Source organism: Lampris incognitus, chromosome 16 (genome assembly GCF_029633865.1).
Source record: "Lampris incognitus isolate fLamInc1 chromosome 16, fLamInc1.hap2, whole genome shotgun sequence".
NCBI classification, from domain to species: Eukaryota; Metazoa; Chordata; class Actinopteri; order Lampriformes; family Lampridae; genus Lampris; species Lampris incognitus.
In genome coordinates, this window is record NC_079226.1 from 26,592,952 (window position 1) to 26,663,110 (window position 70,159).

At 43.2% G+C, this 70,159-nt stretch overlaps 5 protein-coding genes across 7 annotated transcripts in view; 2 read left to right on the plus strand and 3 right to left on the minus strand.

Annotated features, from left to right (window-relative positions):
- Window positions 1-1,898: 1,898 nt before the first annotated feature.
- Window positions 1,899-8,059, plus strand: wdr20a (WD repeat domain 20a). 2 transcript variants are annotated; one of them, XM_056295732.1, is made up of 4 exons: window positions 1,899-2,169; window positions 3,821-4,003; window positions 4,615-5,964; window positions 6,941-8,059. In XM_056295732.1, exons 1-4 carry the CDS (start codon window positions 1,918-1,920, stop codon window positions 6,992-6,994), a joined length of 1,839 nt encoding a protein of 612 aa, XP_056151707.1. In that variant the 5' UTR covers window positions 1,899-1,917; the 3' UTR covers window positions 6,995-8,059. The 2 variants fall into 2 exon arrangements, with proteins under 2 accessions (XP_056151707.1, XP_056151708.1); XM_056295733.1 differs by lacking the exon at window positions 4,615-5,964 and having other exon boundaries at window positions 6,941-8,058.
- Window positions 8,060-10,545: 2,486 nt separating this feature from the next.
- LOC130126765 (MAPK/MAK/MRK overlapping kinase-like) lies at window positions 10,546-16,195 on the minus strand. Its single transcript, XM_056296391.1, has 13 exons — window positions 16,015-16,195; window positions 15,212-15,326; window positions 14,643-14,732; window positions 14,450-14,520; window positions 14,092-14,170; window positions 13,932-13,980; window positions 13,660-13,838; window position 13,016; window positions 12,629-12,729; window positions 12,291-12,464; window positions 11,546-11,705; window positions 11,124-11,321; window positions 10,546-10,822 (listed from the first exon to the last, which is right to left on the minus strand). Exons 1-13 carry the CDS (start codon window positions 16,193-16,195, stop codon window positions 10,745-10,747), a joined length of 1,476 nt encoding a protein of 491 aa, XP_056152366.1. The 3' UTR covers window positions 10,546-10,744.
- Window positions 16,196-16,477: 282 nt separating this feature from the next.
- LOC130126219 (ribosome quality control complex subunit NEMF-like) lies at window positions 16,478-30,174 on the plus strand. Its single transcript, XM_056295627.1, has 32 exons — window positions 16,478-16,616; window positions 16,743-16,811; window positions 19,084-19,186; window positions 19,322-19,447; window positions 19,579-19,727; window positions 20,396-20,463; window positions 20,630-20,719; window positions 20,845-20,918; window positions 21,020-21,090; window positions 21,209-21,284; window positions 21,500-21,640; window positions 21,867-22,075; window positions 22,223-22,399; window positions 22,504-22,567; window positions 22,666-22,754; window positions 22,901-23,004; window positions 23,097-23,159; window positions 23,298-23,410; window positions 23,610-23,667; window positions 23,794-23,852; window positions 23,954-24,074; window positions 25,466-25,796; window positions 26,360-26,405; window positions 26,560-26,609; window positions 26,885-27,029; window positions 27,545-27,622; window positions 27,878-28,072; window positions 28,266-28,301; window positions 28,918-29,024; window positions 29,126-29,169; window positions 29,712-29,791; window positions 29,963-30,174. The coding sequence occupies exons 1-32, from the start codon at window positions 16,558-16,560 to the stop codon at window positions 30,038-30,040; spliced, it is 3,273 nt and encodes a 1,090-aa protein (XP_056151602.1). The 5' UTR covers window positions 16,478-16,557; the 3' UTR covers window positions 30,041-30,174.
- A 4,020-nt stretch (window positions 30,175-34,194) lies between these two features.
- klhdc2 (kelch domain containing 2) lies at window positions 34,195-58,890 on the minus strand. Of its 2 annotated transcripts, none has more exons than XM_056295982.1 (14): window positions 58,862-58,890; window positions 57,452-57,715; window positions 57,261-57,340; window positions 57,015-57,132; window positions 56,757-56,869; window positions 56,361-56,445; window positions 56,028-56,111; window positions 55,659-55,739; window positions 55,240-55,298; window positions 54,750-54,859; window positions 54,530-54,602; window positions 38,141-38,228; window positions 37,307-37,359; window positions 34,195-37,188 (listed from the first exon to the last, which is right to left on the minus strand). In XM_056295982.1, exons 2-14 carry the CDS (start codon window positions 57,707-57,709, stop codon window positions 37,065-37,067), a joined length of 1,326 nt encoding a protein of 441 aa, XP_056151957.1. In that variant the 5' UTR covers window positions 57,710-57,715; window positions 58,862-58,890; the 3' UTR covers window positions 34,195-37,064. The 2 variants fall into 2 exon arrangements, with proteins under 2 accessions (XP_056151957.1, XP_056151959.1); XM_056295984.1 differs by having other exon boundaries at window positions 58,846-58,868.
- An 8,623-nt stretch (window positions 58,891-67,513) lies between these two features.
- The window catches only part of pole2 (polymerase (DNA directed), epsilon 2), a 6,337-nt gene continuing 3,691 nt past the window's right edge, over window positions 67,514-70,159 (minus strand). The window contains exons 12-19 of the mRNA XM_056295502.1: window positions 69,950-70,039; window positions 69,770-69,824; window positions 69,556-69,615; window positions 69,395-69,472; window positions 68,729-68,837; window positions 68,162-68,338; window positions 67,888-67,955; window positions 67,514-67,669 (exon numbers count right to left, since the gene is read on the minus strand). Of these exons, the coding sequence (XP_056151477.1) occupies window positions 67,651-67,669; window positions 67,888-67,955; window positions 68,162-68,338; window positions 68,729-68,837; window positions 69,395-69,472; window positions 69,556-69,615; window positions 69,770-69,824; window positions 69,950-70,039 (656 nt within the window). The 3' untranslated portion in view covers window positions 67,514-67,650. The remainder of the gene's footprint in view (window positions 67,670-67,887; window positions 67,956-68,161; window positions 68,339-68,728; window positions 68,838-69,394; window positions 69,473-69,555; window positions 69,616-69,769; window positions 69,825-69,949; window positions 70,040-70,159) is intronic.

The following is a 70,159-nucleotide window of genomic DNA, read 5'->3' on the forward strand; positions in this document are numbered from 1 at the left end:
TTTTTTTTTTATTAATCTGCTTTTAAAAGGATTCAATATTTTATTGAGACCAAAAGAATCAAGTGAAAGAAAGCTGAATCAGTTCACAACGTTTACTGAGAGAAACGTTTCATCACTCGTCTAAGTGACTCGTCAGTCGCACCTGACTGCAGGTATCCCCACCCTTATAAACAATACAGTGGCATGATGTTTATTTATAACTACATTTATTATATAATTATTTATGACTGCATTTATTACTGCAGGTAGTTGAGACTGGAGGTCGCGGTCCCTTTCCCGCCAAAATTAGCGACCTTTTCCCATTGGCGTGATTTTTTTTCGTAGCGAGCGCCTGTTTTTTCCCCTTGGTGCGTTACGTTCAACGTCATGAACGTGCGCCGGAAAAGGTTTTCAGTGTGATTGGGAAGTAAACAGTGGAAACAAAAGTAAAGACAAAAATAATTGAGACAAAAATATTTTTTTCTTCAGCGCCTTTAATTTGTTTATAACTTGCCTTGGGTTGCGAACAATGCCTCTTTCACTCAAAATTTTCGCTATATTGCTGTATATCGCAGCGTCTCTCACAGTGCCAGAAACGTGTCTCCTTATTTCCTCTTGCCCTCGAATCAGGAGAAGCTGTCTCACCTCGCTGTCTTGCCAGTGTTGCATCTTGCACGACATGAAGAACAAAATCGCAGGTGCATGTTAGCCGTTTATTTTATTTTTACTCGGGTCCTGTTCCCATCAATGCCGATCGGAGCCGGAGCCGATAAAAACCCGTGTCTATTGCAGAGCCATTTGACCCGGGACTTCATGCCGATTGTAACCTTTCCCACTGGCCAAAAAAAGCCGGATGTTAGCGGGTTTTTTGGCCAGTGGGAAGGGGGTATATCGATGAAACGTTTCTCTCTCAATAAACGCTGTGTTCAGAATAACTGATTGAACTTTCTGTGATTTTCTTACCTGGGTTATTGAGCATGCATAGACACAAGAATCGAGATTATTTTGATATAGTTCGGAATATGCACATGTGGCGCAGTCAATAAGCACAAAGAGTATGCCAACCTCCTTGGATGGGCTCGAAGTACATCCCCAAATCTACCAATATATGTGCATGTGTTTTAACATTATGAACAAAATACCATGGTGCTGGTGTCCGACCACCTTAGGCTGACATCTGACTCAGAATCTGTGCTTGACTCTGCTTTACAGATTTCCTGGTGGAAAACAGAAACTCAATACTTGCAGGCAAATAGGTTATCAACATCTTCCGAATTTTGAGGTGGATGAGCTCTACACACTCCCAGTTCTGCTGAAGATGATGGTTAGATTTAGGGTAGCAATCTTACCATGTTATTTGAAAGTAAGCTTGTCCACACTGCTAGCACCGCGTCCACCCTTGTGAGGTGCTTGCAAAAAGGAAAAAAACAAAACAAAAACAGCATATCAAATGCAGAAAGGCTTTAGATCCACACCTGAGGGATACATTTTAAGATAAAAAAAGTATTCAAAATAAAGAGGGGAAAAAGAACAATTAGTGTACTTATAAATAAATGTCGTCTTACTCGATGCAATGGTACGTCGAACTTTTCAGATGTAAATTCAAATGATGGCTGCTTAACAGTCCATGCAACCTGTTAGGGTCAGTTGAGGGAGTTTCCTTATTTGTACTAGATGACTTTGACGTGCTGCAACTAAAGTATGCCTCACCTGCAGGGAAGTGGACAACTGAAAGAAACACACCATTAAAGTACCAGAATAGTTGACTACGCCAACGACTGGGCCGGTTTCTGCCGAAGTTGACCCGCCAAGCTGACGTCGAAGCACGTTTCAATCAATTAAGCGGCGCCGGTTGGGGGCAAACACGGGATAGACAGGAGCGGACGCCCCCATGCGTCAGATCCGGGCCCGGGGAAAGGATGAACGTTAATTTCAAAGATGGCGGCGGAGGGAGGAGGAGGGAAGGAGATGAACGAAATCAAAACTCAGTTCACCACTCGGGAAGGTGTCTACAAACTCCTCACTCACTCCGAATATAGCCGTCCCAACAGGGTGCCTTTCAACTCGCAAGGCTCCAACCCCGTCAAAGTCTCCTTCGTCAACGTCAACGACCAGTCGGGCAACGGCGACCGGATCTGTTTCAATGTGGGCCGTGAACTATACTTCTACATCTACAAAGGCGTCCGAAAGGTAGGGCGCTAACATGCTAACCACCAGGCTAACGCCAGCGGAGAGCGCACTGTCCGTCAGCATTAGCCGAAGCACCGCCGACTACATGCTCGCGTTTGTCGGTGAACAAGTTTGGCAGGTCCTCGACTTTGAAATGGGATTGACAGACTGTTAGCTTGCAGCTGAAAGCTAGCAGCAGCCGAGGTAGCTAGCGAGCTTTGCGAGCCAGTTCAGAGGGCCCGGGAACTAGATTCTGTCAGCGGTCTGCCGCCCAGTTTTGATCTTTCTGACATACTCTTTTACTATCTAGTCTGGTTCAGCAGCTAGTTTATTTAACCAAAGTTGCCTGGGTGTAAGTGGTTTTTATATTGCTCGGGTTTCGTGTAGATTTGGATCCGTCATGTAAGACCGCTGGACGCACACACCTGTCGACGCCCCAAGACTGACAGGTGTCCAGATCAGTGTTGTAGATTTAGTGCCCGATCATACAACGTGGATTGCTTACTGATGGGATAGCTACCTAACATATAGTATAGCTTCAAAATAAAGCCAATCAATCGTACGACGGGGTGCGATTTGAGGGAAGTCTAAGGATAAATTGCTTGTATGACTTAGTGAATTTGATGGCTTATGCCAAGTTGGTGGTGTGGCTAAGTGAAACGGAAGGTGGAGCAGGAAGTGTGTGTCTGACTCTGACCAGAATTTGTGTAGTGATGATGGACCTGGTGCAGCAGGTCTATGGCTGCAGGTGTTTGGTAAAAAGTAGGAGGCTCTTGCAGACAGTAGTAAATAAAACACATTGCTCAAATAGACAGCTGGGCCGTATCCCACACTGGTAAATAACCCAAATGTCCTCTATGTTCACCCTCAAAGAGGTCACAACACTGTTGACAAGGATTTGACCATTGGTGACATTTTATTTTAGTGTGTGGTGGTAACATGGCCCAACGTCAGATATACCATAGATAAACATATTTTTGCTTACTATTGTGCATGGAAACAACTGACGAGGCTTGTATTTGTTGAGCTGGACAAGGTCCTTGAGTTTACTGTTTGATATAATTTGCAAAGGCACTAACCATGACTAGAAATACTTCAATATTATATCCAACAATACAGGGAGGAACCACTGAGTCATCATCTTCCACTGGGTATTTCTAGGTATTTTCCATTCTGCGGAAGGTGTAAACTGGAAATCATTAACCAATGGGCCTGTATGCTGATTGTCCATATGCCCAGGGCATTTTGTATACTTCAGCCTGTCCTGGTTACCCTAGTACTGAAAGCATACTGGGCTCCCTACCATGACAGGCCCTGTCCCTCAACCCTTATTTATAATTCTTTTTACTACCCCCCCCCCCACACACACACACAGGATACACTTGTCAAGAGGTCTTGTTAAGTTCCAGTCAGGTTTAGACAGCTTTTTGATAAGTATTCCTTTGATGTCAGTCTTGGACCTATTTCTTTTAAGAGGACTTTAACAAGAACTAGTGTTTTGCTGTCACATTGCTATCGCCTCAGTAAATGAACCTCTATCTTTTGTCTCTCATGTCAGCATTCCTATCTTTCAAGAAAAGGACCATAAATATAGTTTTAGGCAAATCTCTGAAAGGCTAAAGCCTTCCTTTTTGTGAGCTCACCGAATTGGTGTGTTTGTACTCGACAACAGGCTGCTGACCTGAGCAAACCTATAGACAAACGGATCTACAAGGGAACGCAGCCCACCTGCCATGACTTCAACCACCTAACAGCCACAGCAGAGAGTGTGTCCCTGCTGGTGGGTTTCTCAGCGGGGCAAGTGCAGCTCATTGACCCCATCAAGAAGGAGACGAGCAAACTCTTCAATGAGGAAGTAAGCCCGCAGGGGGGTGGGGGGGTAGACAAGGTCACTTGCAATCCTGTAGTGTTGAATGGTATAGGCGATCCATTCTTACGGAATGGCATTCTCACTGTTCACTAACGCAAATGGAGACTTTTACTAATAAATAATTTGACTTAATTAAGTCAATTTAATTATGACATTTCTTCATCTTAACATCTATTCAACCAATTTGTTTTTAGGGCTAGGGGTAGGGTTACTAATGCCAATTCATAAACATTGACACTGACTATCAATGTCTGACTGTCAGTGTCACTGTGTTTTTGGTCAGTGGAGGAAAACAACTGAGCCATAAACAGTTTTTTCTCCATCAGAGAGAGCGAACATTGTTCTGTGAGTGGAAAAACTGTGAATACTAATTTGTTATATTTTGATTTCTGATTTGTTACTTGTGGCTGTAAGGTATTGATTTCTTTATAATGGGTAAATTCTTTGATACTGATACTCTACATCAGCCTCTTACAGCCAGATGTGATTCTAGCACTGGTATCACTGGAAACTTTATTTTTAACTTGAAAATATTCATATATATCTCCTGACTATATAACCTTACACTGTCTTTTTCCCTTCACCCCCCACCCTAGAGACTAATTGACAAGTCCAGAGTAACGTGTGTCAAATGGGTGCCAGGCTCCGAGAGCCTATTCCTTGTCTCTCATGCCAGTGGGAGCATGTACCTGTACAATGTGGAGCACACCTGTGGCACCACAGCACCACATTACCAGCTCCTCAAACAGGGAGAGAACTATTCTGTGCACACTTGTAAGAGCAAGTCCACGCGGAACCCTCTTCTCAAATGGACAGTGGGTGAGGGGGCGCTGAATGAGTTTGCTTTCTCCCCTGATGGGAAGTTCCTGGCCTGCGTAAGCCAAGATGGCTTCTTAAGGGTGTTCAACTTTGACGCTGTGGAGCTACACGGCACCATGAAGAGCTATTTTGGTGGCTTGTTGTGTGTGTGCTGGAGCCCTGACGGAAAGTACATAGTTGCAGGTGGAGAGGATGACCTAGTGACTGTGTGGTCATTTCTGGACTGCCGGGTCATCGCCCGAGGTCACGGGCACAAGTCATGGGTGAGTGTGGTGGCGTTTGACCACTACACTACCAGTGTAGAGGAGACTGACCCTATGGAGTTCAGTGGCAGCGATGAGGACTTCCAGGATCAGATGATCCACTTTGGACGAGACCGGGCCAACAGCACACAGTCCCGGCTCTCCAAGCGCAACTCTACAGATAGCCGGCCTGTTAGTGTTACGTACCGGTTTGGCTCAGTGGGCCAGGACACTCAATTGTGCCTGTGGGACCTCACAGAGGACATCCTCTTCCCCCACCTGCCTCTGTCGCGGACACGAACACACACTAACGTTATGAACGCAACCAGCCCCCCGGCAGGTGCCACAATAATCACTAACACCCCTAACAATGCTACTAATGGAAACAACAGTGGTGCCATTACACCTGGCATAAACTCCGTCTCAATGACATTACCACGCTCCAACAGTCTACCACACTCGGCCAGCTCCACCACTACTGCAAACAGTACCAATAAGGCCGGCAGCGGTGGAGGCATTGGTGGAATCGGTAGCGGTATTATGGACAGTGCCATCGCCACAGGTGTGAGCAAGTTTGCCACACTGTCGCTCCACGACAGGAAAGAACGTCACCATGAGAAGGACCACAAACGAAACCACAGCATGGGCCACATCAGTAGCAAGAGCAGTGACAAGCTCAATCTGCTGACCAAAACCAAAACAGACCCTGCTAAGACTCTGGGTACTCTGCTGTGTCCACGCATGGAGGATGTGCCCCTTCTTGAGCCCCTCATCTGTAAAAAGATAGCACATGAGAGACTGACTGTACTCATATTTTTAGAGGACTGTTTAGTGACTGCTTGTCAGGAGGGATTTATTTGCACATGGGCGAGGCCAGGCAAAGTGGTAAGTTCTTTTTGATGTGGAAAATGTGTGAAATCAAACACAAATGTGCCGTTTGTCATCTTTTTGGGTGTCCCAAAATCAGTTGATGGGATGTAACTGGGCAACAAGATATATTCTGAAATCTTATATAAACTGTGGACATTTGCAGTAGCATTTTTAGGTGTAGAGTCATCCAACTGTCAGATAGACTTTGCAAGGAGGCAAAAGTAGTTGTCTTAATATGTCAAACTTTACTTTTAAGAATTTCTGCTGTTCCAGACAAAACCTGTTAGCTCTGAGTTTCAAAGACGAGCAATGCTAAGAAGATATACAATTCACACTGATTTGGAGGACTTCGTAAACCTATGAGGAAGAGGAGACATTGATCCCTACGAAGTGTATTCCTTTTGCATAAATATCCCACAATGCGTAGTTGCAGAGCTGAGAAAGCTGGTTGTCAGTCATTTGCGCTCAGCTGTATTGCAAAGGGCTCTGTATTTGCCAAACAAGTCTCAGCAACGTCTGTGGCAAACTCTTAGAACATAATATGTCTGCATTGTTGTATACATACATATTGTCTGTGTTTTAGAGGATTTGCCTACGCAAGACACTAGAATACATAGCCTCTGTATGTAGAAGTTTTATCAAGAAGCAGTGTACAGCACTCTAAAGAGTAGCCAGTCCGGTGAGACTACTGCCAATAATGACCCAGTCCTAAGCATTTAAAGCTTCAAAGTGCCCTAGGCAAGCAATCCTCTCAAAGACAGTATTACCCTCACATTCTACACTCAGCATCCACGTGGACCGCTCTGCACAGGCCTTTCATTAAACCCAAGGGGAGAGGGCAGGACAGAGGGGCAAGAGGAAAACTTTTTAATGAGCTATTTGTTGCTTGTTTTTTTTTCTTCCTTTTTCTTTCTTTCTTTTCTTTTTTCTTTTTTCTTTTTTTGCTTTGTAAACTTTCCCAATGCAAATCTCCTTGTTTTCCTTTTTTCAGGGTTTATTGTCATCCCAAAACCAAGCCAGCTCTCCCAGTGGAACAGTAGTATAGCCACAATATTTCTGCTGCTAAAGAACCCTGCAACCCAGAGTCTGATGCTGCTCTTCACCCCGCAAGCATTGCAAGTTTTTTTTTCTCCTTTTTATACCCCATCCCCTCCCTGGTTATATTAATTGCTTTTCTATTATTTTCATTTGTCATTCACTTGACCTAGAGGAGGAATGAAGCAAGAAAGGATGCAGTGCAATTTTGGAGGATTGCGCTAATGTCTCTGGAATTTTAACACATTTTAGAATTTGTGTATCTTTTCTATCACACGCAGATCTCACCTGACTGTTTTTTTCCCCCTCCCCCCCTCTGGATTTCAAGCTTGGCTTTGTTAGATGCAAACCAGTCAATTGAGGCTTGCCATTAAAGGGACAGTTCCTTCAATTTTCATAATCTGTTAACCCTTTTTTTTAACCTAGCCTAGTTTCAGAGGCTAAGAGTTACTGACTAAATATGCACATTGAGCGAACTGTCCTAACCAAGTGTGTGGGCATCTTAAGAATTTGCATCCATCCACATTCATGCACCACTTTTTGTCTCTCCAGTAGAATCTCCTCAACAACTTTGCACTGATTTTGTTAGTTATTATGTTTGTTTTTATAATTACATTAATGGAACAAAAAACAAAAAGAGGGCTGAGGACTGCCATGTTGCACTCGGCTTTAACATCCTCAGTCTTTGAAACCTGAATCTCTAAAGCTGGATGCTGCAATCATAGTCTTTTTAAAGAAAAGTTGTTTGCACTTAAATTAGTTTATTAGAAGAAAATGGCTTTACATTTTTGGGTGTGCTCAGAACTCACAGACGGCTAATACAGTAGGCGAAAAAATGATGAAACTATTAAAACCTTTATCTATTGAGCATTTATTTTAATATTATTTCAGATTCAAATCTGCTCTGTATCATAATGTGTATATTGTAATTCAGTTATTTGATGGGGGGGCCTAAGGAAACGACCATTACTCCAGTGGAAGTTTTGTCATTGATAGTTATATTTCTAAAGCCTAAAGTATACATATTAATAATATTAAAATAATCTTGAATACACAGGCTTCTGTTCTTTTTCTTCATGGTTCACTCTCATGTACACTTCTTGAATAACAGAGCTACACTGGAATAAAATGTTTTTCTCAGTCAAAAAATGTGCTGAAGTTGAACATAAGGGGCTGTCAAAAATTGAAGTCCTTAATGTTCAGGAAGTCTACGGTTGAAATTTGCTTTCCTCAGCTTAGCACACGGTCCCCCCCCCCCCCCACCACCACAGCCACAGAAATGATTTGAGAAGAAAGGTGGAGGTTCAGATCCTCTTTCTACTACTTTAAAATAGATTTAATGAGTGGGCAGATGAAAGCTGCAAAGACTTGAGAAAATAATCCCCAATTCTTTAAAGTCTATTTGCTATCCACTGACAGCAATAACCCTTCAACGCAGCCCTTCCACATTTAGAAACATGGATTAACAACCATCAGGGTTTTTTCCACTTGAAACAACTACAGCTAAGTTTTAATGTACTTTATTTTGTGATTTCCAATCATTGTCGATGCCGTAAGAGTTCAGTGACTACATTGACTCAAATAGGTGAAGCAAGCAAAAAAAATATTTGAGCCCCCCCCCTCTTTTTTTCCCCCAAAATTGTACTTGGCCAATTATCCCACTCTTCCGAGCCGTTCCAGTCGCTGCTCCACCCCCTCTGCCAATCCGGGGAGGGCTGCAGACTACCACATGCCTCCTCCGATACATGTGGAGTCGCCAGCCACTTCTTTTTCCCCTGACATTGAGGAGTTTTGCACGTGGGATGATCACACTATTTCCCCCCAGTTCCCCCTCCCCCCCGAACAGGTGCCCTGACCGACCAGAGGAGGCGCTAGTGCAGTGACCAGGACACATACGCACATCTGGTTTCCCACCCGCAGACATGGCCAATTGGGTCTGTAGGGACGCCTGACCAAGCTGGAGGTAACACGGGGATTCGAACCGGCGGTCCCCGTGTTGGTAGGCAACGGAATAGACCGCCATACCACCCGCATACCCGAAGCAAACAATGTTAATAACATTTTACATGTCACACTTCACATGGAAAAAAAAAAAGATTCTCATGAATTTATCCTTACCAAAGCTTTTGTCATGAATTTGTGCAGATAGTTTTTCAACTTAAGTTTGGAGTAACTGCATTTACCACAGGTAAATGAAAACGGGGCAAATGAGACATGATGCATTTCTCTCTCTGAATGTCCCATACAAAGTGCAGATTGAGTCACAGTCCATTTTGATGAGTATCCGAAACTGAATGAAATGGTAAAGCATGTCTCATGTTGACATATCTAACCACTGGTATTGGCTATATATCCATCCATCCATCCATCCATTATCCAAACGCAATGTATGTGAAGAAATGATAGTTCTGAAGCACTTAATGTGAATATTTTTGCTGTGTATTTCTGTACAGCAGGATTAATGCCCTTCATACCAAAGAGTTAATTTACAGCACCGGGACAGTGGCAAACCATCACCAGTCTTCTATTCTGGCTTTTCTTTGGAATCACAAAGGTACCCTTTATCTTAAATTAATACCTCTGAAGTCCCTCACAGTAGAACTAATGTGAATATTCCCCTTGTTCAGTTTTTATCAAAGGTTCATTTTGGAATGTAAGCAGATGTGAAAGACATAGGATTATATAACACATCAGTCATAACTAAAATGCAAAAACTGACTCCCGACATTTGACAGGACCCCAGTACAGGGGAGATAGCACTGCATTTGACGCTGCAAAGTGGTCATGTTTTGTTGTTGCAATAATAACTGCCAAATTGATACATTTTCATGACTGAATTTCTTTATATTATTTCTGAAACATATCTGCCAACCCAGTATCACATTTTTTGGTGCTCATAGTCATGAAAATTAATCTATTGAATCGTGTCCCGGAGGCATGATGGTTTGACTTTATTCATGCTACACAGAACAAAATTTAAACCCATGCATTTTAAATGGGAGCATTTCTCAGACTTTTTTTGTGCTGGGCTGAATTTTTTTTTTTTTTAATTTCCCATGACTGAACAACATTTAAACCAATGCATTTCAACTGGGAGATTTTCTACTACTTTAGAAGGGGTGGGGGCAGTCGCCAGAATAAAATGTTGATATTTTACGTTTCAGCAAACCACAGATACATTAAAATCTCGACATATCTGAACCACAAAAAAAAAAAAGTTTCATATTGACATTTCAACTTATAGCCAATGTTGGTGGAGCCTGCGCCCACGTTACGTGACTGTCAAGTCTCTGTCTGCGAAAAGAAAAAAAAGGCTTACATTCCTTTTATTCTAATTGGAAAATGCAATATTTTAAGAGTTTCGGTGTTAAATGCATTTTGATAACATTTCTAGCGAGGAATGTGCTTTTAATTTTCATAATCTTTGTTCAGTGAATGTATGATTTTTAGTTTGTTAGTTGTTACAAAGATTCTTTGAAGTTTCGCCCGAAAATTGTTGGAACGCAACGTTTCTGACATTGAACACAACCCCAAAACACGTTTCTACAGTACTTACTAAAATATCCTAAATAAATCAACATTTGTATGCTTTCTTCAAATAAACCACATAAAAACAGTGTAATTTATGTTTCGGCTGCAGTATATATTTGATATATTCTGGTGAAAGCAGATGAAAGTGGAGTATTTACACCAGTGCAGCAGATCTCCCATCTACCGTACACAGTTCGTGGAAGGTGTTTACTTATATTTTGGCCCTCAGTCAGTAGCCTCCATGTTTCCTGCCCAAAGGTGGCATGTAGTAGGTCTTAAAGGCTGTATGGTGTGGCTCATCCCTGGGCTGTGGAGAGGGAATCCAAAATAAATGCAAAGTCACTGCACACGTGTAGAAAAACCACATTCTACTTTTTATTTTTTAAACCCAAAAACATTCTCCAGAAATATTTTTTCCACAGCATTATACAAAAACTTGGCAACACGTCTCATCTCTACATGTAAGTCTACATGAGTTTTACTTTTTTGTCTTTCTTAGGGCATCTTAGTGCCCTCTGTAGATCTGTCTCCCAGGATGCTACAGTGATTCTGATTTGATTAACCAGTGAGCAAAAGCCTTATGCATTCTCTGGTGTCTGTGTGTTTACCTTGGCCAACCGTGACTGGCACTTTTTGGATGTGATGGCTGGCAGCGAGCCCCTGTGAGTGATGGTCAGTGGAGGCAAAGTGGAAACTGGGTAGGAGATCTGTGGTCCTGGTATCACCATGTTAAGCTTGGGTAATTCAGTTTTGTAATGAGGGTTGTTCCGTCTGATGAGGGGCTCTGCTATATGTTTTATGGTGTGCTGCAGAGAGGAAAGTTGGAAGCAGTTATAAGTCAGATAATTCGATATTTGTTCTATATTGTTATTAGCGTACCATAATACTACCAAGGGTGCTTCCAATTTTTTGCGGGCATTTCACTTCGTCTATTACTTTGATTTCTTTTAAGGTTGAGAATCAGCGAACGTTAATTCAGCCTTCAGATGTTAAACTCGTGGCTTAATTGAGTTATATGGGCTTGACTCACGCTCAATAAAGGCGTTTGTCTTGCATTTCTTCCCCTTGCTTGTCTGCCATGTCTAGCTGCCCGCCAGATGTGGTCAACGAAATTGGGTGTCCCTTTGCTTTGTCCTCCATCCGCTCTCCCAATTGTTCTGAGAAGGGTCTCCGCTCTCTTTTCTGTCATCCTGGGGAAACAAGCAATAGGAATGTCTTTATGCATGCTCAATAATCCAGGTAAGAAAATCAAAGAAGGTTGAATCAGATCATCTGCTCAATAAGCAGATGAACTGATTCAGTAAACTTTGTTGAGTAGATGAACGGAGTCACTAAACGTATCCAGATGAACTGATTCAACCTTCTTTGAAGCAATAGGAAGACCAGCAATGATTTTTCTTGTAAGACCCAGGGTACAGCTGCTGTAACAAAAACACACAGGCTCACTGTACAAGCAGAAACCATACCCTGGAACTTGAAGGAAAACATATTTGGTGACGGTTTATTGCAGATGGGGTCATCTCTAAAAATTGCTTCCCTGGAATTTAGTTTAGTTGTTTTTCTCAAGGGACATGCATGCAAAAACAAAAAAAAAACTTTTCAAGTTTGGCATGGTGCCTTGGCTATCCAATATCTAATAGTGGGGGAAATGTTATCCATCTATTACAAAAACTTGGGGAAAAAAAAGGAAATATAAATTAGACGACATGACACCAATGACATGCTTCAAAATACTTATGATTCCTATAAAAACAAATATATTTAAAGGAACTTGCCTGATGTCTCTGAAATATGCGTGGTTGAGGGCTGTCTCTGCAGAGATGCGCTCATCAGAATCGTAGGCAAGCATCTGGTAGAGCAGTGACAGAGCTGGTGCTGGGCAGTCAGGGATCAGCCGGGAGAGACCACTCCCTTTTCTCGGGGGGAAGTCAAAACGCACCACCCTAGACCTGCCAGACAGTGGGATATGACTTAAGTTGTAGCTAATATTTGTTTTTTCATTGAACCAGAATGGAATAGGTTTGATCTGATCAGCACTAACAAGTGATTCTTCTCTAATGAGGAGATGAAGCATTCAGCACAATATAGCGGCCAGGCAAAAATGTGAGCTTACTGTTTGAATTTCTGAAGGAGACTACAGTCTGGTGTTCCCAACACATCATGAATCTTGGCAACCTGGTCCAATTCATTGGTTCCAGGAACAGAGGGTTTAAGCTGAAATATATAGCCAAGTGATGATCTGTCTGTGACAACAAATGTATTCAGTGCTTGAAGTGGACAAAATGAAGTGCAGGTGCTCTCCATCCTGGCATTTTGGCATACATATTGGCAAAGCCATAGATATGAAGTTTGGAATTTTTACAGTGAATAAAAGATGCCAAGAGATATTGCTGATGTTCACAACATGTATTTCTGTAATAAAAAGGGGACATGAGTTTCAATTGTAAATTTCAATTAACAAGTTATGCGTAATGGCCAAAACATTGTATTGTCATACTACACTGACTTGGATGTGAAAATAATACAAGGTTCTTTTAAATAAATTAATTAGAGTAAAAAATAAGACTAAATAAAAAAAACGAAATGTAAAATAAGAATATTTCATCAGGGTTTTTGGAATAATGAATCATAGGACAGCAGTACATAAGACTGGAATTAAACATGGTGCAATCTGGGTAATGAAGTCCTTTGGTTTCACATTTAACGAGGCCCCACTGAAATGAAGAGCTATGGACTCCAACAGATCACAGTGACTTTTGAAGGAGAGAGCAAGTCAGGGAGATGAGTGGCAGTACAAAAGAAAAAGGTCCTGTATTCCTGGTAGCAAAATGTAGATGTGCTGGTAAGGTGTTTGCTAGTCCTGGCCCACTTCAAGAACTCAATGTAGTCAAATGCTATTTGGTAGACATTTGCTGATGCCTTCAATTGCAAATAAAAACAGAAAGAGGGCATTTCAAATGCCATCAGATTTCAGAAAATAGAGTAATTGTTTCATAGTTATTTATATCTGGCTTAAAGTTGAACTTGACATCGACTCATAATCCCTCCAACAATCATGTTGCCATCCTAATAATGCCATCCTAATCAGTGGGCTCATTTAAATGCTACAGTTCAAACACCACAACCTCCTCTTGTAAAATTTACCTGATTATCTCAAAGAAGACACAACCAGCACTCCAGATGTCCATTGTTAAGCTGTAGTATCCGTCAGTGAGGAGACACTCGGGGGCCCTGTACCAGCGTGTGGAGATGTACTCTGTGTGAGGGGGCTTTGAGTACACACTCCTACATGAGCCAAAGTCTCCAAGTTTCAGGATGTCTTGCTACAAAGTTATACAAAATCAAGTATTGTAGTGCACAGTATAGCTAAAAACTGCAATTCCCATAAAGTAAATCATGTGAAATTTGAGACTCACTTTGATTAGAATGTTTTCTGGCTTCACATCTCTGTGGAAGATCCCACAGCTGTAATAATGGGGGCAAAGGGGTGGCTCAGAATATTTCAATTTGATTTTCATGTAGATTTAATTTTGCCATTTCATCTGCACCTGGACTGTACCTCCTTTGTATACTTGCCTGTGCATATGTTCAAGTGACTTACAAAGCTGGTACATGTAGTGTTTGACTGTATTCTCAGGAAGTGGGCTTTGTCTCCCTGCAAACAATCAATCAATCAATCAATCAGTCGAGCTGCATTTTTATAGCGCTTTTCTAGCTGCAACAGCCACTCACCAAAGGAACATCAATAATAGTCCGTCCTCGTTCCAAATGACTTGACACATCTTCTCAACTATTTAGCTTCCATGTATTATAAATGATTTCTGGTTATTTAGGCAGGATTAATGTTTTTACTGGAATGTCATTACAATGTGTCTTAACACTCCCTTGTATGTTTTGAACTTGAATTTTTATTCCTTTATACTTGCACACTCACTTTGTATGAACTCATAAATGTTCATCTCCATCAGTTCACAAATCAAGGACAGGGTTCCTGTTGCTCTGTCACTGAAAAATTTAAGCAGACAGAATTGACATGCCACATACAATTCATTAACAGAGGCTAGTTCAATGTTTTTTTTATAGAGCTCGCAATAGAACAATGATTGGAAAAGCATGACAGTACTCACAATATCAGTTCATGAAGTTGAATAATATTTGCATGTGGGCTCAGTCTCTTCATGGCCTGAACTTCACGTAAGTTGTTGGCCTGTTCCAGACTAAATGAGATGACACGGATGGTTATTTCCGAACTTGTGCTATAGGTGCATACAATACAGGGAACTGCAAACTATATGTAGCACAAGACCTGGCTGCCTCAAATATTTTGTGATTATGATGAACAACATCCATTGGTCTAAAAAAGTGAGAATTGTACGGCAATTTATTCATCATATTCTGCTGATGTAAACTATGGCCATGTGATGGAGTGAGTTTCATAGACAATTTAAAAGTGCGTGGCTAAATTCGAAAATCAGTGTCCTGAGAGCAGTTTCCATGGCAGGTGCAGACATCAGAGCTCATCACTAAAAGGTTTGGAGGCAGAATGCGTCAGTTGACATCAGACTAGACAATCTCCCGAGTGTTTGGTTCGATGGACCAGGAGGTGTCGGGCTGCGGACTCGGGTTTCAAGAGTCCAGGGGTTTCAATGCATTCAACCTGCGTATGTTGGAAACATTTACAGGTTTAAAAACACACCTATTTATTGTCTGCCGCATCGTTTTACACGCGTAGAACTTCCCGTCTTTGAGGCTCTGGGTCTTCACCACCTCTGAAAAGGTGCCCTCGCCGATCTTCTTGATTATCTTGTAGCCTGAACAGGAGGACAAACTGTGAGACTGGGGACAAATCGGGAAAACGGCAAAAACTTAAACCGTTTATGGCAATTGCAGCATGGCACAGATGTAACGAAACGTGTCAAAAAAGAAAAAGAATAGAGCTGTTCGCCATAAAAAAAGAAAAGCCATTTGATAACAGACACGGGGTAACATGTTTTCAGAAATGTGCGTCTGCTTGACTGATATGTCATTTCGGGCGTGTTCAGGTTAAGCGCCAAACGGTTACCGCTAGCAATCCATCGACTTACAATGCATTCTTCAAGGTGGAAACCGCATACGCGTACATTATCTGTAACATGCGTTTGGACATCGCATCCCAGTGTTTTTCATTAACAACGTGCCTTATACGACACTAAGGAAGCAAAAAACAAAAAGGCACGACACACTAATCGGGCTTTGAGGGGGGTAGCCTTAGACCGTTAGCAGAGCCCCTGTTAGCTGACCGTTGCCTTGGTAACCGAGCACGCCTTGCCCTCAACTTTGACCCCAGCTGGATTTGGAGACTAGAGACTCCGACCGGCCATCCAGTCCTCACATCAGACACGATACGGCCAAGACGCAATTCTAGTCGGCAAAACGATGGTGTTTTCGCAGGCCTCCAAATTTGTAAATTATGACAAAACGGGGCTGCGAATATCCCCGAAACTGCGTGTTTTACCCTACCTTTTTTCCAAAGATGGGTGCTGAGCGAGAGCTCGGATGTTTTCCGATGGGGTTGTGAATTGTTGCTCTGCATCTCTATGGAGTGTCCTCCTCTTTTCCACTCGATGTCCGGCGTTTTATGTGCATTTCGCATGCAGGCTCTGTTTTTTACCCCAATAAGCCAGTTTGAATAGTGCATCATTATATCGTACAACCCACACGGAATAACGACAGGCCAACGCTTAATATTTTGAAACAGCCCCTTAAGCTCAGCAGCAGGTCGTGCATTTGAAGCTTCCACTTTGGGAGCATCAAATGCACATCATATCACCCTACATATCTGCGCAGGTTGCGCGTTTATACGTGGGTATGTGTGTGACTACATGTACTGTGCTTTAGGTTCGTGCGCTACCCCCGCTCCACCGGCTTCCGTAGTGTTTTCTACGCATGTGCATAAGTGATAGCGTTGCTTTTCGGTGCTGCTGTTGCTTACCACATTTTACGTGATGACTTTCTCTCAACTGTTAGATTCATTTTTCCGACTATAGCTCAACTGAAGTCACGATGAAAACGAGATTCAATACGGTGGATATTAGGGCGGTTATTGCCGAGATCAATGCCAAGTAGGTGCTACGTTATTACCTTGTATTGAAAGCCCATTTGATACGTTTGCTAGCCTCACGCCAGCTAGTTATCCACAACTGTGCAGATGTTTGCCATGCATTTATTTACCTTCAATTTTTTTACAGCTACATTGGCATGAGAGTAAACAACGTCTACGATATCGACAATAAGACTTATCTCATCCGCTTACAAAAGTAAGTAGTTTCAAGTCGTACTTTGACGTTACATGGCTTTTCATAAGAGCTAATGACAAACGGCAGCTATCAACTGATTTTGCAATTCCCTAAAACTGTTTCTGTGTTTATTGTCCAATGTGATACTGTCTTAATGTTGTCTATGTCACCAACACTCATTCATTATTCGAACCTGTGTATGTCTCAATGTCTACCTCAAAATGTAATCGCGAGCATTTATGCATGTGTGCAGACTCTGCTTTTACTTGTTTTCAACGTCTCCGTCACAACTCCGGTCAAGTGAGCCGTCATTTGCGAAAACCCGGTCGAGCCAGCCGCAGCATGGCTTTTGAGGCGTGTCTATTCGCGTTGTTACGGTACTGGTGCTCGGAGGGGCCAAAAAGTCAGCTCAAATACATTATATCAGTCCTTATATTTCAACTGTCATACATTTTCTTAAGACCTTTGCTGAATTTCAACGCAAACCTATTCGGGACGACCCTGCCTGGAATAATTTTGCTGTACAGATTTTGAGAAAATTAAAGGGAAAGTCAGCTCCCAATTACATTACGACATACAAAATGGTTTCATATCTGTTGGGTTTTTTGTTTTGCCCCCCCCCCTTTTTTTCCCTTCTCCCCAACTGTATCCGGCCAATTATCCCACTCTTCCGAGACGTCCCGGTCGCTGCTTCATCCCCTCTGCCGAGCCGGGTAGGGCTGCACGCTGCAGACTACCACATGCCTTTTCCGATACATGTCAGCCGCTGCTTTTCACCTGACAGGAGTTTCGCCAGGGGGACGTAGCGCGTGGGAGGAGCACGCTATTCCCCCCGAACAAGCGCCCTGACCGACCAGAGGAGGCGCTAGTGTAGCGACCAGGACACATACGGCTTCCCACCCGCAGACACGGTGTCTGTAGGGACGCTCGGCAGCCGGAGGTAAAACGAGGATTCGAAACGGGGATCCCCGTGTTGGTAGGCCTCGGAAGAGACCACTACGCGACACGGACGCCAATTGTTTCGTATTTCAACTATGAGAAAAAAAATAAAATAAATAAAAATCCATAAGACGTTTGATGAAAACAGGACTGCATTTGGAGTTCTGTTCAAGCGAACCCTGACTATAACCATGTGAAATTGTGTTATTTTACTGTATGGATTTTGAGAAAATTAAAGGAAATTCAGCTCAAATTACATTATCCATCCATCCATTAGCCAAACTGCTTATCCTGCTCAGGGTCGCAGGGATGCTGGAGCCTATCCCAGCAGTCATTGGGCGGCAGGCGGGGAGACACCCTGGACAGGCCGCCAGTTTGAAGTCATATTTTTCTTCCTTTGGTAGTTTTGCTTAAATTTTCAATGGAATCTTGTTCAGTATGGCGCAGACTATAACTGAAATTTGGAGTTATTTTACTGCGCATTTTTAATTAACAGGAAAATCAGGAATCGGGAACATTTATTTGTCATTTCATTCCATGCACCTGCGCACATGAAGTGAAACAAAATGTCGTTTCCCCCAGCCCACAGCAGTTCAACACAAAGACAAAAACACATATACAAACTACAGAAACACATATATCCAAAATACAAAAAAACTACAACAACTACAAAACACATATCCAACATATCAAAAAAATATTTTTTTTTTTCCGCTGTCCAAGAGAGGGAACATCAGGATGACTGTTGGAACTGCTAGTCTGCATGGGCTGGCAGTTAGCTTAGGCTGCACTGCTTCTGCATTCTGTCAGACCGTCCTCGGTGTTTCCTCCTCGTGTGCAGCTCCAGGCAGGGCCGTGGTCCCTGGGCCCACCGGAGGCAGCAGACCAAGCTCTCCCAGCCAGACACCTTCAACAGCTCAGATCAGCTCATTCATAAGTTTTAATGTTTCAGCTGTCTTATAAAAATATCCCTAAAGGGACAGTTCACCCAAAAATCAAAAATGCATGTTTTTCCTCTTACCTGTAGTGCTATTTATCCATCTAGATTGTTTTGGTGTGTATTGCCGAGTTTTGGAGATATCGGCCATAGAGATGTCTGCCTTCTCTCAAATACAATGGAACTGGATGGCACTCAGCTTGTGCTGCTCAAACCACGAAAAACTCACATTTGAAAAACTCTACAGCAATGTCTCTTTCCAGAAATCATGATCCAGTTACTCAAGATAATCCACAGACCTTGTGAGCAGTTTCATGTAGGTGTAGTTCGGTTTAAGAAAATAGTTCTACGGCTCACTTGACCACTGTCCCTCACAAATCATATCTTATCTAAATAAGTCTATTGCACCACTTTCAGGCCTGACACCAAAGCTGTTCTTCTGGTTGAGTCTGGGATTCGTATTCACTCCACGGACTTTGAATGGCCCAAGAATTTAATGCCTTCGGGCTTTGCCATGAAAGTAAGCACGTGTTGTGTTTTTATGTTACTGTTGCTAAAATAGCTGCTGTCCAGATGATTGCTGATGTGTTTTATTTAGTCTCTAAACTGAAGTTTTACACAGAATATCTCTGTGTGGTTTATAATTACTAAATAGTGTCGAAAACATCTGAAGACCAGGCGGTTGGCACACGTGAAGCAGCTTGGGGTTGACAGGATTGTTGACTTCCAGTTTGGCACAGATGAGGCTGCCTACCATCTGATAGTTGAGCTTTATGACAGGGTAAGAATACATTGGTGTGTGCTAAATATTCCACATTTTATTTAATGTCTCATATTCTGTGCTGATGACATATTGGCCCAGATTAGAAACATGGCCTCAATGCAAATGGGTGCATCTCTGTCCATCTTCAGGGAAACATCATTCTTGCTGATCATGAGTACACCATTCTCAATCTACTGCGGTTTCGCACGGTCGATGCAGAGGATGTTAAGATTGCTGTGAGAGAGCGGTATCCTGTGGAGAATGCACGACCCCCTGAACCTCTCATCAGTCTGGAGAGGTAGACACAGCTATTGCACAAAGTTCCTTTATTTCTGACCCTCTTTATTGATGTTCCAACTCTAAGTCACTCAGATTCTCCAGCCAAATATTGTTTTGCTTTTTGCCGCTGCTGGCCCGGGGCTGTTGAATAGACTGCCTCTCTGTTCAACTTGTCCCTGCTGTTGACCCTTTCAAATCCCACCTAAAAACCCACCTTTTTCTCCCTTGTATTTGAGTCTTCCTGGGGTGCTTTTTGTTTGTTAGTCATGTGTAGGTTTGCCCTCAATACTGTGCTCTGTTTATCCACTGTTATTGATTTTGTACAGCACATTGGTTAACATTGGTGATTTTGAATATGCTTTATCAATAATAATAATCTTTATCTGCGTTAATGGTCTTTGTGAACAACCAAATTTACATCTTTCACATTTCAACATTAATATACAATACTTTATATCCTTGTTTTATAGCAATTAACATTTGATTGGAATTGGCATCATGTGCCTCTGGGAATGCTCATAGTTGAGTTTCCTTTTACTGATTCCACAGGTTGCTGTTGGTTTGAAAAGCTTAATTTCTGAAGCACTAGATAATGTGGAACCATGCCCAATCAATCTTGGGGCAGTGGTACTCAAAAAAGAGTGACAAGAGATGTCTTTGTTCTTTGTGTCTTTTTTGGCAATGTAGACTCACTGAAGTGCTCTCCAAACCATCAAATGGACAGCAAGTAAAAAGAGTCCTTAACCCCCATCTTCGTAAGTAGCAAGGCAAGCAGTTATGAGAGGGTCAAACCTGCGACTCACACATTTTCTAAATCCGTTTTGATTGATCCCCCAGGACTATCTTTAAAAAAAACAAATGTATATAATCCTTGATCAGTCCATCCTGATCATGTCTTGTGTCATCTTTTCATCTCTCAAGCATATGGCGCCACCTTGATAGAACACTGTTTGATGGAAGTCGGACTTTCGGGCTCTATCAAAGTTGACAGCCAAGAAGATGCTGCCCAAAGTACAGTAACTCTGATAGAATAGTTGTTGTTAAGGTTGGACATATACAGGTGATAGACCTGATGGACTAGAGGACTGTTTGAATTATTAACAATCAAGGTATTTGATGCTGGGTTTTTTTCATAGCGGCACCAAAAATCCTGGAAGCCCTACAGATGGCAGAAATGTATATGGAGAAAACTGAAAGCTTCATTGGAAAAGTATGAAACCAAAATAACTAATCTTTGCATTGAGGTAAAGTGTTCAACTGCTTTGTAATAGATTTGGTGCATTTAAAAGAATTTCTTATGTTTTGTTTAAGGGATACATCATTCAAAAGAGTGAGAAGAAGCCGAGCTTAACTCCAGATAAACCTAATGAGGAACTGCTCACGTAAGCCTATTTGGTCTAACGTGCTAGTTGTTGCATGGGGATATAATGTTTACACACCTAAAATATACATTTCATATAGCTATGTAAATTGAGTTCGTACTTTGTTGTCTACCCACAGGTATGAAGAGTTCCATCCATTCCTCTTTGCCCAGTATGCAAAGAGTCCCTATGTTGAGTTTGATTCATTTGATAAGGTGAGTTTAAGAATATCATGGACTATGTGGTTATACTACTAATTGATAATGTTTCTTTTGCCCTTCATAATGAAAAGGTCTGCTGAGGGTTCACATTACAGTGAAATATCATAATATCCCTATGGCATATTGGCTATTTTACCTCGCAGAAAATTGGATACATTTTTAACTACCCTCTAAAAGATATGACAGATAAGAGTGATTCTCACACTCAGGCGGTGGATGAGTTTTATTCTAAGATGGAAAGCCAGAGGATTGACATGAAAGCCTTGCAGCAGGAGAAACAGGCCCTGAAGAAACTGGACAATGTTAAGAGGGATCATGAACAGAGGCTTGATGCTCTGCACCAAGCACAGGTCAGCAATGGCAGCAGCTTTTAGCTGCTTTTGCCACACATGGACGCCACAAAACTGACCCAATGCAACCCATGTATTCATCCCTTGCTAGTTAAGACATTATTTAGGTATTTATGAGAATTATTTGAACCCTGCCAATGTTAGTCAAATGATATAGCTTGGTCTGCCAGTCTAGAACGTGAAACACCATTGAAAACAAAGTTGTCCCCCATTTTATACATTGTAGGAGATTGACAGAGTAAAAGGTGAACTGGTAGAGATGAACCTGCCAGTGGTGGAGAGGGCATTACAGGTAGTCCGCAGTGCTCTAGCCAACCAGGTGGACTGGACTGAGATTGGGTTGATTGTCAAGGAAGCACAGGCTGCAGGAGACCAAGTGGCTTGTGCTATCAAGGAGCTGAAGCTGCAGACCAACCATATAACTATGCTGCTGAAGTAGGGATATCACTGCTGTTTTTGCACATTTACACTATTTGATGTTACACTTTTGCTAACAACTAACTTAAGCTGGTTCATGTTTGTTGCCCTCCAGTCCCTCAGATTGCTAGCATGATAGACCGTTTGTTTCTTTTTACCTTCCAGAAACCCCTACATTTCAGAAGATGACCAAGAAGAGGAAGAGCAGGAGGAGGTGGTTGAGGAGAAGGTGCAGAAAGGGAAAAAGAACAAAGACAAAGGACAGAAAAGCAAGCTGCAGAAGAACAAGCCCATGTTGGTGGATGTGGATCTCAGCCTGTCAGCCTATGCCAATGCCAAGAAGTAGGTTTGAATGGAAACAGACGATCTGAAGAATAGCACTAATTAAAGTAATGCTGTAAGTCTGAACACTTCTTTAGCTGACTGAAACTCCCTTGTCTTTTCAGGTATTATGATCACAAACGGACTGCTGCAAAGAAGGAACAGAAAACAGTTGAGGCAGCACAGAAAGTGAGAAGGAACTATTGATACACATTCATTACTTAACCTGTAGTGCCTTTGGTTTACATTTGTCTTTAATTGGTCTTCCTGTCTCCATTACACTTGAGGCTTTCAAATCTGCAGAGAAAAAGACAAAGCAAACAATAAAACAGGTTCAGACCGTAACCACCATTCAGAAGGCCAGAAAAGTCTACTGGTGAGTATGTATTTCATTGTATGCACATCCATTTTAAGTCGCGATTGTAATTACATTAAGATTTCACACATAAAATGGGATTTAGAATTTTAATATACACTCTGTCATACCACTCATTTGCTTAGCACTCTCCTCTTTTTTGCCAGGTTTGAGAAGTTCTTGTGGTTCATAAGCTCAGAAAATTATCTCGTCATTGCAGGAAGGGACCAGCAACAGAACGAGATGATTGTCAAAAGGTACCTCAGGGCCGGTAAGAAATAAACTTGTCCGTATGCACATATTTACCTGTACTCCGTACAAAAGGAAGTTTGTTTATCCTTTTATGTGTGAATTTCCTATCAGGGGATATTTATATTCATGCTGATCTCCATGGAGCAACTAGCTGTGTCATCAAAAACCCCTCAGGTGAACATACTTTCATATTTTTCTGCCTCTCTCACTTGCTAATTATCACAGAAATACATAGAAAATACTGTTCATTCAAGCTTTTGATCTTTTATATGCATTATTCTATGCCATCTCTACTGTTCTTTCTTCCCCTAGGTGACCCTATCCCTCCCCGTACCCTGACAGAAGCTGGGACTATGGCTGTGTGCTACAGTGCTGCCTGGGATGCCAAGATAATCACCAGTGCATGGTGGGTCCACCATCATCAGGTGAGTTGTAGCTGTCATGCCACTATATTAACATTGAACAGCTGGTTCTGAAGGGTGGTTGTGGTCAAAAAACCCCAAATTAATTAGCAGCAAAACTGATAAGGTCTTTTTTTAATTTTCATGAATGGTAATCCTTCAACCAAAAAGAGTGTGATCTGCTTACAGATTCTGAACATGCTCTATTTCTCTCTTGGGGCAGGTGTCCAAGACTGCTCCTACTGGAGAGTATCTGACCACTGGAAGCTTCACGATCAGAGGTATGGAACACTATCACTCAAAGTGTGACACCATGCTCAAACAGGAAAAGTGGGAGCGATAGCTGAACTATAATGACACGCGATACATGTGAAACCAAACCAAACATTTGGTTTCTTTCTCATCAGGAAAGAAAAACTTTCTACCACCTTCCTACTTGATGATGGGCTTTAGCTTCCTCTTCAAGGTAAACCCCATCATCAGAATGAACTGCAAGTCCATCACTGAAACCACTAGTACAAACAACTTTACAGCTGTGCATGCTTTGTTTTTTTGCCTCCAATGCAGGTCGATGAGCAGAGTGTGTTCCGTCATCGAGGAGAGAGGAAAGTCAAGACTATCGAAGAGGACATGGAAGAGGTCACCTCTAGCACAGCTGAGCTGCTAGAGGAGGGGGAGGAGCTGATAGGTGGGTTACTAGTGTCTTACTCACAATGACCTGCCATTATTATTTAGCACTCATGTTATTCACTATACAGCTACTTAATTCACCCACACATTTACCTAGCAACTTTGTTTCAAGCGAGTTAAGATTTTGATACTCTAGTTTTACAAAACTAAATTCCCAATATTTCCTATATAGAAATGAATGGTTTAAGGGGGGGACCGGTACATGTATTCGTACCAAAGATTTTTGGTATGGGTCTTTCAATTCTTTCTAAATTTATTTCTGATTTTTCCCTTTTTCTCCCTATTTAGTGGCCAATCGATCCCTATTTTAGTTCAAACTCCCACCTTCGTACTGTATGCGTTCGCCAACTGCATCTCTCCACCACCGCGGACCCGTTGGGTATTTCAATTCAGCATGCATGTTTACCGAATGAATGCAGCGTTGTTTTAACCACTAAACATGCAGAACTTTTTTTTTTCTTTTTGGATTCCCCCCCCCTTTTTCCTCCCCAATGGTATCCGGCCAATTACCCCACTCTTCTGGGCCATCCTGGTTGCTGCTCCACCCCCTTTGCTGAGTCAGGGAGGGCTGCACATTACCATATGCTTCCTCCGATATATGTGGAGTCGCCAGCCGCTTCTTTTTACCTGACAGTGAAGCGTTTTGCCACAGGGACATAGCGCGTGGGAGGGTCACGCTATTCCCCCCAGTTCCCCCTCCTCCCTGAACAGGCGACCCCACCGACCAGAGGAGGTGCTAGTGCAGCGACCAGGACACATACCCACATCCGGCTTCCCACCTGCAAATACGGCCAATTGTGTATGTAGGGACGCCCGACCAAGCTGGAGGTAACACAGGGATCTGAACTGGGATACCTGTGTTGGTAGGCAACGGAATAGACCACTACGCTACCCGGACATCCTATTTTGATTTACTTTTAAGTAAAATTTACTTTTTTATTTGTCGGATGCAGCCGGTTGCAGCAGTATTGAGACTTTTTTTTTTATATCTAAGAAAGACAGAGCCATACCCTAGTTTGTTCTGTAAACCAGTTTAATAAAATAAAAAAAAGCCATTTTATGTTTTTTCTTTCCCCCACTGTACCAAACTGTGACTTCAAAACCAACGTACTTACTGAACTGTGTTTGTGTGTACCATTAGACCCCTAGAATGGTGAAGGTTAAACGGAGGTATCTGGTTGAGAAATGAAAAACCTGTTTGAAAAAAGAAGGCCTATCTAATTCCACCCATTCCAACAGAAGCAGGTTAACTTTGAGCTGCTTTCAGCTTGTCCACATTTCCTCCAGGAGGTGCACCTCTTCAGTTTTGTATGTAGTCACTGTAATTAGCTGTCCCCCTGAAAAGGAATTTACAAAGCACACCATCAACTGTTCCCACTGCTTTGGTAGGTGATGACAGCAGTAATGAAGGAGAAGATGAAGAGATAGGAGGAGGGGACTTTGAAAAGAACGCAGAGGGAGAGGATGACATGGGCAAGGAAGAAAATGGAAACGAGACTGCAGATGAGGATGAAGGAGCAAGCAAAGAACTGGCCGCTACTCCTGAGGAGTCCACAGTAGACATGGAGAAGATAGCATCAGAGCAGATAGCCATGAAAGAGGAAGGAGAGGACTACAGGGAGGAAGAGGGAGATGCAGAAATGGAGGTGAAGAGTGATGGGGAAAGTGAGATCAGTTTCCCAGATACCACCATCTCTCTCTCTCATTTACAGTCCAGCAGGTAATATTTTCAATTCTGCCCATAATTTGCCTTTTACCTGTTGAACACACTGCTGCCTTATACCAACGTACAATCCTGAAGAGCGTCAATATGGTTGAGCCAGAACTTTAGCTATTAATATTGTAGTATCTGCTAAGGTTTTCTACAAGCTTGGTCTGCCATACCTGTTTTTTAGCCACAACAGCTTTGCCGCCTCTTAACTTGCCACTGCCTCCCTTATTCTTCAGCATTAACTGCTATGACACAGACATAAAACAATATGCGCTGAATCGTTTTTCCTAAGAAAGTGATACTCCAGAGCAGCCATTAAAATATGCAGCTGCGAAAGTGTTCATGATTTGGATATTTCTGGATGAGCTATTGTCTTACATATGTCAGATATAGAAAGTATAAAAAAATGACATTTGTATGTAAATCTTCAGGATGGTAGCTGTGAACCCTGGGAAGGTGCCTCCTGACTATAGATTTTTTTTTTATTGCATGTGGATTTTTATGAATTCACCAGTTTTAGCATGAAATATGACAATATACAGTGCCTGTCTGAGTCAAACTTCTTTTTCCAGGGGTATTCAAAATGCAGTGTTCAAAAAGGAAGTAACCAGTAACCAGGTAATAAGTGTACTGTTTTAGGCCCACATGCATTACCATTGTTATACGTACTGTAAAGCTGCAATAGTTGCACAAGAAGGAAAATTAACAAATAGACCACACTAGAAACGGATAATGCTTAATAATGTTATTTTGAACTGAATTTTCTCCTCAGGGTGATGCAGACACACAGGGGAGAAAACACATGACAGCCAAACAGAGAAGGTGAGCTAATGGAACAGAAATACAACACCCCAGCGGGGCTTACAGTGCTCCATGCTCCAATTCCAACATGACTCCTCTAATACCATCTACTAAGAAGATGCTCTAGAAATTGGTTTGTTCAAGTAAAGTGATGGAAATCCTTTCTTATCAAGAGATTAAAGGTGATTTTGCATCATGTGATCATAGCAAACCTTCTCGTGTCAGATGTACCCAAGTTTACAGAAAGGCCATTGTCCCATTTGATTCTCAAGTGCCTTTTTCCCTTTTAATTCAAGAGAGAAGAAGAAGCAGAAACAGGAAGGTGCTACACCTCAGACTGAAGAAGAGAAGACAGAGGGCTCACATATTGGTCCTGCAACCAATCAAGGAGCCAAGAGTGGCAAGGAAGCTTCCCAGCAACAACTGAAGCGAGGTCAAAAGGTGAGAGAACTTTTTTTGGATTTTCTCCCCAATTGTACCTGGCCAATTACCCCACTTCACTGTTCCACCCCCTCTGCCGATTGGGGAGGGCTGCAGACTACCACATGCTTCCTCCGATACATGTGGAGTCGCCAGCCACTTCTTTTCACCTGACAGTGAGGAGTTTCGCCAGGGGGATGTAGCATGTGGGAGGATCACGCTATTCCCCCCAGTTCCCCCTCCCCCTGAACAGGCACCCCAGCTGATCAGAGGAGGCGCTAGTGCAGCGACCAGGACACATACCCACATCCGGTTTCCCACTCACAGACATGGCCAATTGTGTCTATAGGAACACCCGGAAAGAGAGAACTTTTAACACATTTATATACTAAAAGGTTTTCAGGTACAAATGTAGTGGTTTGGGCTAAAGCCAACCCAAAAACCTACTCATTGGTTAAAAAAATTTGATGCCAGACATAGCAGTTGACACTGATTTTATTGAAATAGTTGTGTATTTCTCCTCTTTTTGTTTCCAGAACAAGCTGAAGAAGATCAAGGAAAAGTACAAGGACCAGGATGAAGAAGACCGGGAGCTGATGATGAAGCTGCTAGGGGTGAGTGGGATTAAAATGCCTACAGTCACTGTGGCTCACATTTTTTGACTGAGTTACTTTTTAACATAAGTACAAAGGACTGATAATTACATTTGTATGATCTGGACACAGGAGGTCATCTGAGGAAGCATTTGATGCTACTGTGTCCTTGCTATGAAATGGCTAGTTAGAATCTCAGACTTCAAATGTCCCAATTCAGCAACAAACGGTCTGTGCCAACAGAGTAAACCATTTAAAACTACTTCTCTTCACCAGTCGGCTGGTTCTAATGAGGACAAGGACAAGGGGAAGAAAGGGAAGAAGGGGAAAGGGAAAGATGAACCTGTCAGGAAAGCGCCTCAGAAACCCCGTAGTGTGGAGACTGCAGTGAAGAAACCAGAGAGGACAGGAGAGGGAGCGGAAGTTGGACAGCCTGGAGCAGAGACGGGTACCACTGAACAAGAGGACAAGGTAGGAGACAACACACTCTCCCTACTGAATACTAAACAGACCCTTTACCCAGTATTGCTACCTATATGAAATGTCAGCCTATGCAACTGAAAAATATCCTAAAATGGTCTGATGAGATGAACACCAGTTCCTAAATAACTGAACCCATCATCAGAAACAAGTTCTCTTGTTACTTTAATGTCTTCTTGTTTAGGAAGATGATGTGGACCAAGACAACCCTGGAGCAGAGGTGGGTGTCCATATGTCATTACATGTATATATACACAAAATCCTGTTGTATGTACAGAGCTTGAAGTAGAGACACAAGTCATAATATACTCCTTTTGTGAATAATCTATCAGAGTGCTCAATTCAAGGAATACTCAGGGAAGGGTGAATGCACATTCAGGTTGAATCAGTTATTTGGTCCTACAAGTAGTTAGCACTGGGCGGCACGGTGGCAAAGTGGTTAGCGCGGTCACCTCACAGCAAGAAGGTCCTGGGTTCGAACCCTGGGGTTGTCCACCCTTGGTGGTCATCCCAGATCATCCTCTGTGTGGAGTTTGCATGTTCTCTCCATGTCTGCGTGGGTTTCCTCCGGTTTCCCCCCACAGCCCCAAAGACATGTAGGTCAGATGAATTGGCCACACTAAATTGTCCCTAGGTGTGAATGTGTTGGCCCTGTGATGGACTGGTGGCCTGTCCAGGGTGTCTCCCCACCTGCTGCCCAATGACTGCTGGGATAGGCTCCAGCATTCCCGCAACCCCAATTGGGATAAGCGGCTTGGATAATGGATGGATGGAAGTAGTTAGCACTGATTCTTTTGTGTATATGTGATGGTTTGTTCTATTCTCTGCCTCCCCAGGAAGCAGAAAATCTACTGCTTTCTCTGACAGGCCAGCCTCACCCTGAAGATGTTCTATTGTTTGCTGTGCCAGTCTGTGCTCCCTACACAGCCCTTTCCAACTACAAGTACGTGCAGTACATTTACCCTTTATTAACCGCCAGCCAAGCTTGTTTGTGAGCAAGAGAATAGGTTAGAGCCAATATGTTTCTTTTTTTTTTGCCCACAGGCATAAGGTGAAATTAACACCAGGGACTCAAAAGAAAGGAAAAGGTATGATTCCTGAATCCATTTTATCAGGTTTCAAAACTGTGGAGCCCAATCGAGCCAAATGTTTGGTCAATTTGATAAACAGATGTGTAAATGAAAAGCTGAAAGTTGAAATTGAAGCTACAATTGTTTATTTTAAACCCTGAAAAAAATAACATTACCAATTGCATGAAAAGTATAATTCAAATATAATATTTTGAAGTTTTATTCATTTCTGAATTTTCTTTGAACAATTTTTCACTTTTGACTTATTTTGTTGAACAAAAAAGTTTGTTTTAAGAAAATTCAGAGATGAATAAAACTTTTGAATATTGAATTAGAATACTTTAATGCTGTTATTTTTTCAGAGTTCGAGATTCATATTGAAAGTTTGCATTTCAACTTTTAGCTTTTTGATTACAATGTTATTTTTCAACTTCACTAAGTATTTGGCTCAATAGAAAACCCTTCATTTTTTATTTTGTGCTCAAGATCACATTTAGAATCCAGAGAACGAACATATTCTAAATAAAAATGTCATTTATTTTTGTATGTGTCCGTACCAGCTGCCCGCACTGCAGTTTTCAGTTTTATGAAAGCCAAAGAGGCCTCAGTCAGAGAAAAAGACCTGTTTCGGAGTGTCAAGGTAAAGAAACTGTCTGCCCAGACATTAAACTGAACAATGAAACTTGATGCAAGAGCACTCTTTTAAACAATATGTGGCCTCTTTAATTATACACTCACAATGATGGTATTACTTTAGTGTCTTTTGGCTAGTCATACCGGACTAAGCTATGGCTCCTCTTGTGTGTTACAGGATACTGACCTATCTAGAAACATGCCAGGCAAAGTTAAAGTCTCTGCTCCAAACCTGCTGGCAGCCAAGAAGAAATAAGAAAACTCAAGAAAGAAGTGTGGGACATTAATCATTGAGTTTGAAGCAATCTGGGGGTGGGAGGTTGATTTTTATTGTAGCAGCCTTTATTTAATAAGGAATATGTTGCAACACAACAACAAAGTAAATTTGTAACCAACTAATTTTGTAAGTGCTTTCTTTCTACCGCACCCTCCCCCCTTTTTTCTCCCCAATTGTATTTGGCAAATTACCCCACTCTTCCGAGCTGTCCCGGCCGCTGATCCAGGGAGGGCTGCAGACAACCACTTGCCTCCTCTGATACATGTGAAGTCGTCAGCTGCTTCTTTTCACCTGACAGTGAGGAGTTTCGCCAGGGGGATGTAGTGTGTCGGAGGATCACGCCATTTCCCCTCCCCCCTGAACAGGCACCCCGACCGACCAGAGGAGGCGCTAGCGCAGCGACCAGGACACATACCCACAGCCGGCCTCCCACCCGCAGACACGGCCAATTGTGTCTGTAGACACCTGACCAAGCCGGAAGTAACACGGGGATTCGAATCCCCGTGTTGGTAGGCAACGGAATAGACCGCTACGCTACCCAGACATGCTTTCTTTCTACTTCACTGCTATAAAATGCAATGAAATTAAAGAAATGCTGAAATGAATATTCAAATATTCAGCTTGTATAAACAGCAAAAATGGACAGAACTGAAGTGGATCAGCATAACCCTGAAACAGCACCTTTCTGCTCCTGCCATAATACAATATCCTTGAGCATAAGCTGCAAAAAAATGCACCAGGTTTCTTTTAGTTTACAACATCAAGTGCTCAGTATTTTGTCCGTCCCCACCCTTTTCATCCAACCACAATCCATCGCCCCTTTATTCCTTTCATCACTGTGTTGCCCATGTCCTATCATGTGCACAAAGCAAGGTACATGGAAACTCAAAAGAACATAGCTTGCTAATTGGATAAGAGATTACACTGCTCACATATCATTCATAATTGTCAGACATCCCATTGCACGGCTGAACATGATTGGTTAAAACATCCCCAAAAAAGACATGTTTTTTTTTTACTGCTTTATCAAAACTTAAAAAAACTGTGACTATTAAATCCATCCATTATCCAAGCCGCTTATCCCAATCGGGGTTGCGGGGATACCAGAGCCTATCCCAGCAGCCATTGGGCGGCAGGCGGCCAGACCATCACAGGGTCGAGATATTCACACTTAGGGACAATTTTATGTATGGCCGAGTCACCTCACCTACATGTCTTTGGACTGTGGGAGGAAACCCACACAGACACTGGGAGAACATGCAAACTCCACAGACGCCACCCGGAATGACCCCCAAGATTGGACAACCCTGGGGTTCGAACCCAGGACCTTCTTGCTGTGAGGCGACCGTGCTAACCACTGCACCACCGTGCTGCATCAAATCCATGTACGCTGGAAAACTAAGCCATGAAAAAGGCTGTCCTATATTTTTAGATCATTATTGATGTTGAAATGGGTTATATCCTGCTGTAGGACTTCAGCAGTGCAGCACTATTATTTGCATGTCAGTGGTTTTATTTTCAAGAATAACTGTCAATCTTTTTTTCTAAAATGGGAAAAGGACGTGAGGTAAATGATGAACGCGAGAACAATTTTAATGTTTATTGTTGCATGTTTATTCTCTATACCAATTTAAACACACGTTTTGAACAGTGTATCGTAACAAAAATACCAAGGACAGATTGTGCAAATCAGTCAACAAAACAAGTCCTATTGATGAGAATCAGTGCAATGTGGCTCTATATCAGCACAATTTCAGTGATAGTTCAGTTCACCATTTAAACAGGATTTATTTGCTACAGGAGCCAGCTACAACTAAGTTAAAGGTTTTAAAGCCTTTTTTCAGTAGGTCTGATAACTTTAAAAACACAGGCACAACACAACCCCAAACATATAAATTACAACGTAATATTAACTTGCCATTGTTTCTAAAGTAGATAGTCTTGGGCAAATTAGACCGCAAGTAGTGGATCGGTGTGAACTTTTCATCTCATCTTCAGCCACTTTTCTGGGGTCGGGTCGTGGTGGCAGCAAGCTAAGTAGGGCACTCCAGATGTCCCTCTCCCCAGCAACACCCTCCAGCTCCTCCTGGGGGATCCCAAGGCATTCCCAGGCCAGATTGGACATGTAGTCCCTCCAGCGAGTTCTGGGTCTACCCCGGGGTCTCCTCCCAATTGGCTGTGCCTGGTAAACCTCCAAAGGAAGACGCCCAGGAGGCATCCTAATCAGATGCCCGAACCATCTCAACTTGCTCCTTTCGATGCGACGGAGCAGCAGCTCCACTCCAAGCTCTCTCCGGATGTCCGAGCTCCTCACCCTAAGGCTGAGCCCAGACACTCTATGGAGGAAACTCATTTCAGCTGTTTGTATCCGCGATCTCACCCTTTCGGTCACTACCCAAAGCTCATAACCATAGGTGAGGATTGGTCACCACAACGGTCCGGTACAACGTCCGCATTACTGCTGATGCTGCACCAAGCCGCCTGTCTATCTCCCACTCCATCCTACCCTCACTTGTGAACAAGACCCTGAGATACTTGAACTCCTTCACTTGAGGCAACAACTCATCCCCAACCTGGAGGGAGCAATCCACCATTTTCTTGTAGAGAACCATGGCCTCAGACTCTCATCCCAGCCATTTCACACTCAGCTGCAAAGCGCCCCAGTGCACGCCGGAGGTTATGTTCTGATGAAGCTAACAAAACCACATCATCTGCGAAGAGCAGAGATGCAATTCTGAGGTTCCCAAAACAGACACACTCCTCACCTTGGCTGCACCTTGAGATCCTGTCCATGAACATCACAAACAGAATCGGAGACAAGGGACAACCTTGGCGGAGTCCGACACCCACCAAAAACGTGTTCGACTTTGTGCCAAGAATGCGGACACAGCTCTCACTTTGGTTATACAAAGACCGAATGGCTTGTATCAACTGCCCCGGTACCCCACACTCCTGCAGTACCCCCCACAGAGTGCCCCGGGGTACACGGTCGTAAGCCTTCTCCAAGTCCACAAAACATGTAGACTGGCTGGTCAAACTCCCATGCCCCCCTCAGCCCTTCCACAAGGGTAAAGAGTTGGCCTGTTGTTCCACAGCCAGGACGGAATCCGCATTGTTCCTCCTGGATCTGAGGTTCGACAATCAGTCGGAGCCTCCTTTCGAGCACCCTAGAGTAGACTTTCCCAGGGAGGCTGAGCAATGTGATGCCCTGATAATTGGAGCACACCCTCCAGTCCCCCTTTTTGAATATGGGAACCACTGCCCCAGTCTGCCACTCCACAGGTACTGTCCCCAACCCCCACGCGACACTGAAGAGGCGTGTCAACCAAGACAGCCCAACAATGTCCAGAGCCTTCAGCATTTCAGGGCAAATCTCATCCACACCCGGCGCCTTGCCACCGAGGAGCTTTTTAACGACCTCAGAGATCTCTGCCAGGGATATGGGTGAACTACCTCAGAGACCTCTGCCAGGGATATGGGTGGGGATTCCTCTGAGTCTTCAAACTCTATCTCCTCCACTGAGGATGTGTTAGTCAGGTTCAGAAGCTCCTCAAAGTGTTCTTTCCACCGCTCAACAACATCCCCAGTCCGGGTCAACAGTTCCCCTACCCGGCTGAACACAGCCTGAGTCAAGCCCTGCTTCCCCTTCCTGAGTCGCCGGATGGTTTGCCAGAACTTCCTTGAGGTCAACCGAAAGTCCTCCTCCATAGCCTCGCCAAACTCCTCCCACACCTGAGTTTTTGCTTTCGCGACCGCTGAAGTGGCAGCCGCTCTGGCCTCCCGGTACCTGTCTGCTGCTTCAGGAGACCCCTGGGCCAACCAAGTCCAAAAGGCCTCCTTCTTCAGCCTGATGGCTTCCCTCACCACCGGTGTCCACCAGCGGGTTCTTGGGTTGACGCATTGACAGGCAGCGATGACCTTTTGACCACAGCTCCTGCCTGCCGCATCTACAATAGAGGCTTTGAATATGGCCCACTCAGACTCCATGTCCCCAGCATCCCTCGGGATACACGAGAACTTCTTCCGGAGATGGGAGTTGAAGTCCTCACGGACAGAGGCCTCCGCCGGACGTTCCCACTTCACCCTCACTACATGTTTGGGTTTGCCAGGTCTGTCCGGCAGCCTTCCCCGCCATCTCATCCAACTCATCACCAGGTGGGTGATCAGTTGACAGCTCTGCTCCTCTCTTCACCCGATTGTCCAAAACATACGGCCGCAGATCTGATGATACGACCACAAAGTCTATCATCGATCTTCGGCCTAAGGTGTTCTGGTACCAAGTACACTTATGAACTACCTTATGTTCAAACATGGTGTGTTATTGCCAATCCATGACTTGCACAGAAGTCCAATAACAAGGCACTGCTCAGGTTCCGATAGGGGAGGCCGTTCCTCCCAATCACACCCCTCCAGGTTTCGCCAACGTTGCCCACGTGAGCGTTGAAGTCCCCCAGCAGAACTATAGAGTCCTGAGGTGAAGCCCTATCCAGGACACCACCCAGAGACTCCAAGAAGACTGGATACTCCGAATTGCTATTCGGTGCATAAGCACACACAACAGTCAGAGCCTTTCCCCCAGTGACTCGCAGTCGTATAGAGGCAACCCTCTCATTCCCCGGGGAGAACTCCAACATGGCGGCGCTCAACTGGGGATTTGCGAGTGGTGCATACACACACACACCGCCGTCAGAGCCTTTCCCCCAGTGACTCACAGTTGTATACAGGCAACCCTCTCATTCCCTGGGGAGAACTCCAACATGGCGGCACTCAACCGGGGACTTGTGAGTATCCCCACACCCGCCCGGCGCCTGTCACCTTGGCCAACTCCGGAAAAGTAATGAGTCCAGCTCCTCTCCAGGTGTTTGGTACCAGAGCCCATGCTATGTGTGGAGGTGAGCCCAACTATATCTAGTTGGTACTGCTCCACCTCCCGCACCAGCTCAGGCTCCTTCCATGCCGGAGAGGTGACAATCCACGTCCCGAGGACTTGAGCATACTTACTGCAATCGAGATCAAGCCCAAATTCAACAACCAGACTCATGTCTACCTAACACCTCCAACATCGCAACAATGCCTCCATTGTTAGCCATTAGAAAAAGAACATTTAATTTTGTAAGCATCCATCCATCCATCATCCAAACTGCTTATCCTGTTCTCAGGGTCGCGGGAGCCTATCCCAGCAGTCATTGGGCGGCAGGTGGGGATTTTATTATTTTGTATGCAATACTAAGAAAAATCTTGATTTTAATAATAAAAATTTAAATGTTTCCCCACTACAACTGAGTTAAATCTGGGAAACGTAAAGGCGACTTATTTGTAAAGTAGTTTTAGGCCCACTTAATTTAGCTACCACTGTTAACAAAATTTTAGTTTTCAACATCTCAACAAGTAACAAATGGCTATATGCACTGTTGGTGAGGTTAAAGGAAGATTTTTTTTTTTTTTTTTTTTACAACCTGGGTCTTATTTTTGTAGATTTTACTCACTTGCTTCATTTTGGAGATCGCCATAAGATGCCATTGCAGTGCTTGTCTCACACACAATTCAAGGTATCGTTTAAATTCTTTTTTCAGAGACTAGATTGTCACAAATTTATCCAAATATTACTGACAGCTGTGACAACCATCATGTCCTTTCTAAAGCTAGAGAAGGTTAAATAGTGAAAGCTAATTCTGTTAAGTTATATAATAAGTGGCAATCTTTTTGAAATCAACTGACATAATAACTGATATGCGCGATGGCATTAGGGTTGGGTATCGTTTGGATTTTAACAATTCTGATTCCGATTCTTAACAAGTCTCGATTCCAGTTCTTTGAGAGGCGGACTCAAAACAGGTCACACGCTTCGCTTCTTTCACAGAAAAAAATTTTATTTAAAAAAAACTTTATACAAGCCGTTCTGTTTTAAGAACGGATCCTTCATGTGAATGTCTCAATTCTTATATTTACATTTACAACAACTGTCTTCATACATGAAGATGAAGAAATAAAGACACAGTCACACCCTGATCCAGACTACCAGCTATTAAACTCCTTAAATTATAAACAGTTCTTGTTTAGAAAAATTAGCATATCTGCCTTCTCAGGCTGTATATGCGAGCATTCAGCACAGCAAAAACATTTCAATATTTGCAGTCTCGCTATTGCGAATAAGACGAACGTTATTAATTTTCACCTACCCGATTGCGACGAGATGGAGACCGGCCTAACATGTCAAACACGGTACACTGTGTAGGTGAAGGTGTTTGGCCATATATGTTGTGCATCCTCCCTTGCACAAAATAATTTTGTCACAGGCATTGCACTGTGCCAGCCGTTCATTTTTCAAGGCAAAATTAAACCACACTTTTGACTGCCGCTTGCTCTGGCGGAAACTACGGAAGCTGCGTGCCACCACCACGGAAACTGAAACTAACTTTGGCGCAAGTGAAATTTAGGAACCAATAGGCAGAATCGAAATTTGACTTTCTTAATGATTCCTTTGGAATCCGAATTTTGGATCTGGTTCATGCCCAACCCTAGATGGCATAAACTACAAAAATAAGACCCAGGTTTCAAAAGGAAAAAAAAAACAAAAAACTCAGAATCATCCTTTAAAAAGCTGAACTATCCCCTTTGACCCCCAGGATTACCAACAAGTTGTATTAGCTCATTACAGAAAAGGGGGGGTTGGCTACAGCACATACAAAGCTAAGACAAGGCAGAGCCTCGCCTACTCTACTCCACCAAAAGCTCTACTTTAGAGGTGCTAATTTGATTGTTAACACCTGCTTCAGAGATCATCTTGGGAAACTTTGTATGGCAGTCCAAATCCACATCCTATTCTGCCATGGCAGTCAAACTGTTGTGCATGCATTGAGGTGCACACAAAAATGGCACTCTGAAAATGACTGCCTTCCTATAGCGCAACAATAATACTGTCTCAGTGAACAGTTTCTCTCCCTTTCATACATAGATAATCATCATATCTTCCTTTGGATAAGTATGATGGCCACCTCCTGAACTAGGAGCCCAGTGTGTTGATGTGGCCTGTTCTTTGCTGAAGGCTATGCAGAAGGTGCTTGGGCAAGTAGCCCCAGGAACTAGCCAGACGCTCCCTATGCTGAAGAACTGCTTCCATACAGTAGCTGATGAGTGAAGACAGACAGACACATCATTAGGTGGAACTATCATACACAGGCTTCTGAGCAGATTATTACATAAAAGCCACATTTAAGCACTGCGTTCACCTCTGCACATACTCACCGAACTAGTGATTTGGGCTGGACGTTGAAAACTAATAACTCATTACTGTGTGCCTATTGGAAGAAAGGAGTGTTACTGAAGGAACCTTGGCAAAAAATGAAATCAAACTGTGGGATACATATTGAACAAAATAGTTGTTTGAGGGGAAAACCAAGTATCTTTTATGCTAAGTCCTATTTTCCTGTTATGAGTCAACCTGGGCAGTGGACAGCAGAATCATTTGAATTGATTCAGTATAAAGTAAGCTTGCATCAGCTGATTGCGGCACATCAAAATACAATGTAATCCTTCAGGGCAACAGCACTCCCCAATTAAAGTCCAGTGAAAGAGCTTTTTGGCACCAACAGACTTGTAAGTTTTTTTAAGTTGTCTGAAAACACTTCATTATGAAAAGTCAATCCCAGTACAGTCAGTCAGTGCCATGATGGACCTTTTTAACATTTTCTAACGCATCCACTGTTGTTTTCCTGCAACAACTCACTCAAGACCCAGACTTCCACTGCAGGTCAGAAATGGATTGATATCTTGATATAATTCCATTAATGATATTGTGGCTAAGACTCTTTAGACTCCTCTCATACCATTCAAAACCCATTGGTACCAAACACAAGCTTTTTTAGATGATGTTATTGGGTGAGCACTACTGCCCGAAAGGATTAAATTGCAGCTTGTTGGGCAGCATCGGCCGACACAAGCTTGCTCAATATTGAATCAATTCAAAATATTCTGTTACCCATTGCCCAGTTTGACTTGTAACAATAGGAAAATAGGACTTAGGTTACAAAACACTGGCATTTCCCTTTAAGAAAAGATGAGACTTGAAAATAAACTCACAGCTATCTGATGAGATAACAAATTGTTTGCACAACCTCCAAACACAAACACTTCCCCATCTGGACCAGAGCATGCTGTATGCCACAGCCTGAAAGAAAACAAACAAGTGATCAATATAAGCACAAGTCTATACATATTCTATTAACAGTCCACACAATGTGATGTGATACTTCTTAATCCTTGCAGAGAAATATTTCACTTTCCTCCTCCAAGGAGATCGAGCACATGCTCAGTTATACTACTACTAATAATCATTACATTTATATAGCACTTTTCTAGACACCCAAAGCACTTCACATTGAAGGGGATAACTCACTTCAACGATCACCAATGTGTAGCACCCACCTGGGTGATGTAGGACAGCCATTTTGCGCCACAATGCTCACCACACATCAGTTTGAGGTGGAGAGGGAGGACTCATTGAACCAATGACAAGGGGGGATGATTAGGTGGCCAGATGGAGTGAGCCGGTTTGAGAATTTTGCCAGGAAACCGGGGAACCCCCTATTCTGCGATAAGCAGGGGCGTCAATTGGGTATGGCAAGGTATGGCAGCTGCCATACCTTGGCTGCCTGGTCAGTGTGACATAATATATTTCAATTACACATTTCTCAGTGTTTTAAATGATCCTATTACTGTAACAAAATCATTCATTGCACAAAGTAGAATAAGATCGAGTGAATCGGCACCTCACTCAGCTCAACTCCTGTCTTTCGGTCGTCACTGACTCAATAGTGAGAGGAGCTGTCTCTCTCTCTCTCTCTCTCTCTCTCTCTCTCTGCGCGTGTATCATTTGTGTTGCTAACTGACGCGGGCGCCAGAAACAGAGAGGAAGAAGAGCGTGTGTACTGTGTAGCTAGCTAATAACTGCAGCATACACAATGGATGACTGAAATTAAACGAAAACTCTCAAAGGGAGAGCTTCTTAAAATCCCAAATGTGTCAGGCAATGTTTCGTTATGGAAACAGAATGACCTCGTTGTGACAACAGTAATAGTCTAACTTGTTTTAACTGTTGCCTTGATCAAATTCAGTTGGCAAAGATGATTTGTTCAATAATCAGGTCAATAATCCAATCTTTGCCAAATGAACATGGCTGAACAGTTCACAAATCATCTTCGCCAACTGAACTTGATCAAGGCAACTGTAATGAATGAAAGATGTTATTATTTTGAAGGTCCTGTCACTTGTTTAACTTGACCTACTCACGGGCGTACGTGCAGTGCGTGTGACGTAGACAGGAAGTTAGACGCGCATGTTATGAAGGTTGTATGTTGAACGAACGCTCGTAAAAGCTACACAGTTAAGAACCTACGAAGTCGGCTCATTCTTGAATTATTCTTATGTCAGTAAGATAAGGCGTCTACGGACATTACATGGTGTCAGAATAGTCTGTGTATCTGAACACGAGCGGTCATGCCGAAGTTTAATCCGCCGAGTGAATTCAAGTTTGACTGCCCCGTTGAATGGCCGGAGTGGAAACAACGGTTTTCGCGCTTCAGGCTCGCGACAAAGCTGGATAAAGACGACGGGGAGATTCAAGTGAGTTCGCTGATTTATGCAATGGGAAGTGAGGCTGAAAAGATATTCAGCTCGTTTGACTTCGCGGCGGAGGACGATAAAGTGGACTATGATATCGTACTGAAAAAGTTCGACGACTACTTTATTCCCCGCCGTAACATCATACATGAGAGGGCGTGCTTCTATCAACGTAGCCAGCAGCCAGGAGAAACAGCGGAGATGTACATCCGGACATTGTATGAGCTGTCTGAACACTGTGAGTTTGGGGACAAGAGGGATGAACATATCAGAGATCGTCTGGTAGTGGGCATAAAAGATAAGGTGCTCTCCCGTCAGTTCCAGCTCACAGCGGACCTTACTCTGGTGAAAGTCATTGAACAAGTGCGCCAGGTGGAGGCAATAACAAAGCAGCTCAGCCTCCAAGCTAACCAACCAGAGGCCCAGCTGGCCAAAGTCAATGTTGTCCGACGGCGGGATGGACACCAAAAGAAAAAGGGCGGACAGCGTCATGGTGGCAGCAGACCTGCAACCAACAAAGTAGATGAATGCGGGAGGTGCGGCAAGACGCAGCACATCGATGAGCGGAAGTGTCCTGCAACGAACAGTAAGTGCAACAAGTGTCATAAAAAGGGACATTGGGAGCGTGTATGTCACTCTAAAGCGGTGAGAGAAGTCACTGAAGAGGTTAAACAGCTGTACTTTCTGGGAGAAGTTGGCAAAGAGAGCAGTCAGGAAGATTGGACTGTTAGTTTAACAATAAGTGATGTACCAATAACCTTTAAAATTGACACGGGGGCTGACGCTACTGTTATCAACCAAGGGACATTTAAAAAGCTGAAGCCAAACATAAAACTGGGACCTCCTGACACATGCTTCATAAGCCCAGGTGAAAACATCAGCTGCATAGGACAGTTTCAAGCCACAACCAACTACAAGGAGAAACAATACTCCTTTCCAGTGTATGTGATCAAAGGGAGAGGCAGCTGTCTGCTGAGTCGTCCAGAGGCAGTGGAGATGGGTCTAGTGAAGCGGATGAATGAGGTCAGTGGAGTTTTCGGCTCAAGTGGACTGCTGAAAACAGACCCAGTGAAAATAGCTCTGGTGGAGGGTGCCCAGCCATACGCGGTGCATACAGCCAGACGGATACCGCTGCCACTTGTACCACTGGTTAAGAAAGAACCGCAGCGCATGGAAAATGAGGGCATTATTGAAAAAGTGACTCAGCCCACAGAATGGTGTGCCGCTATGGTGCCAGTGCTGAAACCGAACAAGAAAGAGGTTCGCTGCTGCGCTGACCTCAGGAGGCTGAATCGAGCGGTGAAACGTGAGAAATACGTGCTGCCCACTATGGAGGAAATAATGCCAAGGCTCGCAGGGTCAAAGTTCTTCACAACGTTGAATGCAGCAAGTGGGTTTTACCAGATCCCCTTGCATGAAGACAGCAGGGGGCTCACCACTTTCATCACCCCATTTGGGAGGTATGCTTTCTGCCGCCTTCCATTTGGTATAACGAGTGCTCCAGAGATTTTCCAGAGAAAGATGGCGGAAACTCTGACCGGGCTAGAGGGCACAGAGGTGTAGATAGATGACATCCTTATACATGGAGAGACTGAGGAAATCCATGACCGGCACCTAGCAGAGGTGCTGGGGTCATTGAAACAGCAGGTCTCAAACTGAACCAAGCGAAATGCAAGTTCAAACAGAAACAAGTCCGCTTCCTTGGTCACGTCATCGACGAGGCAGGCATCAGACCTGACCCGGACAAAGTGGCCGGAATAGAGAACTTTCCTCAGCCCCAGAACGTGACGGAACTCAAGAGGTTCCTCGGGATGGTGAACTATTTGGCAAAATACGTCCCAGAGCTGTCCACTGTAGGTCAGACGCTTTATGGACTGCTTAAAGCAACGACAGAGTGGCTGTGGGGACCTGCACATAACACAGCATTCCAAGACCTTAAAGCAGCACTCGCTACCGCCCCGGTACTCACCTTTTATGACGTCACTAAGGCTACGGTGGTGTCAGCAGATGCCAGCAGCTATGGGCTGGGGGGCGTTCTGCTCCAGCAGCATGGGGAACACTGGAAGCCCGTGGCCTACTGCTCCCGACGGCTGAGTGACACAGAGACAAGGTATGCACAGATCGAGAAAGAGTGCTTAGCCAGCGTCTGGGCATGTGAAAGGTTCGAGAAGTACTTGTTTGGGCTTGACAATTTCAGACTTGTCACCGATCATAAACCACTAGTGCCTCTCATGAACAGCAAAGACTTGGATAATGTGCCCATTAGGTGCCAGAGACTGTTAATGAGGCTGATGCGTTTCAATGCAGTGGCTGAATACGCACCAAGCAAAACGTTAGCTGTGGCTGATGCACTCTCCAGAGGCCCAGAGCAGCGCTACGGAGATGGTGCTTCTCATGATGATGTTGCGGCACACATCGATGCCATCGTGTGCCAGGTGCCTGCCACACCTCAAAGGATGCAGGAGATAAAACAGAGCACGGATGGGGATCTGCAGCTTCAGACAGTGTTGGGCTTCATCAGACACGGCTGGCCTGAGTATGTCTATAAAGTGCCGGAGACAGTCAGAGACTTTTATCAGGTGAGAGGGGAGTTATCTGCGGTAGATGGTTTAGTCATCAGAGGCAGTCGTATCGTCATTCCCACAGAGATGAGGGAGGTGATCTTAGAGAGAATACACGACGGGCACCAGGGGATAGTTAAGTGCAGAGAGAGTGCTAGCCAATCAGTGTGGTGGCCCAAAATGACGGAGCACATTACAACAAAGATACAGCAATGTCAATTCTGCAGAGAACACAAGAACACACAGAGAAAAGAGCCTTTAATGTCAAGTGGGCTCCCATCCAGACCATGGCAGAAAGTTGGCATAGACCTGTGTGAGTACAAAAAGCAAAACTACTTGATAGTGTCTGACTATTATTCCAGGTTTTTGGAGATCCTAAATCTACCAACAACTACTAGCAGTCAGGTTGTAGCTAGGCTGAAGGCTACATTTGCACGTTTTGGTATCCCTGAAATTGTAGTTAGCGATAATGGGCCACAGCTAGTTTCAGAAGAGATGAGGAGGTTCAGTGAGGATTATGATTTCATCCATGTGACTTCAAGCCCACACTACCCCCAGAGTAATGGACAGGCAGAGAGGGCTGTTCAGATAGCCAAAAGCATATTAAGACAGGAAGACCCTCTCCTCGCCCTGTTGACATACAGAGCTACACCCTCTTCTTCCACTGGAGCCAGTCCAGCGGAATTGCTCATGGGTAGGAGAATCAGAACCACCTTACCCACATTGCAGCATAACCTGAAACCGGCCTGGCCTAAAGAGGAACTGATCAAAACCGCTGACTCTGCAGCCAAATCGAGGCAGGCTTTCTACTTCAACCGCAGGAACGGCGTGCAGACACTGCGCCCACTGAACTCGGGTGACGCAGTACTCACCAAACTTGATGGACAGAAAACATGGACAATGCCAGCAGTTGTTCACAGTCAGACCTCCACTCCCAGATCCTACATAGTGGAGACAGCTCAAGGTGAACATTACAGAAGGAACAGGCGCCACCTGTTGGCCACACCCAAAACACTCACCTTTGTCAGCAGGGATCCTGACCGTGTCACTCCAGGGGAGAGTGGAAACACGGATGAGTCCCGAGCAGCAGAAATGCCAACTTCCACACCATATGTTACTCGCTCTGGCAGGGTGAGCAAGCCAGCAATCTGGCTGGATTTGTGAGGCGTATGGAGTACTGTGGGAGATTTTTTTTAATTTTTTTGTGAAAAGGGGGGTGATATACAGGTTGGAATTAAAATATAAATATTTCAGTTGAGTTATGGACTCTTTAAAGCTTACACCCCAGGCCTGTCAGTAAAATGTTGGACACTGTAAATCAAAGATGTTTGATGTCTTTGCTCTTTCTGTTTTACAGTTGCTGAAAGAAAGAAAATGGTATTATTTTATTTGTCAAATAAAGCTACGGTTAAAGTCAGGAGTTGCTAAACTGGAGTTAAAATTGTTGGCAGTAAATGTTGAGAAATGTTTAGAAAATCATCTTAGAGGGGGAGATGTAATGAATGAAAGATGTTATTATTTTGAAGGTCCTGTCACTTGTTTAACTTGACCTACTCACGGGTGTACGTGCAGTGCGTGTGACGTATACAGGAAGTTAGATGCGCATGTTATGAAGGTTGTATGTTGAATGAACGCTAGTAAAAGCTACACAGTTAAGAACCTACGAAGTCGGCTCATTCTTGAATTATTCTTATGTCAGTAAGATAAGGCGTCTACGGACATTACAGCAACAGTTGAAACAAGTTAGACTATCACTGTTGTCACAACGAGGTCATTCTGTTTCCATAACGAAGCATTGCCCGACTCATTTGGGATTTTAAGAAGCTCTCCCTTTGAGAGTTTTCGTTTAATTTCAGTCATCCATTGCATATGCTACAGTTATTAGCTAGCTACACAGTACACACGCTCTTCTTCCTGTTTCTGGCGCCCGCGTCAGTTAGCAACACACGTGACACACGCGCAGAGAGTGGAAGAGAGAGAGAGAGAGAGTGGGAGAGAGAGAGACAGCTCCTCTCACTATTGAGTCAGTGACGACCGAAAGAAAAGAGTTGAGCCGAGTGAGGTGCCGATTCACTTGATTGTATTCAACTTTGTGCAATGAATGATTTTGCTACAGTAATACGATCATTTAAAACATGAGAAATGTGCAATTGAAATATATTATTTCACTCTGACCAGGCAGCCAAGGCATGGCAGCTGCCATACCCAACTGACGCCCCTGGATTTGCACTCTGACCTGACATCCATCTGGGAGAGGGGGGAGTGTCTCCTGCCTAGAACATTTTTGCTGGCGTTGTTGAAATGACGTGTCTCAAGTCCTAGATGATGCACTTGATGTGTTGGCAAATCGTTTTACTCTTATGCCCTCAGCTATATGCCTCTACATAGCCTAGACAGCGAGCTAAACAAATGGCTCTAGTAAGTACTCAGGAGACCGTGTTGAGTTCTTCAGAGCTTTTAGTGAGAAACCATATTTTGTAAAACTGTAACGGACAGAGAAAAAAAGATATTTTGACAGACTATTCTGTGTAGACATACATGAACCACACATCAAATCATTACATTCATCTCTTCACCAATATAAGCCATTTTCTTAATAACAGGTAAGTCATAGATGTAACGCTAAAATAATTCTGCTACGCGCGCGGCTAACATCTAATGACATTCTAGGTTGCGGTAAGTTAGCAATCAGTTAGCTCATGCTATCCGAACATGTACATGCAGTATAAAAGGATGAAACGCGATTCATTTATCGACATAAAGCTAGAATATATAATAAAACTTCATTCACTAGCAGTGAATTTACAGATTATCCCGTGTCATGGGCAGTAGACGAAGGAAAAGACAGACGCACGTAACACCACCCGCCCACTCTGTATGCTCGAACTAATGGCTACCAAAACACAATTTACTTGTAATGTACGTTTTTCTACCACTAGGTGGGAGTCTTGACCACATAACTGGGAATAACCTCAGCTTCGTGACACCAATAGAGCATTAAAGCAATCATTTGCTAAATCTATTTTAACTCTATCAATAAACGAACTAACGAACATGAAAATATGAGGGCCAGAATATATATTATGCCTTCGCATTGAATTGCATTGTTTGTTTAAAATGTTCGATAAAGTTAGTTAAAACAGGCCACTTCCAGTTAGTCAGCGCATCACTTCCTGTTAGTCAGAGATGCCGGAAATGCAGGGAAAGCCAGACTTGTTCAGCACGTGGATCCATTCGCACCTGCGTTCAAGGACTGATGACAATGTCATAAGTTGTTGTATTTCATCATTAAACTTGTTTAAGTTATTATATTATGGGTTATTTGATGAAGAATGTGACAATAAGTTAAGATTATAAAACGTCGTATTTACAAGTATGTACAAGCTAGCTCATGCCTTTGCTAGGCTAATTCAGTACAGTTCTAAGTTCGTAAAAAACAACACAAGACTTATCTGTGAATGTTCTCATTCATCCAGGTCATGGTTATCCAAAGGAACTGAATCAAGTGCAACTGGACTTGGTATATATCCGTGAAGACGTTTCGCCTCTCATTCAAGAGGCTTCATCAGTTCGTGCCTTTCTGACTAGACCAAGCTAGTCTGACTGGCTGGTGATGAAACTCAGATATTTATCCTCTTTGGAGTCGTTATCAGAGCTATTGATGTCTATGGCTCTTTGTGTTCCGATGTTTAGCAACGCCCGTCATTATCAGAGGTATTGATATGCGTGGCTCTTTGTGATCCGATGTTTAGCAGCGACGGTCGTTGGGGGTGTTAGTTTCAACTTCGTTAGTGCTCCATTCAGTGGTCATGAGTCGTTGGAGCCATTAGTGACCGACTGTTGTTCTTGGAGGCTAAGCTTCTTGAGTCTCCTGGGTAGAGATGAAAGGACGGCATTGTAAGTGGGAGATAGTTGGTGTCGCAGACCTCCTCCTCTGTTGAGGGATGGTTTTTCCAGTTTCGCATAGATGGCTTCCTTCACCCCTCTTTCAAACCATCTATCTTCCCTGTCTAAAATGTGTACGTTGCTGTCCCCGAAGGAGTATGTCTTCTCCTCTAGGTGTAGATAAACTGCTGAGTCTTGTCCTGAGGAGTTTAGCCTTCTGTGTTGGGCCATCCGTTTGTGTAGTGGTTATTTGGTTTCTCCTATGTATAGGTCAGTGCAATCCTCATTGCATTGTACAGCATACACCAGACTGCTTTTTTGGGTGTGTGGTACACGGTCTTTGGGATGAACCAGTCTTTGTCGGAGTGTGTTGCTGGGTTTGAAGTATACTGGGATGCAGTGTTTGTTAAAAATTCTCCTGAGTTTCTCAGAGACCCCAGAAACATACAGGATGACTATGTTATTCCTTCTGTTCCTTTTCTCCTCATCGCTCACCCGGTTGGTCTTTTTGGAACGTGTTGCAGTTTTCACAAAGGTCCAACTGGGGTAGCCACAGGTTTTTAAAGCTCCCCTCAGGTGTTTGTGTTCTTCCCTTTGGGCCTGAGTGCTGCTGGGCACATTGTCAGCTCTGTGTTGCAGAGTTCTGATGACACCCAGTTTGTGTTCCAGAGGGTGGTGTGAGTCGAAAAGTAGATATTGGTCTGTGTGTGTAGGTTTCCTGTAAACCCAAATGTGGAGGCTCCTGTCTTCCCCAATGTGGATGTCACAGTCCAAGAAGGGCAAACTGTTGTTCTTTACGTCTTCCCTTGTGAACTTAATGTTCTTGTCCACTGAGTCGATGTGTTTGGACTCTGGGTTAGTTTGCTTTTCTTTTTATTGTCCTGCAGTTTTCAGTCCACGTCATTGTGAAGGAGTTACCAGTAAACGTTTGTTCAACTACTACAACGACTCTTTTCATCATCTTGAGTGGAGTTTAGCTTTGTGTTTAGTCTGTGGTTCTTACGCCCTCATGAGAACACAAAAGTGGAAAGACAGAAAGAGATCAGTATCTGCAAGTTTCAACATGACTTCCAAAAGTGTAAATCAGCAACCTCAAGGTCATCAGCCTCTTCATCCAGCACAGCAGGACATGCCCGGGCTAAGGCCGAGGCAGCTAAGATAAGTATGCATCACAGCAACTAAGGCTGAAGCTTGAATCAGCTAATAAGGATTTGGAGGTAAGCGCTACAGAAGCAGAAAAAAAGAAAAGAGATGATGAAGCACAGCTTGAAAAAACTAGAATAGACGCAGAACTAGACGTGTTACAGCTACGATGTGAAGCAGAAGCAACAGCAGTGGAAGCACGGATTTTGGAAATTGCGGAAGGTTTGGAAGTAATAGGCGAAGTTGCAGCAATAGAGTCTGAAAGTAAAATCGAATGCACAAGTGAATATGTCCGTTCACAAAACGCCCTGAAACAGTGTGCTTGCTTCCCACACTCACCTGTTACGGGCCCATTCCCGTAGGAAACCGAATGAGAGCGTCATATCCCAGCGGTCACCTGCAGGAGACATCGCACAGCCATCATTAGGTAACCTTAAAACAGAATTTGAGGAGTCTGTAGTGGTGTAGCGGTCTAAGCATCGGCTTTGTGTCGATGCAGTTGCCCACTGGGGACCGGTGTTTGCGCCTCGGTCTCGTCCGATCCGACTATGGCCAGACTCGATGAAACAGCGATAATTGGCAATGCTGTCTTCGGGAGGGGGGCGGAGTCGGCTTGTGTTCGTCACATGAATGCGTCTGTTTGTGTCGCAAAAAGCAGTGGTTCGGCCTGGATTCGCCTTGTCAGGAAAGTGCCGGCTGGAGAGATGCAGTTGGCGAACGCATGCAGTACGAGGGTGGGTGTTTGAATTAAAATAGGGATTGATTGGCCACTAAATTGGGACAAAAAGGGAAAAATCAGAAATAAATTTATTAAAAAAAAACAGAATTTGAAGCAGCCAATGATGTATTCTTACTTTAACCAACAAAAAAACAAGCCAAGACAAAGAACCTATTGCCAGAATCCAATCCCAATGAAAACTTTCAACCATACACTCCTGAACATATGAATGTTCACGCTCAGCCCTATATCCCGAAGCAAGCTTCTCCAGCCATCCCAACACCTGTAGTAGAACCTCTCCCACAGTACCTCGCCAGACGAGATCTCACAAACTCAGGCCTGTACCAATTTGACGACAAGCCCGAAAACTACCGCATATGGTATGCCTCATTCACCAATACAATCAGCGGCATTAATTTGAGTGCAACCCAGCAACTCGACTTCATGACAAAGTGGCTTGGCAAGGAGTCATGCGAATACGTAAAACGCATACGCTCAGTGTATGTGAGCAATCCCACCGAGGCGCTGCACAAAACATGGGAACGTCTCCGCGTCAGTTCTGTGCTGCCCCAGAGATTATGGAGGAGTCGCCTTTTCAGCGGTTGGAGAGTTTCCCAAAGCTCACCAACAGAGACTACGTCAAGCTCCGTGAGCTTGGCAATTTCCTGACCGAGATCCTCAGTGCCAAAGAAGATGGCTATCTCACGGGCCTTTCGTATTTGGATACCTCACCAATCACAGGAAAACTGCCTTTTGGGCTTCAAGAGAAATGGCTGTCAGCTGGCTCGAGATACAAAGAGGAGAACAATGGCAGGTTCCCTCCCTTTGAATACTTATGCAGATTCGTGTGCTACGAAGCCAAAAAGCGGAACAACCCCAGCTTCATGCACCAAGGGAGCACTGCAACCTCTACCAAACCAGAGACTCGCCTCAAAGAAATTCAACATTGACAGAACTTTCTCAGTACACAAAACAGACGTTTCCACAACAAGAATCACCAAACCAACCAATTATGACCCGACGAAGACCTGCCCTGTGCATGAGAAACCGCACTCACTCCAGGACTGTTGAGTATTCAGAAACAAACCAACTGAAGAGAGAAAAGCTCTCCTAGGGGAGAAAGGAATATGCTTCAGATGCTGTGCTTCCACCTCACATCTTGCCAAGGATTGCAAGTCATCAGTGAAGTGCCTCGAATTCGATCACACCTACCATGTCACAGCAATGCATCCTGGTCCGTCACCTCAAGCCCCAAAGGCTCCTTCGCGATCACAAGAGAACGGCGGGGAGGGAGAAGTGGATGCTAACCCAGCTGTTAGCTCAAGCTGCACAGAGGTTTGCGGCTTGGAACAATGGAGCCGCTCCTGCGCAAAGTTCTGCCTCACAAAGGTATATCTAAAGGATGCTGGGCACAAGGCTGTCAATGCCTATGTGATAATGGATGACCAGAGCAATCGCTCACTAGCCACAATAGAGTTCTTCGACCTCTTTGGTGTGGAAAGCAAACCATCTCCATATTGGCTGAGAACCTGTGCTGGTTCGGTAGAAATGTCGGGGAGATGCGCCGAAGGATTCCAAGTCGAATCTTTAGATGGCAAGGTGGTCATTTCTCTCCCACCACTCATTAGGTGTAGCGAGATCCTGAATAATCGTTCAGAGATTCCAACAACAAGTGCCGTGCTACACCAACCCCATCTCCAGCATATAGCCAAACACCTCCCTGAACTAGATCCGAATACAGATATTCTGCTGCTTCTCGGGAGAGACATTTTGAAAGTGCACAAGGACAGACAGCAGGTTAACGGGCCGCTCAATGCTCCCTTCGCACAACGCCTAGACCTTGGCTGGGAATTAGTGGGAGAAGTGTGCCTGGGAAATGTTCTTAAGCCGATGAGCAACAGCTTCAAGACCAATGTGCTGGAAGGCAGTCATCCTTCAATGTTTCAACCTTGCACAAGCTACATGCATGTCAAGGGAATGCAGGATAGCTTCAACCGAGCAGCCAAAGCAACAGAGGAAACACTGGGGAAAACGGTGTTCAATAGAACGGAACATGACAACAGACTTGCTCTGTCGATCAAGGATAAGATCTTCCTGGACAGGATGGATGCTATAATCTACAGGAACGATGAGAATAGTTGGGTTGCCCCCTCCCTTTCAGGGAACCCCGCCAGCATCTTCCCACCAACAGAGAGCAGGCCGTCAGCAGGTTTACATCTCTGCAGAGAGTACTGAAAAGAAAACCAGATATGCAAGAACAGTACTTTGCATTCATGGGTAAGATCTTCCAAAATGGACATGCCGAGGTGGCACCACCGCTGAAGGATGGCGGAGAATGCTGGTATCATCCTACGTTCGGAGTATACGATCCTCAGAAGCCCAACCAGATCAGGGTTTTAGTGCTCAGTACCGTGGTGTCTCCCTCAATGATGTGTTGCTAACTGGCCCGGATTTGAATAACACCCTAATTGGAGTTCCTCTCCACTTCCTGAAAGAGAAGGTAGCAGTGTTAGCGGACATCCAACAGATGTTCCACTGTTTCGAAGTGAGCGGAGTCTCACCACCCCTTGGCGACTTCTCAGAGAAGGATCTGTACACAAAACAGTGGAGACAAGTCCAAACTCTCGCAAATCAATTTTGGACATGTAGGCGACGAGAGTACCTACCTTGTTTACAACGCAGATAGAAATGGACAGCACTTCGGAGAAAGCCACAAGTCGGAGATGTGGTCCTGCTCAGAGATGAGCAAGTCGTACACAACTCTTCGCCTATGGCTCAGATCACTGCCATGTTCCTTGGGAAAGACGGACACATCAGAAAGGTCGAGCTAAAACCGCCGACCAAGGTATCATAAAGACATTTCTCAGACCAATTGGGGAAGTTGTCTTACTTCTCCCAGAAGACAAGTAAAAAGCCTGATTCAAACTCCTTGTTTACTAGGTGTAGTGACCTCACTGAGGTCAGACAGGGAGTGTGATGTCTACAAGACATAAGTTGTATTTTTGTAATGTTTTTTTGTAATGATTTACTATACCTTCGTATTGAATTGCAGTTTGTTTAAAATGTTCGATAAAGTTAGTTCAAATAGGCCACTTCCTGTTAGTCAGCACATCACTTCCTGTTAGTCAGAGATACCGGAAATGCAGGGAAAGCCACACTTGTTGTTCAGCAGGTGGATCCATTCGCATCTACACTCAAGGACTGATGATTCAATGTCGTAAGTTGTTGTATGTCATCATTTACATGTTAAAGCTAATATATTAAGGGTTATTTGATGAAGAATGTAACAATAAGTTAAGATTATAAACCGTTGTGTTTACAAGCATGTACAAGCTTGCTCACGCCTTTGCTAGGCTAATTCAGTACAGTTCTAAGTTTGTAAAAAACAACACAAGATTTAGTTTGCTTTTCTGTATTTTTGCTTTTCTGTATTTTTATTATCCTGCAGTTTTCACTCCATGTCATTGTGAAGGAGTTACCAGTAAACGTTTCTTCAACTACTACGACTCTTTTCTTCATCTTGAGTGGAATTTAGCTTTGTGTTTAGTCTGCGGTTCTTACGCCCTCACGAGAACACTAAACCACGCCTCGAAAACACATGCACGCGCTGGACACACCAGCTGATTGAAGCGAAAGCATTTCACCTGAGACAAGCATCATTCTGAGCGGAGCCGAATTAGCTGTACCGAAAGGATGTCACACACGTAAGAGAAAACTAAGTTTATTATTATAATGAACATAAACAACGAACATGTCTATTCTTAGCAATCACGACTGGCTCGCTAGGTAGCTAGCGGGCAGCTTTGTGTTAGCAACCGGCCTTTGTGTATGCGCAACTGTTATGCGCATAACAAACGCGAGTGTCATTGAGGGTTTGATAGACAACTCGCTCGTTCCAATCATTTGACTTGGTCGTTTGTTTGATTGCACTTTGTTGTTTAGCTCCTGCCCCTTACAGGAATGACGGATTTTTTTCATTTCGGTGTCAAACTTCAGGGATAGACGCTAATATTTTTAAGTACTGGCCCCATGGGCCACCAAGCCCCTAAATTTGGTGGCCAAAGTACATTTTTGGTGGCCCAAATGTAAAAACACAGAAAAGGCAATTTAACACAACACTGTGACACATCAACAAACGAAAAGACATCAACAAAATGAAACTATATAACTATTTATTTAAATTGAAAACTCAAATTAATTTGTAAACATACATACATACATACATACATACATACATACATACATAGTCTGTCTCTTAGTTCAGTCTCTTTTTCGCACCCCCCCTCCATGCCTCTGCCTCATACATGCTCATTCTCGCTCCCTCCATCCCTGCCTCCCTCCTTCCCAGCATTGTGCCTGTCAGTCATGTCTACAATAAAAACATTACAAAAAGCAGTAGAAAACCTATAACATATACTTCTAACTGTAGCCAAAATTATCAAAATACACGGGCAGAATTAATGTTTTTTTTATAATTATTTAAATTGAAAACTCAAGTTTTTGTAAACATATGGTACATATATTCTCTCACAGTCTCAGTTCAGTCTTTTTCGCATCCCTCTGCCTCATACACTCTCTCGCTTGCTTGCTCCCTCCCTCCCAGCATTGTCCCAGTGTCAGTCATGTGTGCAATAAAAACATTACAAAAAGCAGTAGAACCGAAATATAGCGGGCTTGGTACAGCTTCTCCAGCGTTGGTTCCCAGATGTCACTGTAGATGTGGGGAATGAATCTACAGCAGTAAAGTTGCCAACAACAACATTAACGCCATTAACTATGAGCAACTAGCTGCAATACAAACAGAAAATATGCTACACGAGCTAGCCAACAATAGCCTACTGCTGATGAAGAGTAGCTAACATTACATTATTTGTCCAATAAATTTAGGTAGCTGCTCTACTTAGTAACATTAGCACTACGTTAATTTGCAGCATATAAACCTAACCAGCTAGCTAGCTAACTAGATCAGAATTAAACCAACCCACCTTGCTATGGCTTTGTCGTTGGCATATCCATGCACCATGTCCACGCCGTTCTTGATATGGAGTTCGATAAGCCCAGGGAAAGCACTGAATGCGATTTCGTTACGTACGGACAAGGCTCAGCGTTTTTATTTTTCAAAGCCACCAAGCAAGTGAATTTCGCCACAAGAGGACACTGTTACATAACCTCATACGAAAAGGAACAACTTTTAGATCCATGGAAACATAAAATCCGGTTGAAAATCAGTTTAAACCAATCTGCTCCTTTTAAAAAAAATCTGGGTATTTTTTGGTGAAAGTCGGTAAAAAACAAAAACGCTGAGCCTTGCGTACAGAATAGCAACGATGTTGATAATTTTAATCATGTTCTCCCGTTATCCACTCTCCATTTGACGTATTTGTCTCCCCATGGGTGTATTTTCAGGCGATGTAGCTGCAAGGTGTGCAGCTGTGCACCTTAAGTGTTGTCCACTTTTTTCATGAATTGTGATGTGGTATTTCCTGAAGGCATTGTTTCTGATGAAAAATGAGCTAGACTTCTCAGCTTGTTGAGGAAACTGGCGGCACACCGCAGTACATTACGTCCTTAGATGTGTCATATTCTAGCCACTTAAACTCTTGCTTCCATTCACTCCTAAAATTTTGTTGCTGTTCCGTTTTTTCATAGTCCACCTTTTGTGTTTCTGGTGCTTCTGTAGGGATCGTGTTCGCAGCTTGAGTAACGTTAGGCTTAGTAAACCCTTCAGCAGCCCTGATATATCAGCAGCTAGCTGGTGACGAGTAAAATTAAGTTATTGTTAGCCGTTTTCGTAGAATGTTAAATTAAAAGGCACGAATGAATCGGGATGTTTGTGGAACTGTGACGTTGCGTTTGCGAAGGGCTTTTTAAAAAAAAAAAAATTTAACCTTGACTTGGTGGCTACAGGGGGCCACCTACTGGGGATATATGTTGGCCACAGAGTAACTTTTTATGGCCACGGGCCATGGTTAATGTCGAACCCTAAACGTCTTTATTTTTTTTGAGTACTATCAATTACTTTCGAGATATAATAAGAAATTTAAAAATTTGCCAAAAATCGACAGCTGCCTATAGCTCCTGTAATGACCACAATGAGTCAGGACCTCGGTATGACATCTCATCTGAAGGACAGCATCTTCTACAGCACAGTGTCCCCGTCACTGCACTGGGGCATTGGGATTTGATTTAAAAAAAAATTTTTTTTATTAGGACCAGAGGGAAGACTCCCCCCTCCTGGCCCACCAACAACACTTCCGGCAGCAACTCAAGTTTTCCCGGGAGGTCTCCTATCCAAGTACTAGCCAAGCCCATACCTGCTTAGCTTCTGACATTTGGCAGAGCCAGGGTACATGTTGGTATGGCTGTATGGTGTGGTATGGTATGGTACAATACCAATGGAAATGGCACAGAAAATCGAACGCTTCAGCAAACCACATGTTTGCACCCAGGCCCTGCAGTTGTAGGCTATTGTGCATTCTCACTTTGCTGCCATGCTACTCTCACACCTACACACATACCCATACGATAAGCTGGGAGAATTACCTAGGGCTTGCTGTGTGACTGTGTTTGAATGACGTCCACTCATTCTTACTCACACAGTACAGCCAAGCATCACCTGTGAGACAAAGACAAATTCAACAAAATAAATGGAGGCTAACAAGCAGCAAGAAGCAGGCATTAGCCAGCTGCATCTTAAGGTCATTTCACCATGTGACGTGTGCATGTTGGTGGGTGAAGTATTCCTCCCTAATCTCAGACTCACTCAGTGTCTCTCTCTCTGTGGTGAAGCCTCCAAAGAGGAGGATGTGGTCTGTCGATATAGGAGTAAAGGAATGCCAAGATCGCCCAACTGGACCCTGCTGGGGAACACTCCTACAAGGACAGAGGAGGACAAAAGGGAAGGAGAGGTCATTTGAGGCAGAGAGAGATCAAAGAGTGGTCAGGTTGTTCAAAATGTGATGTTCACAAAGACAATAAGGATGACTGGAAATTAAAGGAAGATACAAATCAGAATTAAGGCGTATTGCGCGCTACAAACAAATCCTGTTAGAAACGTCAGGCAGCATCAAATGGCTTCAAAGTGTTAAATGGGGGCAAAAGCCCCCTTCCCAAGGTCAGATTGGGCCTGACATTTTTTGCAACATTCCAAAGAGGACATGGCGAAGCCAACACCCAATGTAATTTAAAATATGCTGAACCATTGAGACTGTGTGTGAGGTCAGCCAGATATAGACTGACTATGCAGTACCTACATTTCATGCCATACCCATGTGTCCAAGTCAATGCAGTACAAGTCATTCAGTCTGTAGTTCTGTCAAGAAAAAAAGCACAAAAAGAATTGGATATAGTCATATACATGCCGGTCAATGTGTTTGAGATTCATTCATTTACTGGTATAACCACCAAATGCAAAATGCTGTTGAGAGAGATGGGGAGGTTTTTTTTGATGGCCTGAAAGAAGTGACGTAGAACAGACAAGCCTGACATATCTGCAAATAATCGTAAGAATATTCAAATATTGTTCACCGCGCTATCGTTCTACACAACAGTGCATTTACCTATGGCGGTATTTTAAATTTTCTGAAGGGAGTGTTTATGTTACCAGTACCCTTTGTTAAATTCTACAGAAATCCCTCTCAAGATATAATGGTCACATTTTTATTTTCCTTGCCTTATAGCGTCCTCCAAACACGTATCCTCTGTTGCCCACTGTGGCACAGGCATGGGCTGCTCGAGGAGATGGGGGATTTCCCTATAACGGATCAGATAGGCCGACAAAATGACTGACATGAGAATGCAAAATTTGAATTCATTCCTCCAGTTCCACGCTGCTCCACATAAAGATTAAAGATCTTTCTCAAAGAAGATAATCTAATTATGAAAGGACATTACAAGTTTTATTCAAAGAATAAAAGGAACAAAGACAACATTTGTTTGCCAATGGGAAGCAATCAGTGCTTGTCACACAAGCTCTATGCATGCTTGATTGTTTGCTGATGTTCTGAAGGGTAAAGTCAGTTTTGTGTGTGCATGCGCTCACCTTGGTGATGGGCTGGCTCCATGCAGAGGTCTCCAAATCCAGGATATGGATGTGATTGTTCCAGCCTCGTCCAGGACTGTTCCACTGCAACACCAACAGGACAATTATAAAAACCCACAAAATAAATACTGAATCAAAATTCAATTCCCCAAGTCTTTCTGAGAAATGGGAAATCAATTTTTGCCATTTGCTCAAAATGCTACAAAATTACTTTTCTCTCAAATTTGGACTTCAAATCTATCAAAAGGAATAAGAAAGTAAACACTAAGCTAATGATCTCATACTTAAATTCAATGTCTATGTCTAGCATATAATTCATTATTTTTCACAAACCACTAATGAAGACGATTCATCAAATTCAAATGTCCCACGATGAAGATCTTCTGCAGCGTAGCCATAGCCCCCGAAAAATATTAGTCTGTGAATCGAGTAAGATAAGAGATAACGCCTTTGAGATTATAGTTATTTTATTCATGTAACACATACTGATTAGTTGGTGTACTATTCTGTCACTCTCGTATATTATGGTGAAAATAATAAAATATAGCTGAAATAAAGTATATGTGGATGATGCATTGTACATTGTGTCATTCAAAAACTGAATATTTGCATTGTCTCATTAATTATTCTTTTACATTCTCTACATTACCATTTAGTTATGAATTTAATACAAATAAAATACCACTTTGGACATAAGTTTCCAAGAAAAGCTTGTTCTCCACATTTTACTTGTTTTTCTGCACCCAGCAGCCTAGTTTGTCCTTGCAGGTTGGAGCAAGTCCCTTTAAATCACTCATTTCCTCCCAGACTAGGGTGGGAGCTCTTAGGGGTAGACGGTAAATCTGCACAACAAAGCACAGAATTCAAGTGTGAGATGTAGCAGCTTCACATCATTCAACTCAATAATATCATAATATCGAATGATTTACTAGGGATTTTATGACAGGAGATGTTGTAGAATTCATGTAGTAAAAGCACAAAATCTACCCTATTTGTATTTCCTCTGGCGTGATGGCCTCCAAACAGATATAGGACTCCATCAACACACACGCCACAGCTACCAGACATGGAGTTGTGTGGATTACCCCCTGTTATATGATTTGCCCTGTGAAGGAAGACAGATTTCTAATGTCCCATCTTAGCTACAGGTGAGTTTCTTGACTTGTAAGTGTTTGGTTATGTTACTGGTTGCTAAAATCTATGTTGCAGTAATACAATGTAAATGGTTATTACCATACTTGTGTCTCCATGTTATATACCCAGATTTCATTTCTTGGCAAGTACAAGTCTAAGAATCCATGGTTTTGAGCATTCTTTTAGCGGGACAAATAAGAAAGAGAAACATTTTTAGATAATTATGTAATCACTGAGCATATGTATAATGCCTAAATACAATTGGACAGTGAATGGCATAAAATCCTTACCTTGTAGCCACCCCACACATACATCAAATTCCTATCAACCACTGCTATATGACCGCTGCGTTCTGCCGGGGTGTCCAGCTCAAATGACTCAGACGCCTCAGTGTCCAGTAGCTGGTCATCCTCCTCTTCATCTTCCTCCTCCTCATCGTCATTATCAACTATCCAGTCGAATTCTCCATCCTCTTCATCTCTCTCTGACTCATCACCATCCTCCCCTGCTGGAGCAAGATCTCCATGGTTGTCCTCCATATCTGCCATGGCTACCTAAAAAATTAGGGAGCACATCTGTCATACAACTGGGCAATGTATCTATATAATACTGATTTTGACATGGGACTAGATGCCTTCTAGGATTTTGGTTGTCATTTCCTGGTCTTAAAGGCTACATTGCAGTTCAGAGATACAATTCTCAACTTATTAGACTGTTTTAGCTAAGTGAAATGAAAACTGAATGCCTCATCCTGCTTGGTCATCATATCCACATTACCAGTGATAGTTTCTAAGGACTTTCTTGCATGTAAACAACTTATGAAAGCACCAATGATCATCCACAAATCACCTTCACATTATAAGTAGTCAAATCAATATTGTCAATATCACCCAGCCCTTATGTAATTGTCTGACACGATAAGGAGCAGCAAGAGTTCTGATCGATATGCAAATGATTAAGTGACTTTTACACAGTATCGACATTGAACTGTGTATATCGAACCCAAACTGGCTTTCGAACAATACTCAAATATTTTGAAGCTCGTTTCGTGTAAAAAAAAAAAGAAAAAGGGTAAGATTCTCGTTAGCATTACAAACCGTTATCAGTACACAACAAAATTGTGAATTAGGACAATATCCGCATTTCATCCCGATCTTAACACCACTGAAAGACGATAAATGATCACATTAAGTTATCACCCAGCTCTAGAGACGCGTATAGCAGACATTTGCATGCTACCCATTGCTAACTTTGTTGGCACCACCATCTACAGACGTCTCACCGACAGTTTCTACGCTTACCTGGAATCTTTTTAGCCCTCGTCACGTTTGTTACCAACATTATTAGTCTAACACACGTAGAAAATCACATACGACAGCGATAACGGCAATTCCTTGTTTGGTCTCTTTGCGTTTGGTCGACCGGCATCCTGAAAGACGTCGATGTCTTACTTTGCTCTGTGCTAGATTTGAGGACCAGTTACGTTTTAAGGTGCTTGGCCGAGCAGGTAATCACGCGGTGCCCTGTAAACTGCTGTTTGTTTGGAATCATGTCCATAACATGATGTATTTTAACTAAAACGCATTCAACACTGACGTTACACCAGGATTACGTCTAGTAGTAAACTGACCAAAACAATTACGCTATTAAATGTACACTTTGGTCTTGGTTTTGTGCAACGCACCTTTTTTTTGGATTACCTTTCCAAGATGTTTGTTTTCAGCAAATAATTCTTCTTCTTCTTCTTCTGCTGCTGCTCTCGTTTTACTGGTGGGTCGCAACCAACTTTAAGATGCATACCGCCACCTACTGTACGAGAGTGGGTAACATGTCATTTTACCCTACAGGAAAACGGCCTAACAGTTCTAGGATGCAAAAGTTTGTGTCAATGTGTTATGCCTAAAAGCATGACAAGAGAAAACTAGACTCGAGGTGTGAGAAAGGAATCTTTGTCGGGTACGACAAGAATAGCCCAGCCTACATGGTCTATTATCCTGACAATGGGAAAGTGCAGAAGCACAGACTGGTTAAGTCTGTGACAAAAACGATTCCAGAGCAGCAGACACAGACTGACATGATGCCTGATGACGATGACTTCGAGGTGCAGAATAGGGCTAGCAAGACCAGCCAAAATACTGATGTGAGTCCAGGATGTACTCAGAGCAAATACAAAGGTACGGTATGTAGCTAAGGGATGCAGTCAAAAGATGGGTGTAGACTATGAGGAGACATTTTCTCCTACTGCTAACTTGACTAGTATCAGAGTGTTGATGCAAAAAGCAGTGCAGGCAAACCCGATTTTACATCAGATGGATGTCAAAACTGCCTACCTACATGTACCAATAGATCGCGAGATTTTCATGGAACAACCAGGGGGTTACGAGGTGAAATCCAATACAAATTAAAAGTTGGTGTACAAGCAGGAACTGGAACAAAATGTTGCATGAGTATCTGAACGAAAATGAGTTTTTGCAAAATCCAGCTGATCATTGTGTTTACACAAGGGAAACGGAAAATGAGAAAGTGATAATTATAATATGGGTTGATGACTTGATTATTGCTGCCAGTGATGAAAATGCACTGAAGATTGTAAAGGAGATGCTCACAGCAAAATTCAAGATGAAAGACTTGGGTAAATTGAAACATTTTCTTGGTATCGATTTTGACCAGTGTGATAAATGTGTGAAAATGTCACAAATGAGGCATGTGGAAAAAAATGCTAGAAAGGTTTGACATGCAAGATTGTAAACCTAGAGGAACACCCTGTGAACAAAAATTGAACTACACTAATGATGCAGAAATGTTGAGTGATGCCAGAAAATACAAAGAGATAGTAGGTAGCCTAATCTATCTGACTACATGTATGAAACCCGAGCTAAGTTTTGTAGTAAATAAACTGTCACAGTACGTTACTGAGCCAACAGAAGAGCAATGGATTATTGTAAAACATGTACTAAGATATCTGAAAGGCACAATTGACAAAGAGTTGTGTTACAGGAAATGTGACGATGAGAAACTATGGCTACAAGCATACAGATTGGGCGGCTGATGTAACTGACAGATGCAGCACAACTGGTTATTGTATAAGCCTAAATGAAAATGGTCCTTTGGTTTCTTGGAAAACCAAAAAGCAGCCCACTGTTGCACTGTCCACTTGTGAGGCAGAGTATATGGCGTTAGCCGCAACTACACAAAAGTGTATGTACCTAGTGCAACTACTAGAAGGTATTGACAGACGTCAGTAAGCACCACCTAAGGTCTATGAGGATAACCAAAGTGCAATAGCGTTGGCAAAGAATCCTGTAAGCAGACAGAGATGTAAGCACGTTGACATAAAGTATCACTTTGTAAGGTCAACTGTGAATGATGGAAAAATAAGTCTGGAGTATTGCCCAACAGACCAGATGGTAGCAGAGGTGATGACGAAACCCGTAACAAAATTTAAGTCGGGTTAAGTTTGCAACGTTTGTGTTTGGAGAGTAACCATGTAAGTGAAAGGTTGCATGATGCAAGGTAGAAAACCTTATGATGTTTTGAGTTAAGAAGATGAACAATATGAGAGCAAGTGGGGGTGCCGACATATATGAAATGTGCGCTCTCAATAGTAGAAATAAATCTTTGTGTATTAACACAGGCAAACCATGAGTACATACGGGTACTGTGTGACGAACATGATAACAGCCAATGAAATGCGCTGAGATTGACACGTGGTCTGTGCGTATATAACAGTGCATCTGTCAATCAAGTCCCTTTCTACGTTGATTCCGGTAAGAGAAGAACTGACGCCCCACTGTGTATTTATTCCTCCGCAAAGCTAACAATTATATCGGTCAAGCACTGTGTATACACTCCAAAATCGCTGAACAATTCAACTCTGACAACACTAACCAATTCTATGTGAACGTGGATTGTAAAAAACACACAGCTAAATAACTACAAAGCCAGCTAGCAACATATTATAGCACATTCGGGGGAGCACTCGAGAACCGCCACAGCCGGGACGCGAACCCGTATCTCTTGCACCGCGGGCGACAAAGTTAACCAGTCGATTAAAGGGTCCAATCCCTTAGCGAGTCAATTTATCAGTTCATGTTACACTATCCCCTTTCGGGATTCCCCGCGAATCGCCACAGCCAGGACGCGAACCTGGGGCTCCCGCACCCCGGGCGACTACGTTAACCAGTCGACTAAAGAGTCCGACCCGCTAGCCAAGGGTAACGTGTCTACTTATCCGTTCATGTTTACACTACCCCCCCTATTTCGGGAAGCGCGTTCAGCATATCAGCTCCCTCACGCCTCTGGGCGCACGCGCTTCCGATGACCTCACGGTCTCACCACCCCACTTTCTGACACCAACGTAGCAAATTCGGGGGGCAGCCCGGCCGGACCGTCACAACCGAGACGCGAACCCCTATCTCCTGCACCGCGGGCGACAACGTTAACCAGTCTACTAAAGGGTCCTACCTGTTAGCCAAAGCCTAAGCGAGTCTATTTATCCGTGCACGTTCCACTATTGATATTGCCTGAGCAGAAATTGAACCCACACCGGAAGTGGGTGGATTGTAGTGGTGACTTTACTTTTTTTTGTGGTGACGTTACTTGTGGTGGGCGCGGATTGTATTGGTGACGTTACTATCAAAGTGGGCGTGGATTGTACTAAGTGGGCGCGGATTGTAGTCTTCTGCGGGACGCAGACAGATACTCGTGAAAAATAAAGGGTAGAGGCTAGTTCCCATCGATGCAGAGAACGGTCAACTGAGCATGCGCAAGTACTCGTTGCCTCCGTTGTTTGGGTAGGTTAAGGTTAGGGTTAGGGCGGGGTTAGGGTTAAAGTTAGCTAATCAGACGCAGAGTAGGGGTGGGTCTTCCTAGAATCCTAGCGCCTGGATGCTACGCGGGGCGTGTGGAGGCATGGTAGAGGCATTTCGCGCCTGCTCAGTTGATCGTTCTCTACTCCATATCCGTTCTCTGCATCGATGGGAACTAGCCTCTACCAAAAATAAAGACCCATCTGTAATATTTGCTAGTAATATTTGATTTGCTAATGTCCCTTACGGCTTTCCGTAGCGCCAAAACAAAGTCACGTGATGTACGTAACAACGTCAGTAGGAATCCGGTCGATGAATAAACACCCAGCACGAGAGAAGTCGTCCTTGCTTCATTAATGTTATAAGTTAACTTAGCCAGAGGGCACAGATCATTACATGGTGTCAGAGTAGCGGAGTTTAAATACCCAATATGGATTCGTACGGCGTTCCAGCTCCACGGATGGACTGGGAATCGGCGAACTTACCTGAAGCATGGAGACGATTTCGACAAACAACGGAGCTAATGTTCAAGGGCCCCCTGCGCGGGAAGAACGAAGAGGAGAAATGCAGCTACCTCCTGCTCTGGATAGGGGAAAAAGGGCGCGATGTGCACAACACTTGGACACTCAGCGGAGAACAAGCCAAGAAGCTAGAAACGTACTACGATAAGTACACTGAGTACATAACCCCCAAAGCAAACCCGATTTATGCCAGATATAAATTTCATGAAAAGGTGCAGGGAGAGCGTGAATCCTTCGAACAATTTGTAACTGAGCTAAAGCTCCTAGTCAAAGACTGTGGCTACCCAAATGCCGACGAGATGGTCAGGGACCGCATCGTGTTTGCCACCAACTCACCCAGAGTGAGAGAAAAGCTACTTAGCCAGGGAGCTGAGCTTACGCTAGAAAAAGCCATAGATGTAGCCCGCTCACACGAGCTAGCAAAGCGACAGCTAAAGTCTATGGGCCAGGGCAGCACACATGAAACGGTGCACGCAATAGGCAGAAAGACTTACAAACCGAACGCACCCAAAGCAGCTAACGCTAACTTCAGACAAAGGGAAGGTAACGTTAGCACCGCCGCTAGGGCGTGTAGCTATTGTGGAGGGCTACACGGCGCTAAAGCCGCTTGCCCAGCTAAGGGTAAACAATGCATTAAATGCAAGAAGCTCTTGGCTGGCCAGACACAAAGAAAAAGTGCCCGCCCAGCATCCAGGAATACTGGAACCACAGAGCAGAAATCTCAGAAATGGACGGTATCCTGTTCAAAGGTGAGAGAATCATTGTCCCCCAAAAGCTTCGCAAGGACATGATACAGCGCATCCATGCCAGCCACCTTGGCGTGGAAAAAAGCAAATGCCGAGCAAGAGACTTACTGTTCTGGCCTGGCATGGGGAAACAGATCGAGGATGCGGTAGCAGACTGCAGCATATGCCAAGAACGGCGCAGCGCAAATGCAAAGGAACCAATGATGTCACACGCCATACCCGAGCGGCCGTGGCAAGTGATAGGCACAGACCTATTCACATGGAACTCACAGGACTTCATAGTCACTGTGGACTACTACTCCAGATTCTTCGAGCTAGAGAGACTTTACAGCTGCACCTCATCTGCCGTCATCATGAAGCTGAAAGCAGCAATGGCTCGACACGGAATCCCCGAGACTATCATCAGCGACAACGGTCCGTGCTACAGCTCTGGTGAGTTCCGCAACTTCTCACAGACATGGGGTTTCTCACACACCACCACAAGCCCCCACTACCCACAGAGCAACGGCCTCTCCGAGAAGACTGTCCAGACGGCCAAACGCATCCTGGACAAAGCCAAAGCTGAGAACAAAGACCCCTACATGAGCTTACTGGAGTATCGCAACACACCGGTGAACAACCTGAAATCACCGGCACAGCTACTGACGAGTCGGAGGCTGCGGTCCATTCTCCCATCAACAGCAAAACACCTGCAGCCACAGATCGCCAGTCAGGAGGATGTTCACGAAAGGAGAGAGGTATGTCAACAGCGCCAGCAGGCATACTACAACCGAACAGCCAAACCTCTGCCCCACCTGCCCGCAGGCACACCAATCCGCTTCCGGCAGGAGGATGGATCCTGGAGACCTGCAACTGTGGAAAGACCAGCGAACACAGACAGGAGCTACCACATCCAAACCAAAGAAGGTCAGATCTACCAACGCAACCGTCAACACCTGCGACAAAGCAGAGTGAACACTCACACTTCACAGCAGACTGTTACCAGCGCTAACAACAACACACAAGCCCATCAGCAAGAGCATGCTGAACCTCCAGACACGAACAATCAGCGACAACCAGACACACAGCCTGGTTACACCACGAGGTCAGGTCGCACGATCAAACCAAGACAAATCCTTGACTTATGAATGTTAAAAAAAGAGAGAATTTTACAACAACCTGTACTATACCAGCTATGTTTTGAAAAGAAATATTTACAGCGTTCACTTACCTTGTGTACCTACCTGCTGTTTGCAGTTACCAGTAATGAAATGAAAAAAAAAGATGAAATGTTATTACGGTGTCACATTTAGACAGTGAAGGAAATGTTTTACACTACTTGTTGCAGTCCAGTTATATAAGAGTTCCACTTTCATATTCTTTCTTATTAAGATTGTATTCGCTTATAAACGTGCTCAACGTGGTCTGTATCTCTGCAGAGAAAGCAGCACTTTTCAGAAAAAGGGAGATGTAATATTTGCTAGTAATATTTGATTTGCTAATGTCCCTTACGGCTTTCCGTAGCGCCACAACAAAGTCACGTGATGTATGTAACAACGTCAGTAGGAATCCGGTCGATGAATAAACACCCAGCACGAGAGAAGTCGTCCTTGCTTCATTAATGTTATAAGTTAACTTAGCCAGAGGGCACAGATCATTACACCATCTATCCATCCATTGTCCAAACCGCAACAGTCATTGGGCCGCAGGGGGGTTGTCTCCCCGCCTGCCGCCTGTTAGCCAAGATTCATGTTAACATCGATCCCACTTGTGACTACGGATGCCCCCCGAAACCCGGTTCTAAACGGGAACCGGTTCTAAATTAGTAAAAACCGGAGCATTTTTAAGATCCGACGTTTTCGGTTCTGCTATCGGTAGTCGGTAGGTACTCGAGAAATCATGGAGTGAGATTTATATTGTGGCAATTGTGTTTTTCGAGGAATTTAAACGTCGCGAACATAATCTTGTTTGCCGTTTTCTCCATCTCTCTGTCTCTCTCTCTTACTGCGCGAGGGGCGGGGCTGTGCTGTGCTCCACACACTCGCTCACACACGCGCAGACAGCTCTGCTCAAGGGCTCATCATGGCGGAGAGAACTAAACGTTCAAAAGTTTGGGTATATTTTTCAAAAGTCGATGACAACAACGCTCGTTGCCACAAGTGCAACAAATCATTTGCCAGTAAGGGTGGCAATACAAGCAATCTGTCGAAACATCTTTTGTCGAAACATGGTATTAATCTGCAGAAATGCGGCGTTTTCGACTGCTTTGCTCGTAGTGTTCCATCCACGTCCACTGCAGGTAAGCCGTATGAGCCATAGATACGGAGTTAGCTAGGCTAATAACGAATTATTACGAATAGGCCAATAAATAAAATATAACTGCTTAGCTAATTGTTTAGCTACAAATATATAAGCCATAGATACGGAGTTAGCTAGGCTAATAGCCGGGGACACTATAAGTCAGGAGAGATCACGACTCCTGCCGGAGAAGGCAGACAAGTTGATTTTTCTGCAGAAGAACTGTTAGGATAATGTTCTAGGTTCTTGTTTGTTTGAACTTCCGTTAGCCTTTTGCTGTAAAAATTTATTTTTAATATATATATATTTTTTCTTTATCTTTATCTACTTTTATTTTTTATCTTATTTGTTGTTGTTGAATGTTGATTATAAAGTCTATAATTCAGACGCATTTAAAACATTGCTGCTGCTGTTGCTGCTGAATAAATAATATGTGTTTATATTTATATAAAGTTATATAATAGAATAATAAAGCAATGTCGATTCTGTTCTTAATTAAGTGTCTTTTTTGCATAATAATAAAAAAGAACCGATAAGAGTATCGATAAAGTACCGGACCAATAAGCAGTACCGATAAGAGTAGTATTGATAAAATCCTAACGATACCCATCCCTACTTGTGACAGATGTCACCAGGCCCCGGCCACATATAGTCAAATGTTTTGGTCCTGCCCTGCCCTTCCCTATTCAATTTTTGGTCGGAAATTTTTAAAACAATTTCAAATGGTGTTCAGATCCCAAATAGGCCGACAGCTTTAACAGCTTGCTTTGGTGTCCCTCCTGCTGACCTGCCATTGCCGTCATATAAAGCAGTCCTGGTAGCTTTCATATGGTGAAAATCACCCTATCCTCCATCTCACTCTATGTGGCCCAGGGACATTTTGTATTTTATTAAGATGGAGGAAAATAAGATGTTTAAAAAGGACCTTTTAAAAAGGGACAAGAGTAAACATTGATTCCAGACAGCAAGAGCAGTCGAATTAAAACATCCATCCATCCATTATCTTAACCGCTTATCCTGCTGTCATGGCCGAATTAAAACAAAGCGCATGGACAAAAAAAAACACTGACTAAAAAGTGTTCATTATTAGTTCGTTATCTTTTAATGAGGAACAGTGAACGTGAATAGAATGTATCAATTTCAAAACAAAGAAAACAAACACATTAGCTCCTTTTATCAATATTAACTGTGTTGTTAAGAGGTCGTGTACATCACGTGAATAGTCATTAAATCTCTGACTTGAACTGATGTTATCATGATAAACGTGAATAGAAGACAATCATTTTTTTTATTATTTCTTACTAGTTAAAAACACAGACAATAAAATAAACACAATAAGACACAAATGCAACATGGCTAACTGTGCAACACATACCAATTCAGACTGGCAGAATTCAGTTGGCCCTGGGATGGTCCTGGCGGCCTGTCCAGGGTATCTCCCTGCCTGCCGCCCAATGACCACTGGGATAGGCTCTAGCATCCCACGACCCTGACAGCAGGATACGCGGTTTGGATAATGGATGGATGAATGGAAAATAAGATGTGTCACAGGGGGTTCAATAACCAGACTTTATAAAACATGGGGTCCTTTCTTTAAATTAGTTAAGGAACTGCGGTCACTTGACATCCCATAAAGCATTTGATAAACATTATTATTTGGTTGGACTTGGGGTAATCTGTTTACATGTGTGGTGATATGGGTGTATCCCTTAACTAATTTTTTTACCATTCTATTTTTTTGTATAAGTTTATAATTTGTTTTTCATAATATTGTTTGTCTTGAGTATACAAGTTGTGTTTTTTTCCCCCCTAATTGGCTAGGCGGCCAGGTATGTTTGTTTTTTGTTGAACAAATTTCTATGTAAAAATAAAGATTGATTTCATATATGTATATACAATATTTTGATTGTAAAATTTCATTAAAAAAAATTTGTGAAAAAAGTCGACGATTAAGACGATTATCAAGCAGTTAATTGAAAAATAAAATATAAGAGGGGTGAACCTTTATTGTTCATGACAGAAAAAACTACATTAAAAATAAAATGATACAATTAATTACAGCTAATTTCCAACACATATTTTACAGCGGCAATATATCAAACATTTGACAACAGATCCACTTGCGAATCAATTTCCTTTAAAGCCCTTGAAGTTTGCTGTGAAGACATAAAAATACAACACAAGTGATAAATAATTTTAACTACAAATGACACCACTTCCGACACTAAAAGGTGATAACTTGGGGTTATTTAGGGCTTGGTATATTGTGTCTTTTTTAGTTCTATTGAGCAGGTCTAGTAAACACAAAAATAATTCTATAAAAGTACATTTGTAGACGCTTAAGAATATTATGGCATAAAAGAGTTCACCTCACCTGTCCTCAACCGTTCTGTTTGATGGGTAGTACACCTTAAATGAGAAGCCACTTCTCGGGAACGACCCCTGTGATAACAGATGAATAACAAAATGTATTTGCTGACACTTTGTCTATAAATACCAGCCAAGAATATGCTGAGACAGATATCATGTTCAAAATACAAAATTAACTGCTAGATGGGAGAACAGCTTGACTTTGATTACAGTTTTTATTTCACAGATCAGTGAATTTTAAAAAGTCCTCTTTTTTAAATTAATAAGTAGGTTCATACTGGGTTGATGCAGAGGCAGTCTGTGTTGATGATGGTGAAAGGATCATATTTGTCTGCGAAGATTATTACATCAGGGACAGGGTAGACACGTAGAGTATAGTCATAGGCCCAGAACACTGGACTGACATACAGAGGAAGTGGAGTCAAGTGACCCTGTGACAGTATGGTCTTAACAAACTAGGGACAGAGAAGAAGAAAATGTTTCAGGTATTAAAGTTTCTAACTATGTTTTCCTTCCAGGACACAGGACAGTAGTCTAGACCTCTAGGTACAACAACAACAACAACAACAACAACAACTACTACTACTACTACTTTTGGCTGCTCCCATTAGGGGTTGCCACACCTCTAGGTACAACTGTTCACAGAAAAATTCCAAGTTAGGTTATAACTCATTATCACTTCATGTATGCAACCTAAGCAATGCATAAAAGAAGAAATAAACGGTCCCATTTTCAAACAATACATCCATTCAATGGGATCAACTGTCTAGACAACATGATTTATTGTAGTTGACAATAATCAAGCTTGCAGAAAAATGACACGAAGCAGAAAGGTCAAAACGTACATGGTTTGGAATGTCAAGACTGTTGTTGGGCAAGCGGAGACAGTTCCTGCACATCTTGTTGACCAGGTCTTCTCTCATAATTACAATTTCCTGGCTGCAGTACTGGATCCTGGTTGAGAAATCATGGCATAGAAATCAGTGTCAGTGTGCACAGAATTTACAGTAAAAGTAATACTTGTCTTGAACCATCAGTCAAATCACATTACTCAAAAACATCACTGTGATTTAGAAGACAAACTGGTGTAAAATCACCATGCAAACCTTGAGATTATTCATAATACCAAACAAAAATCATGTGATGAATATCTCAGTTTCACTATCAATTGCAATAAAGGTGAACATGTTTTTCTCCATTTTCTCCAGCCACTAAAAAAAAGTTAAGAAACAAACAACAAAGGAAAGTTAAAAAAAGAAAAAAAATTCTGCACAGAACCAGAACACCCTATCTATCTGAAACACATGTTGAAGTCCATCATCTCTTCTGTACAGCTTTTGAGATTTAGCAATTACTATAGTTAATGTAGCAATTTACTTTTTCCAAGTATTGTTCAACCCTAATTACAACCTATAACCAGTATTGCCTTTGGTGTATTTTTGTCTGCACACATTTGCAACCCTACATTATGTACATTTAACATTTAATAGCAGCCAAAAATCTGTTTTTACCTGCATGGGTTGGTAGTGAACACTGAGAAGGGAACCCTCTGTCTGAACTCCTCAGTGATGTAGTCAGCTAAGGGAGGCCTGAGAAGAAAACACCCATCTACATTTGCCCATCCCAAATAGTATCAATTAATGTGGCTAAAAATATATTGTTTAATGCTTACCTTGGTAGAACAGTACTGGGGCCAGGGTCCTCAGGACCAGGTACAAACACAAAGCGACTACTGTGGGTTTAGGATGAAAACTTCCAAGTCAAAATTCACTTCATGTCTTTTCACACGCAATTAAATTCTAAATGATTGTAAAAAACAGGCCAAGTCATGTGAAGCATCAGAACTGAACAGACCAGAACAAAACAACCGTTCCTTCAGAAATTACCTTGCATGAATGCTAGGAAATGCACTTATGGCATCAGCAAGAGCTTTCAATGACTCTAAAAAAATAAGAACAATGTAAAATCATATAAAAGATGTCAGTCGAATCCATTCTCTTCCCTATGAATTCAATTTAAAGCTCTCAGATTGTCTTTTATGAGCAATGAGGATTTACAATTCTCACCTTTGAGTGATTTGATCTGTGTTTTTCCATAGGGAGCACAAGAGAAGCTCCCACAAAAAATGAAGCACGTGGGTGGCATTGCAGCATAGCCTGTAAGAAAATTAAAATTTGCATGCAACAGTCTGGTGTCCCATGAAATATTTCACTTGCTTAATTCGTGTAAGCTTGCATCTACTAAACATCAAAAGCGCGGCGTGTGATGGAAAAACA

What these genes read in the sequence shown, in the direction of transcription:
- LOC130126219 (XM_056295627.1), top strand. Translation starts at nt 16,558, where the DNA reads ATGAAAACGAGATTCAATACGGTGGATATTAGGGCGGTTATTGCCGAG. An exon ending in ATGACAGCCAAACAGAGAAG is followed by an intron (nt 26,610 to 26,884) that starts GTGAGCTAATGG and finishes TTTTAATTCAAG; the next exon opens with AGAGAAGAAGAAGCAGAAAC. An exon ending in CCACTGAACAAGAGGACAAG is followed by an intron (nt 28,073 to 28,265) that starts GTAGGAGACAAC and finishes CTTCTTGTTTAG; the next exon opens with GAAGATGATGTGGACCAAGA.
- LOC130126765 (XM_056296391.1), bottom strand. Translation starts at nt 16,195, where the DNA reads ATGATGCACTATTCAAACTGGCTTATTGGGGTAAAAAACAGAGCCTGC. An exon ending in ATGCGGCAGACAATAAATAG is followed by an intron (nt 14,733 to 15,211) that starts GTGTGTTTTTAA and finishes CATCTCATTTAG; the next exon opens with TCTGGAACAGGCCAACAACT. An exon ending in TCACTTGAACATATGCACAG is followed by an intron (nt 13,981 to 14,091) that starts GCAAGTATACAA and finishes CCATTATTACAG; the next exon opens with CTGTGGGATCTTCCACAGAG.
- klhdc2 (XM_056295982.1), bottom strand. Translation starts at nt 57,709, where the DNA reads ATGGCAGATATGGAGGACAACCATGGAGATCTTGCTCCAGCAGGGGAG. An exon ending in TGCTGGGTGCAGAAAAACAA is followed by an intron (nt 56,446 to 56,756) that starts GTAAAATGTGGA and finishes CTCGATTCACAG; the next exon opens with ACTAATATTTTTCGGGGGCT. An exon ending in CAGCCCAAATCACTAGTTCG is followed by an intron (nt 37,189 to 37,306) that starts GTGAGTATGTGC and finishes TTCACTCATCAG; the next exon opens with CTACTGTATGGAAGCAGTTC.
- wdr20a (XM_056295732.1), top strand. Translation starts at nt 1,918, where the DNA reads ATGGCGGCGGAGGGAGGAGGAGGGAAGGAGATGAACGAAATCAAAACT. An exon ending in TCTACAAAGGCGTCCGAAAG is followed by an intron (nt 2,170 to 3,820) that starts GTAGGGCGCTAA and finishes ACTCGACAACAG; the next exon opens with GCTGCTGACCTGAGCAAACC. An exon ending in GGGCGAGGCCAGGCAAAGTG is followed by an intron (nt 5,965 to 6,940) that starts GTAAGTTCTTTT and finishes TCCTTTTTTCAG; the next exon opens with GGTTTATTGTCATCCCAAAA.